The 59,900-nt window shown below is 37.7% G+C and overlaps 3 protein-coding genes across 3 annotated transcripts in view; all 3 read right to left on the reverse strand.

Annotated features, from left to right (window-relative positions):
• Positions 1–1,851: 1,851 nt before the first annotated feature.
• Positions 1,852–29,801, reverse strand: LOC134791659 (uncharacterized). Its single transcript, XM_063762743.1, has 5 exons — positions 28,278–29,801; positions 27,732–28,202; positions 27,396–27,617; positions 2,891–3,176; positions 1,852–2,056 (listed from the first exon to the last, which is right to left on the reverse strand). The coding sequence occupies exons 1-5, from the start codon at positions 29,505–29,507 to the stop codon at positions 1,905–1,907; spliced, it is 2,361 nt and encodes a 786-aa protein (XP_063618813.1). The 5' UTR covers positions 29,508–29,801; the 3' UTR covers positions 1,852–1,904.
• Positions 29,802–51,318: 21,517 nt separating this feature from the next.
• LOC134791624 (uncharacterized) lies at positions 51,319–55,064 on the reverse strand. The gene is made up of 3 exons (XM_063762672.1): positions 55,048–55,064; positions 54,199–54,350; positions 51,319–53,076 (listed from the first exon to the last, which is right to left on the reverse strand). The coding sequence occupies exons 1-3, from the start codon at positions 55,062–55,064 to the stop codon at positions 51,668–51,670; spliced, it is 1,578 nt and encodes a 525-aa protein (XP_063618742.1). The 3' UTR covers positions 51,319–51,667.
• A 600-nt stretch (positions 55,065–55,664) lies between these two features.
• The window catches only part of LOC134791625 (uncharacterized), an 8,770-nt gene continuing 4,534 nt past the window's right edge, over positions 55,665–59,900 (reverse strand). Inside the window, exons 3-4 of the mRNA XM_063762673.1 lie at positions 56,914–57,183; positions 55,665–55,964 (exon numbers count right to left, since the gene is read on the reverse strand). Of these exons, the coding sequence (XP_063618743.1) occupies positions 55,665–55,964; positions 56,914–57,183 (570 nt within the window). The remainder of the gene's footprint in view (positions 55,965–56,913; positions 57,184–59,900) is intronic.

Here is a 59,900-nt window from a genome sequence, read left to right on the forward strand (position 1 = left end):
CATTTTCATCCAATTTAAGTTTCCATTGGTATTTTCTATAAACGCCACTCACTTGGTTAGGTCTCCTCAATTCAAACATGGCAAATGATCCCGAATACTCGGGGACTCCCTCTGGTCGCATAACAACTTTTGTCATATTTTTAATTGTCATAACACTTTATGTATAAAATTGTAAGTCATAAAAATCTTTAGTCAGAATTATCCTGAGCATAACTGGGTTTTTGTCATAAATTACTTATGTCATAATTTTTGTAATCATTAATTTAATTCGCATAAAATTTTAAGTCATCTGCTTGATATCCATAATTGTTTTTCGTTCGAAGTATTGCAGTGCATAGTATTAATATAGTCATAAAAAATTAAGTCATATATTTAGTGGTCATAAAAGAAACTAATCATAATAGGTAGGTTAGGTTCGTTAGGTTGCTTTAGATGCCCGAAGGGCAAACTACGCAGAAATAGGAGCCCCGCGTGAGCGGGGCTCCGTCGAATTAAGTGTTTGGACGGAGATTAGGGAAAAGGTTTTTTTCGAGGAGTTGTTGAGCTAGGCTAAAATCAGTTTCTTAAAATTATTTATGTAAGCCATTATGGTTGAAAATTATTATGCTACAAAACGTTATACGTAAAAACTTTATAAATATCGATAAATATGCTTTTAGCTGGTATGACATTTGATTCATTATAATCAAAACCTATATGCACAAAAAATGTATGACAACTGCTGAGTATGTCATCAAATATTATGGCTAAAAATGTATGACACAATATAATATGACTTTTCATTTGTATGCGCAATGATGATTATGACACAAGTTGTTATGCGCATCAAAGATATGACCTAAACTTGTATGCAACCCAATATGGACCCCGAATACTCGTCATAGGTTTTTCGACAATTTTGACAAGTTTCAATCATAACGTTTTTCAAATGTCCCGGTCTCGGTCTCGCAAGTCCCGGTATCTAGTGGATACAGAGTTACCATTTACCAAGTCATCACCTTGCAGGCTTATATGGCCCATATAACTTAACCCTTTGAACGCCACGCTTCGTATGCGGCGCGTCATCGTGAACGTTGTCGAAATGCATGAAGCTTGATATTGGGCTGGAGCCACGCGCTTCAGTTGACGTCTTTAGCGTTCAAAGGGTGAAACTTATGGCTACCAATCAGTGTTGTGAATAACGCTTATTTTTAGGCTTAAAGATTCGAGTCCTCAAGACTCGACTATATTTGAGAATTGTATTTATTAATTTTACGCGTATGGATGTAAGAAATCGTCTTTGCCGCATTTGAGGCCTTAAGCCTCGAGAGTCTTAAGGAAGGGGCTACCCGAGGTTTTCATCGATTTTTGACAAGTTTTGAATCGTATCTCCTTTTTTTGCACTACAGATAGAATTATAAGACAAACGGTTATCGGTTCTTCAATCTTTTATCTCCGGTTTTGTGTACCGGATTTTGAAAGAAATGAATACTTATTTTTTTTATGAATTTTTTAAACATTTTCTAAAAAAACACTTTTTTCGTATCTAGTTTGCTGTGAAGGATCTTACATGTACGAAATCTACATATTTGGGTTCGTCTTTGACGTCTCGAAAAACGTGTCTAGGGTTTTAATTTTAAACTAATTAACACAAAAGTTATGGCCAGAAAACCAGTTTTATAGCCTAAAATTGTTCAACTTTGATGCCAAATATCTCGAAGACAATGAACTTTGAAGTAAATATGGGATACTGTATTGTTTAAAGCCGTTGCTGTTAATATAATAAGCTACAAAAAACATTAGAAAACTAAGGGATTCAGATCGAAGGTCATTGGCGTGGGGTAGCCCCTTAAATGAGCGTTATTCACAACACTACCAATTATGTTACCATTTTGTTTCCTTGCAGGGAGATGATAGCTGGTTGTTTATATAGCCTCGTTCTCCTGATTGGCCTGTCGCCTCTGCTCCAACGCACGGAATGGATGGATGAAGGAAATGAGCACGCCGGCCACCACGATCCAGCCCCCGGCCAGGTAGAATGAGAGCTCCCAGGACAGGGTTAGGTCGTAGATGAGACCTGGAAAAGGAAAGGATTTTTTATTTTATATGCAAGGGTGCTAAGCTAATCGTTTTGCTGATTGTACCTTCAGACTACCTTAGATGAGCAATTAGCGGAAAGTTTCAAACAAAAATTGGAAATTTTGTAAAAAAAAATATGGTAAAGTCAGAAAATTAAAGAAAATTTCATTTTGGAAATGGAAAGTTTCGATCCCCATACAAAAATGTTAGAAGTTTTCGACATTTCTCGCTGTGGAACTTTCGATGGCACACCAGTTGGTAGAAACCTTCGCACTGTATTTCATTCAGGCTACGCTAGAACGGTTCGGGTCCGGGCCGAGGCGTCCGACACTTCAGTTTTCTATAGAAGCAAGACGTGATCAACTGATCACCGATCACCTGTCATAGAAAACGAAGCGTCGGCCCGGATCCGGACCGTTCTAGCATGAGTCATCCTTTACATGGGTGTATCAAATGCAATCATCATTATAAATCAGCCTTATAAATAAAAAAATAGGTCCTTGCAATTTAAGGTGTCACTCGCGTGTTGTCATAATTATTGTCTTCTTCAAGTTGGCGTATGCTTTAGACATGACCAAATGGAGGTCACGAGTGTTGATCTCTTGTCCTCCATTTGGCCCCATCCACTGCACACTACAGCCACTTTTCACAATGTGTCCGCCCGTCTTCGTCTTCCTCGACTCGATATATCTATCCTGTAGATAATTGTGTTTGGGATTAGTTGCCAAGCGGACCCCAGGCTTCTATGAGCCATGGCAAAAAGTCGGAACAAACCCGAGGAAGATGACGATAATGATGAAACAGGGTAGTAAAGTAAACAAGAGACTCTAACCTGACAAAGGCGGTCCAATCAAATGTCCAATCCCCTGAGCGAGCAGCACCAATCCATACGCCGACGTAAAATCATCCAGCGACACCAGCGTCACCAACAGGCTGGGTGTGAACGTGAACGAAGCGGCGAACAGCAAGCCGAAGGCCGCCGCCACACAGCCGAGAAGCCAGTAGTTGGAGGCGGCGGGTGGGATGGCGGCGACAGATGCCCCGCAGAGGACGAGGCAGACCGCGTAGAGATTGCCGATTGAGACGCTTGGGAAGTCGCCTATGTAGCCTAGGCCCACCTGGAAAACAGGGTAAATTAGGTATAAGTCTTTATTCAATACGAGAACTAATTATTCAATGCAGGTTTCGTCCAAAATGCACAAAAGTAACATTTGCAACCACAGTCATCGTCAAAAGTAGTGTAGAGTCTTTTGGAGAACTCGACTGGTTTTACGAGACTTTGCACTAATTACGAATAAAGATTCCGAGTCATTTAAGGCCCAAGTCGAGCCCTGTATTGAGTCTTTTAAGCGCAACTCAAAATGGTAGGGGAGCCCAAGAGGGGATTTTTGTAGTTACTCGGGCGTGTCAGATTAGGATATGAATAATATCTTGCTACCCGTGGACTCTACCTTAACCACTCCATATATTATATTATCTATTACGGTTTACGATACTTTCTGCCTATTCTCTGGGTACACAGAGACAAATTTTATGGCAATACTAAAAATCTTATCGTTATCATACAAGGATATTAAAAATACCGGTCAAGACCATGTAAGATTATAATAAGTGAGTTCCGTTCCGTAGCAGTGATTATAAACGAAACTTCCGTATAAGTACTGTACTGTAACGCTTTTGAGGTGGTGCTAAATGAGGATTTTCAATTGGGGATATTTTATTTACCTACTTTGTCGGCGTGACTGATACGAGTATAGATACGACTAATTTCAATAGTCAATTGTTGCAACGAGAGGGGTAAGTGAAATATTAGAAAAGGGGTTAATTCATGACAGCCGCAGGCTGGAGTCCGGGCATAGTAGGGTACATTGCACATGTCAAATTACAACTTAAGGCTAACGAACAGAAACATAGACGGGCTTGTTGAATCTATACGGCAGTGGGTTGACTGCGGAACCCCAAAAATCAGCGTGCTTCACATTATGACGTAATGAGGTTAATACACTTGTTGGCGTGTACAAATGACCTTAAAGGACAAGGTCGATTTTGGTGTTGCGTGCTAAATAATAGCAGTTTATGACGGTAAACGGATTATGTACGCAAACAATAATCAAATCAAACTTTGCACAGGTTTATGAAAGAAATATAGTGACAATTTTTTTATATCCCTGATAACAAAATATGCCATCGATATTACACGCTACAACAAAATACGCTATCGCGGCGAAATGCGAATAGGTGAAAAGCTACAAGGATTTTTTGATTTTGAGGTATACGTCTAACAAACGGAACGTGATAGGCATGGTGACAAGCGATAAAAATGCGACCGTGCTACCGGTGCAGTTTGGCACTGACATTAATGCTAGCGTGAACTTAACTTACTTTCTAAGATGCATCTCGCTGGTACTGACATATTAGTGCGAGCGAGATGTATAGAAAGTAAATTACGTAGACGTTGGCGTATATTATGTAAGTTTTGACACTGTCAGTGACTCATGGTACGGGTACTAGTCTGCCTACGTAGTAATCTTGTAGGCTTAGAACGAATGCACCGCGTTAGTACCTATGTCGCGCCAGTGGGGAGACACTCCTCACTTCAGTCGAACTCGGCTCCGTTCGGCTCAGCATTGCTCCGAGCAATTATTAGTGTTGGCACCAATTGACATGCTTTTGCGTGCACGACCACAGATAAGATAATCACTTGAATTTTGACAACCCTAAATAGCCGAAAGTGATAGTGACATATATTAGAAAGGGATAGCATGATTCGACCCTGAACCGCTGTCAAACTTCGGGTTTGTAGGAAGTGACTTTTCTGTACGGTCGTACAGTCAACTGTAAAAATATGGGTGCACAAATCATCTCAAAAATATGTCACATAGCTCTTATGTCAGTTAATTAATAACTATGGGACATATTTTTGAATAAGTTAGCTACACCCATATTTTTACAGTTGACTGTACTATTACTTAAGCCCGATTTAGACGATGCGAGAACTCGCATGCGAGTTTCATACCATTGCGGGTTTTGATTGGTCGGTTGAATTGGACGTAATCCACAGTCCGCAATGTAACTAAAATCGCATGCGAGTTCGCGCGCCGTCTAAATCAGCCCTTCTGTGGTCGCGCGCGAGATATCAGGCTCTCTCTTTATTATAAATACAGTCAGAAAAACACTGGTAATGAGCATAAGGCTGCCTTTTCACTAAGGCGGAGATGAGAAGAGACTTACTTCAACCTATAACATTGATTCTGTTCTCCGCTTCGCTGGATTACAATTAATGCATTATTGAATGATTTCCGCCATAATACATTTATCATAGAATAGTAACTCGTAGGCAGAGCCAAAAATAGATGTCTCCAGTTTTCAATGTCCTCGGTTTTCATATCGGTGCCAAATATTCTGAACGGATATTTTCGAACGATGGCGACTCAGACAGAAAGATAATTGATTTCATGCGTTCAACCTTCAACATTCGTCCGTCGTAAGGTGAGCATAAATACGGCATTATTTGGGCTGATATTGTTATTTTTGATAAAATTTCAAACGTTCACCTTCAACATTATTTGGGTCAAAATATATTTCGCGTGAAACTAATCCCATCAAAAACATAAATGTGAAATGAGAGCCAAGTTCCATATTAAGAATATTCGTCGTTGTTGACTTCGCCGGAAAAATAATTGAGATCTATATGGGTGCCAAGTTCTAGTTTGCTTGGGGTTCAAGTAATTCAAGTTCAGGATTTGACTTGCCTAGTTTTTACGTACACGCTATATTATTTCTCATATGTTACTTTTCTAAAATTTAGTTTTTTGTTATAAAAACTAGCCAAGACAAATCCTGAACTTTTATTACGGTAACCACACAATTAACAAGTCGGATGCCAAATTTCAACTATCTAGGTCATCTGGAAGTGTGTTAGATTTTTGATGATAGGTCAGTACGTACGTGAGTCAGTCAGATAAACCCCGATTTTTAGATGTTTGTATCTTATAAGAATATGAATAATAAGAAACCATTTATTGCAACACAAAAAGCATACAGGTTACATAATATAATGAGATTAAAAAAAGAAATTGTGCGGCAAAAGGAACGGGCTCAGCATACGCTGCGCTGCGTCAGTCATTTCATTACAAATTGCCTGCGCAGCGCTGATTTTCAGTCCGTCCCCTTCACTGAACCACATTGACATTTATGCGGGTTAATGAATCTTAACAACCGGTTGAGCTATATTCATGAAATTTGGGGTTCTAGTTAGCCTTAAGGGTCTTAATAAATGAACCAAATTTCATATGTTGATGTTTAATAGACTCTGAGTTACACAGGGGTTAAAAGTGGCTCCAAATGGTTCGTATAATATAACACACGGCCGCTGCGTCGCCATTCTTTTTTCTTTTGAACTTGGCTTGACACGCTGCCGCGTGTTTAGATGTAAACAACTCTGATCCCGTATTGTTATTTTGTTTGTGTCTAGACTGTCTAGTTACTGTTACCTGCTGTTACTCTTGAGCATAAATAGTAATAAATACGGCATTATATGGCCCGATTGTTATTTTTTTGTATTTATTTTTCCTCAAATTTTTATAAAATTTTGTAAGTTTAAAGACAGCAGGAATGAATACGAAATCCGAATTTGGGACAAAATAAGAGTGTATTTATGCGTTGAATTACGAAAATTATAGTAAAGGTTTAGGTATTCAAATTGCCTACTACACAGATGATGAATACTTTATTAATTATTATCAGTGGTGGATTTGGCCTAATGCCCAGTAGGCCCGAGCCTAGGGCGGCAAAAAATTAGGGGCGGCAAATTGTGACAAAAAATTCGCTGAGGATAACAAGAAATAACTTAAAATGTAGTCAATATGATGGGTGCTGCGAAAGGGGCGGCTATAGGGCCTGGGGCCTAGGGCGGCAAAGACTGCAAATCCGCCAATGATTATTATTGTGTTAAAAAACTTTTATTATTATAAGGCTTTTTATAACTTCATATCCAATATTCCAATTCCAAAATAAAGTCGATAAAATAGAAAATAATAATACCATCCATCAATTCCCTGTCAGTAGCAAATAGGTTAGTACAACAAATGAGAATGGAAGTTCTAATACATTAGGAAGACATTAAAAGCCAAATAAATTACTATAATGCTTAACAAAGGCCGTTTAAATGTATACGAATACAAGCCTAGTTCGCTAGTGCTTAAGGTTTATTATAAGTTGCCAGTAGAGTCAAGGTTATAGGGGGTGGTGGCGCAAGGCCAAGAAAATGGTTTTGTGGTATGTTTGGCATGGTATTGAACCAAAACATTTACGCGGTCGTGGCATTAAACTTCTACAAGGTGTAACAAAAATAATGGGGGACCCCATGCCCCAATGACCTTCGATCTGAATCCCTTAGTTTTCTAATGTTTCTTGTAGCTTATTATATTAAAAAAAACAGCTTTAAGCAATATAGTATCCCATATTTAGTTCAAAGTACACTATCTTCGAGATATTTTGGCATCAAAATTGAACATTTGGGGCCAAAAAACTGGTTTTGTGTTAATTAGTTTAAAATTAAAACCCCAGACACGTTTTTAGAGACGTCAAAGACCAACCCAAATATGTAGTATTCGTATATGTTGGATCTTTCACAGCAATCTAGATACGAAAAAAAGCGTTTTTTTAGACAATGTTTACAAAATTCATAAAACAATAAGTCATTATGTATTGATCTCTTTCAAAATCTGGTAGACAAAAATGGAGATAAAAATTTGAAGAACCGATAGCCGTTTGCCTTATGATTCTATCAGAAGTGCACAAGTAGGAGATACAATTCAAAACTTGTCAAAAATCGATGAAAACATCGGGTAGCCACTTAAAGACATATTCGGTATCGTGTTTTGATTAGGAAAAAGTATATTAAAATAAATAAAAATTTGGCGCGAAAATTTTTGGCCTTTGTATGGAGGGTTAGCCAACTCACAACCCTAAAGAGGTTGACTTATTTTTTGGCCCCTTTTAGTATGGTATGTTATTATTATTTTTTCTATTTGGTAAAAATGTGCAAGTTTTCTCAAGATTCAAGTGCCCTCACGATTCATATAAGTAGGTAAATAAGATAAGATAGTCTATAATGGTCCATCTACTTACAATAGTAAACATATAGGTCGGTCGATAGCTTGCCATCATCTCTCTCTGATAAATAATGAAGTTGCATATAAACATAATTGCAACGTTGCATTTCGGGAGACGAATCAATAGTGCCGGCTCGGTCACTGACCTGGCTGGCCTATACAGGGAAAATACACATTGGTTTTGTTTTTTTATAACCTAAGCTATAAAAATTGTGTAATTTACAAGCTTTGTATTAACTTGCAATGTACCCATGTAAGTGTATATAGGTATTTAATAAATGTATTTATTTTATTTTATTTATTTATATGAGCCTAGACTCCTAGAGTGTCCCACTGCTGGGCAAAGGCCTCCCTCCTCCCTTTCCACGTATCCCGGTATTCCCGGTCTTGACTCGTCTCCCACTAGTTCTTGTCACAGGCGTCGAGGTCATCTCACCAACGCCGTCGAGGTTTGCCTTGCCGGGACCTCGGGTTCGATTGTCGGTAATACATACAGGGTGGCTAAAAAATAACTACATTCCCGTTGCCAGGGAGGTGTGGATTATACTGAGCAACTTTTACTATGGGACCAACCCCGAAATCACGAAAATAAATTTGGCTGTTTCATACATTTTGGCTGATCCATTTTCTATGGGAGGATTAATGTTTTTTTTTTGCGAATTCGGGGTTGGTCCCATAGTAAAAGTTGCTCAATATAATCCCAAAACCTCCCTGGCAACGGAAATGCAGTTATTTTTAGCCACCCTGTACACAAAATAGTAATTTAATATAATTGTAAGAAAAACATGAAATAAAGGCTAGGCCTTTATTACTATTTCACTTTCGAATGGCGTTTTCTATCAACGATTGTAACTTGTTTAGACCCTTTGCACTTATTGGCGTGACCATTGCAAAGCTCAAAAACCAGTGCTAAACACTTATAACCTAGACCACTGCAACTGGCGTGCAACAAGTGCACCGCGCAGGACTTCTAGGCCGTCCTGGCACCTGGATATTGATTTATGATTCTACTTAGGAACACTATTTATAGCGAGCTTGATGCCTGAACCGTCTAGAGGTGTGGGCGTGGAAGCCATGATAAGAATAATTCATAGATATGTATATGGAAGAATGAAAATGGAAAATAAAATTATAAGTATAAGAAATGGTATAGTGCGATTTGAGAAGATTATAATGTAGGTAGCTCTATAAATGAGTCTACAAAAAATATTTAATAAAATAATTTGATTTCTTCTTTCACTTCCCTGGTCATTTAATGTTATGGCGACAAATGTATGTAAACTACCCGTAATTACTAAACGAATATATTTGTGGTATTATCTATGAAAAGGGACCTTATTGTCGATGGCGCTTACGACACTAACATCGATGAGCACAAAACGTAGTAGTTTAAAATTGGGGATTCTGGCCCATTTTAGTTATTTTGATTTCCAATTTAGCAATTAAGTTTCTTTGATTACTGGAACATTCAATGTTGCTGTCTATCCAATGCGGAGGTCAATTTATGTTATGTGACGCTGATGAACTTATCAGTCATCGGGTTTAAAGGTCCCTTTGTAGTTTTTTATAAATAACTCGTAAACGGTGACCTGTAGCAAAAATGTTCTGATACATAAGTAATCTGCGTAAAATTGTCTACATTAAATATGCTATACACTTTTTCGCTAGGATCAGTATTTAAAAAAATATTTAAGGTAAAAAGTTAAATATGATCAAATGTTAATATTTTTTGTAAATAACTCGTAAACGGTGGCCTGTACCAAAAAAAGGTTCTGATACATAAGTAATCTACTTAAAATCTACTCACACCAGAGGATGCTGAAGACCGGACGCTTAGCTAAAACGCTAGGTTGAAGGAGAAGAAGATTGATCCTAGCGAAAAAGTGTATAGAATATTTAAGGCGCTCTTATACTCGAGTTTTACGTTTTCAAGGGGGTGAAGCAGACGAGTGGTAGAACGGGCAGGCGGGCGCCCCGCGCGGCGCACCGCACCATTCCCGCGCAGCACGTCTACGTCCTTATTCTGACGACATCGGTATTCTGAATCGTCAGTTCCGGGATTTTTAGTTCGGCAATTAATATTGAAAAAGATTTATTAGTAAATTCGAATTTTGATGAGTACTTAATGAAATTAAAAACCGGACAAGCGCGAGTCAGACTCGCCCACTGAGCCCACCGAGGGTTCCGTACTTTTTAGTATTTGTTGTTATAGCGGCAACAGAATACATCATCTGTGAAAATTTCAACTGTCTAGCTATCACGGTTCGTGAGATACAGCCTGCTGACAGACGGACGGACGAACGGACGGACAGCGGAGTCTTACTAATAGGGTTCCGTTTTACCCTTTGGGTAGGGAACCCTAAAAATGGTAGGTAAGACGGTGAGGTCGGTGAGTGTACCTAAATAATTATTAATTATATGTATACAATATGAGTGTATACTTGACTGATCATGTTTTTGTAAAAATCGATTTCGACTGGCAAAACATATTATTTTTTGGCAACCGGGTTTTTTAACCTAATTAGACCCCGCTGAATCCGAAATTGCCGGTTGATTGATCGAATTCTTGACTGGAAGTGAGATAGTTGATATTAAAGGTCCCTTTTTTTTAGTTTTTCGTAAATAACTCTTAAACGGTGGCGCATAGCAAAAATTTTCTTAAACATAAGTAATCTGCATAAAATTGCCTACAAGAAAGATTCCGTACAATTTTTCGCTAGGATCAATATTCAAAGAGATATTAAGGCGGGAAAGTTAATTATAATCACTTTTTGAAGGTCTCTTTTTTTAGTTTTTCGTAAATAACTCGTAAACGGTGGCCAATATAAAAAAAATTGTTAAACGTTAATAATCGACACAACATTTTCAATAAAAAAAGATTTAGTACATTTTTAGCAGGGATCAATATTTAAAAAGATAATAAAGAGGGAAAGTTAATTATAATAAATTCTAAGGTTCCTTGTTTTTATTTTTTCGTTAATTATTTGAAAAGTATGACTCATAGCAAAAACAAATTTTACACAAATAATAAACATAAAATTTCCTACAAGAAACATGTAGAACACTTTTCGCTAGGATCAATATTTAAAAAGACAAAGCATCCGGTAAGTCAATTATAATCAATTTTAAAGTCCTTTTTTAGTTTTTTGTAAATAACTCGTAAACGGTGTCCCATAGCACAATAGGTTTTTATGAATAAATAATCTCCATAAAATTTTCTGCAAAAAACATCTGAACACTTTTCTCTAGGATCAATATTTAAAACGATATTAAAGGAAGAAAGTTAATCACAATCAGTTCACAGGTCGCTTTTTTTTCGTAAATAACTCGTAAACGGTTGCAACGGGGGCAGTTGCAAAAAATATTATACATAAATATTGAACATAAAATTGTTCACAAAAAAGGTTTTGTACACTTTTTCGCTACGATCAATATTTAATGAGGTATTAAAGGGGGTAAGTTAATTATAATCAATTTCCAGGTCCCTATTTTAAGTTTTTCGTAAATGACTCGTAAACGGTGGCCCATAGCAAAATAGGTTCTTAATGTTAACTAACCCCCCTTGGCTAAAAAGTGGCCTCCATGTTTAAAATTCATTTGTTTACGTAAGATGTCCGTCTTTGGGTCACGAATTTACATGTGTGTACCAAATTTCAACTTAATTGGTCCAGTACTTTTGAAGAAAATGGGCTGTGACAGACGGACAGACAGATAGACAGTCGCACGAGTGATCCTATAAGGGTTCCGTTTTTTCCTTTTGAGGTACGGGACCCTAAAAACTAAAAAAAGTGACATGTGAATTGATTGTAATGAACTTTCTTCCTTTAATATCGTTTTAAATATTGATCCTAGAGAAAAGTGTTCAGATGTTTTTTGCAGGAAATTTTATGTAGATTATTTATTCATAAAACCTATTTTGCTATGGGACACCGTTTACGAGTTATTTACAAAAAACTAAAAAGGGACTTTAAAATTGATTGTAATTAACTTACCGGCTGCTTTGTCTTTTTAAATATTGATCCTAGCGAAAAGTGTTCTACATGTTTCTTGTAGGAAATTTTATGTTTATTATTTATGTGTGATCAACAGGGTAAAGACCGGTAGTGATCACCGAATCGTAAGAGGCACACTGAATATCAATATTAAACTTGAAAGGTCCAGCCTGATGAAGTCTACGCTCCGACCTACTCGAGCCCATGTTCAAAACCCCGAAAGCTTTCAACTCGAGCTCTCTAACCGCTTTGCTTGCCTAGAGAACTTGGCTTCAGTGGACGAAATCAACGACGGGCTAGTGGAAACTGTCCACACAGTAGGGTTTAAGTTTTTTAGACCCCGCCGTAAAGATAGACCTCAGAAATTGACCGAGCAAACCTTAAACCTCATGGCTGAACGACGCTCGCTACAGTTGCAGTCTCCCGATGACGCGGAGTCATATAGGCAGCTCAATAGACGTATATCTAAGTCCTTGCGACATGATCTGCGTCTCTTTAATACTAACCGTATTAAAGAGACTATTGAGCGAAACCAAGGCTCCAAAGTGTTCGCAAAGGACAAAGCAACGCAAGCAAAGCAAGGGTCTATTGGGCAAAGCCAGCTGACAAAGCTGAAACGGGAAGATGTCAGCATAGCGTCGAGCAAAGCGGAGGTTTTAGGTGAGATCGAGAGGTTCTATGGACAGTTATACACTTCGATCGCAAAGCCCGTTGACAGCTTGGTAGGAGATCCAAGAGCCAAGCTGTCCCGACATTATACCGAAGATATCCCGGACATCAGTCTGTACGAGATTAGGATGGCCCTGAACACAGACTACATATATACAGACGCCGCCATCCCATACATTAAAAATGCGACCGCCTAAAAGCGCATCGTTACCAGATGGCGTCACTGAAAATGCGCTATTGCCTATCATGGACACGAGATGGCGCTGTGTCACATCCAAATCATAGAACTCCTAACGACATCTATACATCTTCATTGAAAGTTAGTAGACATATGCCGTTGCCAACGATTAGGAATAATCAACAGATGTCGCTTTATAGTGAATTTAATAAATCATGAATCTAGTTTAAAACTGGATCAGGCATGAGGGGTGGAAGGAAATGACCGAACAGGATAGTCTTATGAATCTTTCAGTAGGAGTAAAGAGAGTTAGGGCACTTAAGGAGTACAGGGAGGGAAGGGAGAGGCAGGGTACAGAGAAATAGCGTAGCCAAACGGTATAACCATAAAATAATTTCGGAAAACGATACTGTGGTGATGATAATATTTATATATTATATGCTACATAAGTCTTGCCGAAACTATTTAAACCGGCTGAAAATAAATACCTGTCATAATAATTTTGCGCATGCTACCATTGGTGCATGGCAAAAGGATTAGACATTACTACTAGCGAAAGTCCGTGTATTTGCCACCATGTAGGGAATGCAATAACCGGCCAAACTTCATAACCGGTTTCGGTTACGGTTATGCCCGAAAAATAACCGAATATCGGTTATAATCGGTTACGGTTATTTTAGACGAAAAATTATAAATTTACAATGAAGTAATTAAAAAAATACAAAAATCTTTGTTTTAGTACCTACAGTATTAGGGAATGTGAGTAAAAGTCTTCGTTTTTTAATAAAACACACCAAATACAGTAAAAGTAAAATATGACCTTGAACGTGATACAATATTCAATAAAAATATTTCATTAATAAGGGAAGTAAATTTGGTATATTTTTGTTATTAAAGTCCACGAATGACAAAAATTATAGTCACAGGCGTCACAGCCAAAAATGGCAGGATTTTGTAGTCATTTGATGATAAAAACATACAATTTAAGTCATAAATAAATAACCGAAAATAACCGTAACCGGTTATTCGAGTTTCCAATATTCGGTTATGAAATTTTGTCAAAATATTCGGTTATAACCGAATATTTCGGTTTCGGTTATAACCGATTTGCATTCCCTACCACCATGCCACTGGTACTTGAGCGTTTCTTTATATTTTTTTAATACAATTGCTCAAAAAGTTTAGTTTTTGTAGCTGCAAATCGTGCGTAAAGTTTGATTTTTTTACACTAGTGCTAAAAAGTAATCTGATTGATACTTTTTAAATAAATGAGTATTATGCGAGACCCGCTTATAAATGACCCACCTGAACAACGCGCGATTGGGCAAAAAGGAGTATTATTCGAGACCCAATAGTATTACTTGAACAACGCGCGATTGAATGAAGCCGTCGTTCGTACACTGTACTTAATATAAATGACCGTATAAATGTAATTAATTAGATATATATCAATATTGTTTTTTTTACATAATTATATGTTCTGAATTAATAATCAATTTTTCTTCAATTGGCATATGCTTACAACAGTGACAACAGAATCCACATTGAAAAAAATGGCAATTAAAAGTAAAACTTTTTTATTCCCTTCCGCCTTTTTGCCACGAAAGCATAAGTTATTAAATAAAAATGTGTGATTCAGACGATTTTGGAGTTAATGGGATAAAATACCTCAATACATGCTCAATTCACTCTTTATCGTGACTTCTAAAAATTTACGATACAAGTTGCATTGCAATAACTATAAAAAAGTAACTGATTTGACTAGTTCGAAAATACCCTATTGTAACAATAGGATGCGACGTTGTCGAGTCAAACTTTCGCTTCGCAGCAGTTTGGCAACGTCGCGTCTTGCTTTTATTTTTAAGCAACGGATTTGTACCATTGTATTTAGTACCTATACAAAGATATGTTTTCATAACGTTCCTTTTCAACTTCTACCATGGCAAAACCCGTACCTATCAAACCGGAAATTATTACAAAAGCATTTAATTTTTGTTTTTATAAACTTTTTCTGTTGTAATTAGAATAGGTAATAAATATATCTAATTTTGCTTATATCGACCAGGCAGGTGTTTGTATCACTAATTATGTGACCTTTAAGTATAGACAGACAACAGCGTGCACAGAAACGTCAAAAACGGCATAAAGTACTGATTATTGCTATTTTAAAATTAGTCCCCTACTTCAGGGTAATGTTATACGCCTGTTCCTTAAAAAAGCAGAAATGGACACTGAGGCATTTCATTATTTTGGAATTTAAGTACTATATAATATTATTTGTAGTCTTTTGGAATATCATATTTTATTTGAACTAATAATATTGTATAATAATAAATCATAAAAGCTCTATTTAGGGACAAGAAAGAACTTTCAACGGCAACACTAAAAATAAACTGTCACACACACAAAGTCGTCACGAACCGGCATCGCGTTTGATGCCTTTGCTTTGTTTCTGTTTATACAAACTTTTTAATTTTATATTATAGCTTCATTTGAAATATAGTACAAGTACGTAAATATAATACCTAGACGTGTCTTGCTTGGTGCAGTTACGTAGGTATGCTAAAAGGAACGTTGGAAGACCGATGCGGCGCTTTAAAGACTGTGCTAAGCGAGACATGTCTGCATTTGAAATCGACCACCATACCTGGGAAGCCTTAGCTAAAGACCGTGATGGATGGCGCAAGCGTGTAGTGGAGGGGGGAAGATTATGCGACCAAGCCTGGTTTAAGATAGCAGAAGGTGTCGCAGAAAGAAAGGACTGGAACCTCAGGTGGCATGAGCTTTCTCTGCCCAAAATGTGGGAGGTCGTGCCGCTCACGCATCGGCCTCCACAGTCACCAAACCCGTTGTCTAAACAGCAATGAATAAATCGTCTACAATAGACGGAAAGACCCGTGATGATGACGTGAATTGCCGATGTAGTAACGGCACACTACTAATCCTAAAATCTACATATTAATCTGACAGTGTCTACTGTTTGCCACTTCAGGTAAGTTTGTTTTGAATACAAAGGTTAATTAAATAATTTATCACCACACCAACTGGTAAAGGCCCTCTTGATTGTTCAAATACTAATGAGAAAATTGCATTTTTCCCACATGTGGGGCAAAGTAATCCGATCTAACTTTTCAGTTTCCTTATGTTAGCTGGTAGAATTTACTTTTAAATGATGATTTTGAATTATAAATTCTTTATAATGTTCATGTGGATTTGATTTTTTTGGTATTTTATAGTTGGTATTTTCCCTGCGTTGGCGTGGTGATAAATTTTGTGTTTCATTAGGTGGCAATGTTTGTTTAACCCTCGTGCCTTGAATTCTCACAACGCTCAAGATTCTACTTCTCGAACCACTCGCTACTGTCATAGTTCAAATCTTCTGCTTGCTCGGGAAACAACATTAGCATGAGCGTCATGAGCGGTTAAATAACTGCTTTGCCCCCTTGTAAAACGAATAACTATTGTCAAGTTTTATTTTAACCCCCCATGCTAATATTGATTAGCGAAAGATTCCAAAGTATTTAGTGTTATTTTAAATAACACATGCACTGCATGGGCTATCAAAATCGCTGCAGAATTTTCTTGGTCTAAATATACAATGGTTAGTGTTTGCCACTTAATGCAAGTGAAAGTAAGCAAATGTATGTAATCAATTTGCAAACAGACTCCAATGTGAAGGCCAGCCACGCTTGCCCCGCAGCGACACCTTATTGTGACTGTGTATTAACTTTAGTGTGATATTACATTTTATATATAACAAATATGTTTCTGATTTCAGGACCCAGCCTCTAGCCACTAGAAGTAGCAATGTATGCAACAAGAGAGTGAAGATGAAATAGTCAATGCATCTCTGTACCACAAGTAAAATATTTTGAGTGGAAGATGGTTGAGATTGATTCCTGTATCGACGAACAGACACATGCTATGAAGATTCTCTTAAAAATAATAAAATACAATTAATAAATTCAATGTTTAAAATGATAGTGACTTTATTTTGTCTACCCACCAATAACCAATTTGTTCAATGCTGGCGTGCAATGGCTATATACTTAAATATTTGATGTGGTTTGAGGCTCTATATTTTGACAAAGATGGCCAGCCACTAAAAAGTTTTAATCCTAGATTAGCCATTAGAGTGTGGCTACCAGTCTGATTTGTCAATTGTTATATAAGTACAGTCAGCGTCATATAGTAGGTAGCATCCAAAGTATTCAAATAGTTCGGTACACCATATTACTTGTATGGCGTACTGAACTATTTGAATATTTTGGATGCTATTTACTATACGACGCTGTCTGTACTTAATTTAAATACATAATGAAATAAATTGTATATTATTTCTACGGCCTCCTAGCTAGTCATTAGTGACAGTGACCCTGCTCTGCCTATGAAGTAGGAGGTCCCGGGTACAAATCCTCATAGGACATTTATTTGTTTTTTAATTGTGTGTATATATTAATGGTCTATTCCCATTTGTCCACACCTCTTGTATGGCTTTGATATGATCATAAAATATGTATAAGATAAGTATCTATTTACATTTACACATTGTATTATTGCTCTCATACATATACGGATATGTTTTTAGTGTCGGATGTCTCTTTTCTTTGAGCAAGTTTTTGTCACCTGCCCTGCTATTTAAACTGCTCAAGAATTTACAATGTTTTGTTACTAAGTATGTCGGTTAGTGTAAGGTGTACTGTCCTAAAATATATGTATATATGAGGACAATTTTGCAATGCGTAAGGTTAAGTAAATAAATGTACAAACAACAACACTGCTAATTGTACATCGGTGGACTTTATTAGCTTAATACAAAAGGCATAAGGTCCACCAATGTACAATTAACAGTGTGGGTGATGGTACCATGTAGGTTTAATTTATTTTAATTATTATCACGTTTCTAAGAACAAAAATTATATTATTATTTAATAATGTTGATAGAGTTCGACCACAGAAACTTTGCAGCGCAATAGTCAGTAAACGTCATATGGTATGTGTTTGTCAAAATCGTTTAGGTAAATATTCGTTGTGTTTTGTGATGAACGGGAAAAACATGGTGAAACCTTACAAAATCGGCGTGCGGGAATTACTTTTCCGCGTGACGAATAATTTTACACTAGTAAAAAATCAGCACTAGGCAATTCGAGCTCAAAAACGACAATGTTTACAATATTTAGAGTTGATGACGGGTAAGTGGAATGAAACATTTTAATACTTGCACCATATCTAAAGTCAGACCGTAAAAAGTGTGCAGCGATTTTGATAGCCCACGCAGTGCAAGTGTCATTTTAAACGTCAAAGTTCTATGAAATTATGACTTATAAATAACACTTACGCTGCGTGGGCTATATTACATAAATAGATAATATATTATAATATTGGTTTAGACTAAGGTTTCACACCAAATTGAACACACCTAGTAGGTATAGGCATTATCTTATGAACTTTCTCTAACATTTCGAAAAACCCATTGGTTCGAGGTGGGTTTTGAGATCGAAGTCCTCTAACCCACAACCTCCATGCTTATGCTTACGGCATGGGTGGCCTACTAGTTAAAGCTTAAATTTATTTTGAATGTATGTTTATTGTTTTAATGGTTTATTTCGTTTTTCCGAAATCCGAAGTTCGCGAATTGCGGGCAATTTCTCTGTCAATATAATTACGCCTTAATGGGAGTAAAAGAGAAAGATGCTCGCAATTTGCGAACGTTGGTGTTTGCGGTTGGCCCTCTGTACCTATTTACTGCTAGGCCGTCGCGGATATTACAAAAGCTCAATAATTTTGATGAAGCCAAATGTCATATTCTCACAAATATCTCAATTTTTTTTTTTTATAGATAAAATAAAACATTTATTTACATACAATATATATACAGTGGTACTACTAAACGAAATTAATAACTAGCTTAAATCTAAAATAGGCCCTTGAGGCATTGTACCAAGGATGCTGGCGGCATTTCCTCGCTGTATCGCAATGCTGATTATATTATTTATCAACATTTAGTATATGTATACATATTAATATTGACATATATTGTTGGAATTAAACTTATTTAACCATAAATGCACCGCTTAAATTTTTCATAGACGGTAAATATGGTAGAAATTTCACAAGTATCAAGACTATTTAATCCATTTTCTGTGGTGTTGTCGCATACTGATTTTTAAAAACTATTTTTTATCTAGCGCTGCAAAGTTTCTGTGGTTGAACTTTATGATCAAGATCATTAAGTATGAGGATTTACCATAGAGGTACAATCATATAGAGATGACACGGGGGAGGGGCCAAACGACCGATCGAGATGCACTTATGGAAATTTCAGTAGGAGTAGCAGAGAAAGCGGTATTATTGCTTGTCCTTGTCACAGTCGCACTTTTTGTTTGTTCCCCACCAAAAATTTAGTATGGTTTATGGTGGGCAACAAATAACCCGACCAAATTACGTAGATTGTTTTTGGTATGTTGTCAGGAATGTTAAAACGTGTTTTTAATATTGTCGCTTTGCGTATGTTTTGTCCCTCACGGAGGCACGCGTATAGCTCATCTATGTAATACTAGGTCTATGGGATTTACTACAGTGACATCTATTGATAGTTTTTCTCAAACAATCGAGCTATTTAGTGTGTTACAACGGCAAGAAACTAACTGTCTAATAATGCGATAGATGGCGCTTAAAATAGTTCATGCCATTATTTATTTATTTTTTTCTGCGTCGATTTACTATGTGTAAATGGATGTTTTAAAAGGTTTTTGTTGTAATATAGTAAATAAATTAGAACTATACATGTTAATTTAAAAATTGGCAAGATTTCAAATGACACAAATATCTATTTAGGCCCAATGGTGCTCTGAGTGACATCTCTTGAATTTCTGTGGAACTAAGCGAGGCTTGTATGGGTCGGCGACTCTATATATATTTACTTTATGCCCTGAAGCAGCTTAAGAACAACAAGGCGCCGGGCAAAGACGAAATCACTTCAGAGCTTCTGAGAGCGGGTGGAACACCGGTACTTAAAGTCCTCCAGAAGCTCTTTAATTCCGCCTTGTCCGAGGGCATAACGCCTGAAACATGGAATAGAGGCGAGGTGGTGCTGTTCTTCAAAAAAGGTGATAACAACCTATTGAAGAACTACAGACCCATCACGCTTCTGAGCCATGTCTATAAGCTATTTTCAAGGGTCATCACGAACCGTCTCGAACACAGACTTGATGACTTCCAGCCTCCCGAACAAGCCGGTTTCCGAAAAGGCTATAGTACCATAGACCACATCCATACGCTGCGGCAAGTTATACAGAAGACCTAAGAGTATAACTTGCCATTATGCTTAGCGTTTGTGGACTATGAGAAAGCCTTCGATTCGGTGGAAACATGGGCGGTGCTTGAGTCTCTTCAGCGATGCCATATTGACTATCGGTACATCGAAGTGTTGAAGTGTTTGTATAATAACGCCACCATGTCGGTCCGAGTACAGGAGCAGAGCACGAGGGCGATTCCATTGCAAAGAGGCGTAAGGCAGGGAGACGTTATCTCTCCGAAACTGTTTACTGCCGTAATGGAAGACGCCTTCAAGCTCCTGGAATGGGAAGGACTTGGCATTAGACATGTGTAAGTAATGCTCGTAATATCACAAATGAGATATCTCTCGAACGCGTACTATGGCATCACGTATCACTTCGCGAAATCAACCAGTACTTCAAACATCACGCATCACGCGAGCCGCGCGAGCGCCAACGACCGGCCCGGCCGAAGCGCGCGAAATGGATTCAATTCCACACAGATTGACGCGCCGATATGAATAGTCAGTTCAAGTCTACTCACAGAGCGCGTAATGTGTAATGCCACTTGTGATAGTGTCATGTTTGTTCGCCATGCCTTCATTGCTTTGTTATCTCGCTCGCACTCGCACTCAGTACTCGCTCGCTCTCGCTCTGCGATGCTTTCGGCTATCTTCGGAATAATTCGGATCGGTCCGCTCGGCCGATCGCCGCGGTGCGTTTAAGTTGTCGCAAATTTCACTAATATTCTTACGAATAAGATTTGCTGCATCTGCAATAGATTTAAAACTCTAATGCGTCCACGTAGAGCTTAAAATGTTTTCTTATAGTACGAGAAGGACGTGGCTAAATCGAGTAATTTATTTGAGATTTTGAATTTGACGAAAACAAAACCGTTCTTTATTATTGTTGTGAAATGTTTGGTTGACTTTCGCGGTTCGCGGTAAACGAAGTACGAGTTATTACTTGTTTATCCCGTAATTTAATTGTGATTGAGACTGAGTGTAGATATTCGATTTGTGTAGGTATATAGTGTACATATAATGTAAATTGTAGAAAAAGAAACATGTAAATATTGTAAATAATGTATTATATAAATCAAGTTGATTTCTAAATACACCAAACTTCGCATTTAGTTTACGTATATAATAGACGTATATTTTATTCTACTTTTAAGACGAAACAGGAGCTGAGTTTTAAACATTTTAGGTAAATATACCTGTCTCGCTAACGGAAGCGGCACCTAAAAGTAGTGCGATAAGGACAAGGCGAAAAATCCTGCGAAAAATCTCAAAAATCGAGGTTTCGTACTCCTCTGTTTCCTCCTCCAAAACTTAACCAATCGTAACCAAATTTGGAAATCTAAATGATTATGAAATTATCTGTGTTGGACCGTTTTGCTTTTTTGGCTAATTGATATCAGTTTTGAATGCCACGCCTCTCATTGCGGCATAGTCAATTAGGCCATTTTGGCCATTTTCAAAGGGCTCTAGCGCCTTAAAAAACAAAAATATCAAAAAAAGCAAAACGGTCCGACACAGATATTGACAATATTAATCTGTGTTGAAAAAATCATTGCTCTAGCTTCAAAAACCACGGAGGAAAACGAGGAGTACGTTTGTATGGAGAAATGACCACTCCTGTTGGCTCTTAATTCATATTTCTTAAATAATTATCGAAGTTTGGCAGTCCTAAGCCTGGAATTCCATTTTGTTTTGGTAAAGTATGAAGGGAAATCAATTTGAATGCAGGTATATCTAGATATCTACCTCCGAATCAAAGACATATGTAACTTCGTATAAGACGAATAAAGTATAAGGAAAAAACGTGCCTCGGAATTCAAGTAAAAGTCATTCTCGAATAGATGCCGCACACACCTTTAGCCTATCCTCAGCTAGATGGCGTGACGACACCGTTTCATATTTAACAATTTTAACTCATAGATATCAGTGAATGAACATGGATCAAAATGATATAAAAATAATAAAATCATTTATCCATATATATACATTTTTTGATAACTTTATACGTTTTAATTTTGAGTTTTAGCCGTGTGTCGATAGATGGCAGTAAATTAACAGTGACTACAAAATTTACAATGACAGGACCCCTCTATACTATCTATTCTTTTTGCTCCGAATCTTACATACATAATTAGTAATTACATTATTTATGATTTTTAAGAATTAACAAACAATCTTTCACATAGCGGTGACAAAACGCAACACGTAATTAATAGATCGATCGCCGATACGGATACGAGACGCCCTAGAATCACTAGAGTGCTGTAGATGCGCTGCGTAATGTAGGAGATAGCTGTAATGTGGCCATCTCGCGCGCGCCCGCGCGCTGTTTCACGTTCGGGTCATGTTTCGAGTGATGAGTGATGTGATATCTCAGTGTAATATTACGTGTTCGAAAAAGTGATGTGATATAGCATTTCTTTTTGAAGCACTGTTTCGCGCATGTCTACTTGGCATCAACATCAACGGCGAATACATCACTCACCTTCGGTTTGCCGACGATATCGTAGTCATGGCAAAGTCGATGGAGGAACTCAGCATGATGCTCGATGACCTCAACCGAGTTTCACAACGGGTGGGCTTGAAAATGAACATGGACAAGACGAAACTTATGTCAAATGCCAATGTTTTGCCCATCCCGGTCTCTGTTGGGAACTCGGTACTCGAAGTTGTTGACTCGTACATCTACCTAGGACAAGTAGTCCAATTAGGTACGTCCAACTTCGAGAAAGAGGTCAACCGCCGAATCCAACTCGGTTGGGCAGCGTTCGGGAAACTACGTAATGTCTTTTCGTCTGACATACCTCAGTGCCTCAAGACGAAAGTCTTTACTCAATGTGTGTTACCAGTGATGACTTACGGCTCCGAAACGTGGTCTTTCACTATCGGCCTCATCTCAAAACTCAAAGTCGCTCAACGAGCTATGGAGAGGGCTATGCTCGGAGTTTCTCTACGTGATCGAATCAGAAATGAGGAGATCCGTAGACGAACTAAAGTCACCGACATAGCCCACCGGATTAGCAAGCTGAAGTGGCAATGGGCAGGCCACATTGCACGCAGAGAAGATGGCCGATGGGGTCGAAATGTGCTCGAGTAGAGACCACGGACTAGCAAGCGCAGCGTAGGACGTCCACCCACAAGATGGACAGACGATCTTCTTAAGGTCGCCGGAAGACGCTGGATGCGGGTCGCTTCCAACCGGCACGTATGGAGGTCCAAGGGGGAGGCCTATGTTCAGCAGTGGACGTCTTATGGCTGAGATGATGATGATGATGATGATTTATGTGTAAGATTTGTTTTTGCTATGAGTCATGCTTTTCAAATTATTAACGAAAAAATAAAAACAAGGAACCTTAGAATTTATTATAATTAACTTTCCCTCTTTATTATCTTTTTAAATATTGATCCCTGCTAAAAATGTACTGAATCTTTTTTATTGAAAATTTTGTGTAGATTATTAGTTCATTTTTTTTATATTGGCCACCGTTTACGAGTTATTTACGAAAAACTATAAATAAATAAATATAAATAAATATAAGGGGACATCTTACACAGATCAACCTAGCCCCAAACTAAGCAAAGCTTGTACTATGGGTGCTAGGCGACGATATACATACTTATATAGATAAATACATACATATATACATAGAAAACACCCATGACTCAGGAACAAATATTAGTGTTCATCACACAAATAAATGCCCTTACTGGGATTCGAACCCAGGACCATCGGCTTCGCAGGCAGGTTCACTATCCACTAGGCCAGACCGGTCGTCAAACAAAACTAAAAAAAGGGACCTTTAATATCACATATCTCACTTCCAGTAGCGTGCACAGAGATTTGGGACTGGGTAGGCAAAATTATATCAGAAAACCGGGCAAGTGCGAGTCGGACTCGCGCACGAAGGGTTCCGTACCATAATGCAAAAAAAGGCAAAAAAAAAACGGTCACCCATCCAAGTACTGACCCCGCCCTACGTTGCTTAACTTCGGTCAAAAATCACGTTTGTTGTATGGGAGCCCCACTTAAATCTTTATTTTATTCTGTTTTTAGTGTTTGTTGTTATAGCGGCAACAGAAATACATCTGTGAAAATTTCAACTGTCTAGCTATCACGGTTCGTGAGATACAGCCTGATGACAGACGGACGGATGGAAGGATAGCAGAGTCTTAGTAATAGAGTCCCGTTTTACCCTTTGGGTACGGAACCTTAAAAAATGAGAGCTACTAACTCACCAAAAAAATTGCGTGATGGTTTTCATTTTGTTGTCAAGTCTTTTCAATTACTTCTTTTTTTGGCTAAACGAAAGCTTCGAAAACGCATCATTTTTAATAGTTTGCACACACACACACCCACACCCACACCCACAACTTTCACAGATAAAATTATCCATTTTTTCACTAATCGCACTTTATAATTTCCGGCAACTGTTAACTGTTATCTCATAAACTCACCAAAACAAACAAACAATGGCGACCGAATAAAAAATGTAAATAAACTTAACCAAATACTGTAAACGAATAAAAAAATAGTCTCGTTTTTGCAAATGCTACTTTTTAAAATAGTCACGTAAACATCGGAACTATTCGGAAACTTTCGGGCGTCATTCGTTTATGTTTGGTACGAAAGACACTGCCTATTGCGTCTAAATGTGTACGTTACTTGTATAATTGTGTGCTCGTACTTATAGGAAGGTCCACTACACTGTAACCGCGTAACGACGACTCACGGGGAGGCACACATAGAAAGATTTAGACGGAAATGTTTTCTGTCTTTGCCGTGCAAGGCACGTAGCGGCGCTAGTGCCGCGTGGTGTAAACTTCGTCGCGTAGAATTATTATAGATGATGACTTGATGACAAAGCTTAACCGGTAGATGGAGCGCTTATTAATTTTTAGAATGTTTTAAGTTATATCGATTACTGATAGTACGATCAGGTATAAATTAAATTAAGTAGTTTAAGAGGATAGACATCGGAATTATAGTAGGGTAGGCAGTGCCTTTTTGCCTTTATGAAGTGCACGCCACTGCTCACTTCCAGTCAAGAATTCGATCAAGCAACCGGCAAATTCGGATTCAGCGGGGTCTAATTAGGTTAAAAAACCCGGTTGCCAAAAAGTAATATGTTTTGCCAGTAGAAATCGATTTTTACAAATATGTGACCAGTCTAAATTATTCAATTTGTTTAATTTTATAGCCTTTTAAAATATGTTTACACAATTTATCAATCGTGACTGAATTCCGGATTGGTTAGATGGGTGTGTGCCTTTGCTGCCCAACTTGTTATAAAATGACAATATGACGGACGAATGTCTGAAATGTCACCGTATTTAAGAATTATTTTGCTTTTCTTCGTAAGTATGTTGAAAAACATTGTGTGTATAACATATTTGCATATTTATACTGTGATTACCCATTTTATGAAACGTCCGCTAAACTAGCACAGGTCCGACGCTGACAGTGGTCACGGGCGTACTGGCGTGAGGAATAGGCGCAAGGTATTGCCGCGTAGGGTGTAATTTAGTAGGCAAAATGTTGAATTCATCAAATGATGAATGAAAAAATTAACGTATCGATAAAAGGACAAGCAATAATGAAGATTTACTTAAAAGCTATCGACTGAAGTAAGTTTCATATACATTTTCGTCCTAGTACTTCTAACATAAGGAAATAAAGACAGTGTTAGGCATGTTTTCAACTTAAGATTCTATCGAGAAAATAATGAGCCGTCGTGTTTCTGACAAGCAATAAAGTAGTTCAAGGACTGAAGTTATATATACTAGAAAATAATGCATGAAATCCTTGTAAAAGTCTGTAAATATGGTGGTGGTAATCAAAGAAACTTAATTGCTAAATTGGAAATCAAAATAACTAAAATGGGCCAGAATCACCAATTTTAAACTACTACGTTTAGTGCTCATCGATGTTAGTGTCGTAAGCGCCATCGACAATAAGGTCCCTTTTCATAGATAATACCACATTTTTCCTTTCAGAGCGATTGTTTTAGAAAAATATTCACTTTATCAACTCCTATTAAAAGACCTCAAACCCCACACGGTTTGAAGCGAAAAACAAACATCCCCACTTCACGTGAGAGGAGAGGCACCTCAAAAAAAATCTAGTTATTAAATAAATAAATATTATAGGACAATTTCACACAGATCAATCTAGTCCCACGGTAAACTCAATAAGGCTTGTGTTGTGGGTACTAGACGACGATATATATAATATATAAATACTTTTATGCATAATAGAAAACATCCATAACTCAGGAACAAATATTTGTGATAAACACACAAATAAATGCCCTTACCAGGATTCGAACCCGGACCCGGGACCCCGGGTTATTAGTTCAGGTTGAGCTAAGCCGTGGACGTACAGACGGACATATTAAAACTACAAGGGTTCCCAGTTGACTATGGAACCCGAAAAATGTTATAGGAAATCAAGTCCCGCGAAATAGCCCATTGGAAGACCTTATGAGCTTGTAATAAAGCTTACGAGTGGTAATTTAACTGTGTCAATAATGCACGCACTGCGTTATTTATGTCCCAGTAAAATAGAAATGAAATGCTCCGAGAGCCCGTTAAATGTGGACAGTAACACGGCATTTAACGATTTGGAGAAGGTTACGAATAAACAGGTTATTTCACTCAAGTGGAAGAGGGACCTACCTAATAAAGGAAAAGGAAGTATTGTTACAAATGAAAATACCTCTTTTTCAGAGATGAGAGAGGGTAAATCAAGATTCAATGGTATCATTAGAATTGTTTGCGACGGTCATCGCCCTGATGCTCGTTCGTGAACGCTCGTAGCCTACATACCTATATTGCTGCAATTTGCAGAGCGTAATGGCCATCATAATGTAGCTCATAGTTTTTTACACTCTAACTAGAATCACCGTATTGTGACCTTCGCGTCAGTGTAAAAACCAAATTAATTCCCTGCCGAGATTACCTACAATATGGGGTCGAAAGAGTTTTCTAAAGGGTCGTCAACGCGCGTGAAAACTGTGGGGTTGCAGGCGTCAACGACCTGAGGTGACCGATTTCCGTGGTATACCTACTTAAAAAAGACTCACCATTCCGATGGTATTGGTGATCCCGATCAAGCTGAGCATGACAGCGCCATCATCTTCGCTATAGCCCTTGTGGATCATGTGTTCAGCCAGGTAGAAGTACGGGACGATGAACCAGATGAACAGAAAGATGGTGCCGGCGCAGAGCAGGTTGAAGGTCGCCTTCTTGAAGAGGGACACGTTGAACATGTCTGAGACGCAGACCAGGCAGTCATCGTAGCATTTCTAGAAGATAAAAATATATTAGAAGACTTGCAAAGAAGCAAGGCCAAAAAAAATGTGAGAAAATTTTGGCTATGAAAATAATGTGTCTTCAAATGTTAAGAAAGAAGAAATTACCTCTTCTTCGTCATTGATGGTGACCATAGAATTCTTGAATATATCAGGGCAAGAAGATGCTTTCAGTCTGTATCTATTTATGTTCAACATTGCGTTCCTATGGCCAATAGAATTCAAAGGCATCTTCAAATCTTTCAGATAATGATGGTTGACTGACAGCTGTTTCTTCAGCCAATCCCTTCTGTCACCTTTACTGTCCTGCTTTACAAGCACATTGCGATCCTCTTTTGTTTCCGATTTAGATTTTTTCAATACTCTACCAGCGTTAGGATTTTTTAGCTGATAGTCGATGGATCTTCTGACTTCTTTTCGGAAATAGAAGTCTACGGAGTAGGAACGACGCATGGGCTGTTTCGGGAACGTGACGCATGGAGGATCGTTGTCTTCGCCCAGGATCGGTGAAGCTATTTCAGTTGCCTTCGTTAACATAATTGGCGATTGAGTCAATTGTTTCAGCACCCGCTGTGTTGCCTAAAACACACAAAGCTCCATTAGTAAATACACTTTAAACGAAAATTGTTTTTACCTTGCTGAACAGTTACTTACACGATCAGTGGATTCCAAATACGACGGAATTGTGTACAAAGACTCAGTTCTAGGTAGCTCCTGGACAGGCCATCCCAATGCTAACTTGTTGTTTCTATAAATTTGTTTTTGATGTTTATGTAGTACATTATGGAACTCTCGTTCCATCAAAGGTACTTTGAATTTTGTGACCCTTCCATTAATTTCCCTATTCGATAGCGGCATGACATCAGAAACGCAGAGTGAAGCGGATTTCTTGTATGGCCTTTTAATGGATGCTGTGGGCATAAGCGCTAACTCTTGATTAGCCTTATCAATATCCTTCAAAGGCTTCGCTTCCTTTTCTTTCTTTTGTTCCAAAATCCACCATTCTGGGTCTCGCATCACACAACCACACACGCAAAGATTTAGCAAAGTACCAGAGAGTAATAAAATGGTTCCTCTCCAACCGAATTCTTCGATGAAGTATTGAGTCATCGGTGCGTAGACAAACGTCCCTACACCAGTTCCGCAGGCACCCAGGCCAACCGCTAAATTTCTCTTCTTCTCAAACCAGTAGGCGATAGAAACAACAGCAGTGACGTAGACTAAACCCAGACCCAAACCAGCTATCACTCCAAATGTTATCATCATCGTTTCAATCGTGGTTGAAATAGACGCCAGAACGAAGCCGAGAGTCGAAATGATTCCCCCTAAAATGGTCATGCTACGGCAACCGTATCTGTCAACCAGAGCACTCATCACAGGCCCAGAGAGCAGCGGAACAGCGATGAAAAGGCTACCGATCCAGGCAGTGGTCGACTTACTAGCTCCAAACTCTTCAAGGAACTCAATGTACAGCAAACCAAAGGAAAAGCTTATGCCGTCTGCAATCATCGATATTATAAAAGATGACGCAACTACTACCCATCCCCAGCCACCATCAGGAATTTTGGCTTTCTTTGCTGATCCACTTTCAACATCTTTCATCTTTAACTTATCCTGCGGATTCTCAGTAATATTACACGGCTTCTTTCCATTTTTCAAATCATTAAGCGCATTTTTCTGATCTTTACTAAATCCTCTGCCTCTCAGCTCATCTTTGCTGCTGATATCGGGGCTAGAAAAGGAATCTCCGCTACATGAGCTGCTCGCATCGCCTCTGTCAATTCCTGAGGTTGAATCCGAGAGGAGTGATTCGCGGACTCCATCACTGTGTCCTCTAGCGCGTGGGGTTCTGGATTTGACTATAATCGGATCGTCAGTCTTCATTGTAGAAAATAATACCCTTTAATACTGCAGTTGTAGTAGATAAAGGTTTAAGTTCTTAAGCGTGGGTCGCGGGCGGAGTAGCGGCTACTGCTGCGCGCTACGCTGTTCAGCTTGAGGGCGTTTGGTTTGTTGAGCATGGGGGTGGGGGGCGGGCGGGCGTCACCCATGCGCGGGCGTCGTGGCCGGGTGGCGCAACGCTTGCGCCACGACGAGGAGTTAGCGAAGAGACGCGAGGTACCGCGGAGAGGTTAGTCTGGAAATGATACTGTTTTCAGGACATAACTGACACAAGTTAAATTAGGTACTTACCTAAATGTGCAAGTTGCGGAAAGTTTCCAAAAAGCTGGAAGAGTTCCCGGAAATTTCAGCATATTTTCCTGTGCGGAAAGCGAACAGTCGTGGAATGTATTGGGCCCCATACATTCCAGGACTCTTCTCTTTCCGCACAGACTCTGGGCCCGATTCGGATTTTGAAATAAACATCTATTAGATATTTATTTATTTATTACTATTCGGAGATCCAACAGCTGTTAACATGTTAATAGGTTTTATAAATGTGATACAAGAAGCCAATTACAGGTTCTCACCAGTAAATACAGATTAACAAAAACAATTATCTGTTAGACATCACCAAGATACGATAACGATATGTATAAGCTGATCTAACCTGTCAAATTTGACATTTGCGCGATTCTGGAGATAATCTTGAACGATTTCCACAGGATATGACTTAGAGATCCAATTCACATCTAATAGATATCTTACTCTATCTAACGTAAAAGTGACATTGGTTGCCCGAATTGCGCTGCAAAAGAGAACTAGTTGATATCCTAAACTATAACGTATCTAAAATGGATCTAGTACGTGTCGTCTCTTGTGAATATCTTGAAGTTCGAATACGGCAGTCTAATAAATATACTGTTTAAGAGATTAACACCAAGCATTTTATTGATATTATTAGCTTTCTATTAAACGATATTCATTTGATTTATTTGGCAAGTAGATACTTGACTTGAAGAGACTAAAATAAACAAGACAAAAAGCAAATTTTCCACAATAAAATCGACACATTTTTGGGATCCGTCCCGTATATTATTAAAAATAGGCCTATTAAAAAAGAACCTGTGCTTGTTTAAAAATATTGTCTGTCCGTAATTACAACAAAGCTATTTGTCTCCTCTTAAACATATAATTTTCGCTCAAACAACCTTAATGATAGGTTCGTCTTTTATAAGAGATTTGTATAAAAATTTTAATATTACCTACCTACGGTCAAACAATGGAATCATGATAATAATTTAACATGGAAAAAATCACGATAATTTTGATAAGGTTACGAACTGGCAACTGCAGTGCTGCATTGAGATTAATATATAAATGAAGTAATGAAATCAACCTAGCAGCCATAAAAGTATATTTATCTTCAACAAATCCATTTGAAGGAACTATTATTAGCAGCCGCGGTTTTTATATACGGAACCTCAAAAACACGTGCTGCTTCTGTCACTAACAAATTCAACCAATTAGCTTCGGCATTTCCTAACCTTAATGGGCCTTTAACATTCCTTCAGTTTACGGTCGAGGTCCCGGTTTTTACTAAAGTTTTACAGTTATAAACTTTTTCTAAAAAATAACCTGACATGTTCCAAAGCAAAATCTTACTTATTAAACTCACTTGAGCCTTCGAAGAAAATAGCACACGGAAAGCGACCGCTCGACTCGGGGGTTCGTTCTACACAGGCTGTACCAGAAAAATCGATAGGGGGTGGCGGCACCACCAGATTAACTTCACCCCCTCCGCCTCCCCCAAACCGGAGATTCAAGGGGGATCTGGCGCCGTTGTGAAGGAGGGTGGATGTCAGGATATAGTGGCCGGGTGGAATGACGTAGGGAAACGTCACTGGGTTATTTTGAAGATTTTTTTTAACGTGTGGGAAGCGGATTGTCGAGAATGGATGTTTTTGCAATGTTTTATGTGGTTCGCCATCAGATATATCGGAGCGGTCAAGATGTTCAGAAATATCTAAACAAAGGCTCTTTCATCAAGTCTTTAAAGTCCGTGTTCAGATATACATAATTTGAGCACCATGACCGCTTCGATATAAATGATGACGACTGTATGCAGCAATGTTTAGATATTCTTCGATCGTGATCGAGTTACCTATATAATATATTATAACTGTCGTACACAAATTAAGTTTTTGTGGAATTTTCCTGGAGTTATGTTTATTATACCCCGAGTCATAAAATACCAATTAACGTTCGCCAGGCTGCCGTAAATATTTACTGGTTATGGAGTCGTAAAATATTGTATACTTACACCTCAAGCAAAAGTTACCTAAGTAGATTTTTATGCCGGCTGTACACACTCGTCGAGAGCTTCACGCCGAGAACCTCGACACCGCTCCGACGAAATAGGAGAAAGGAGAGACGAGACGAGAAGGGAGCAGTATGTACTTAGATACACTCTCGTTCTCGGCCTGTCTCGGGGTCGAGTACAGTCGGCATGAGACTTTACACTAAAAGCCTTTGCCTTCAGCTCGCACCACAAATAGGTATGATCTAAGTCTAAAGTACTGAAGCTGTGCCTTCCTGCCTAAAAGATTCTATAGACTTACCTTTCAATTTATCACAACTAGCAGAGACTTTGTAGTTTTTGCTCTTAATAAAACAGTAGGTACAGTCAGACCTGCTAGCATACGTTGTGTTCTCGCGCGACTTCAACTATGGAGTCGCGCGCGAAAACGTAACTCATGCTAGACGGTCTGAAGACAGTACAGTAAAAAAAAGATAAGGTATGTCTCCATCTCCATATACGTATACGACAATTAACTGTAGCAGATACCTTAAACGCAGACTATAAAGATATATATTTAATGGGAGGTAGAATTATTTGGCGCGTTGTTTCATACGCTACTATTGATGCGCACGTACCTACATCATATAGGTACTATTAGGTTAGTACAGTAAACTGCACTGATAACTAACTCCCTTTCAAACAAGTTTATATGCGGGGGGGGGGGGTCATTTATCAGGTTACTGTACATACCTCTCAGTGCTCTCATTATAACAAAATTAACAAATGTGACGTCCCACGGTCAAAGGTACCTTATGGCGGGTATGGAGTTATGCATACCCCAGTAATCTACAATAAATAAGCTATCGATAACACAAAAGATCAACCTTCTAGGTTGCGTAGTTACAGAGATATGATTTTTTGAAAATAATGTTGTGAAATGAGCAACTTTACGATAGAGAAGTTTTAAGTTTAGCCGCCTAAAAAACTATGTTCCTGAAGTAAGTTACATAGTTGACTACAAATAATAATGCCTTATATATCTGAGATTAAAAAAATATTGCGACTTGTTCTGTAATGCAAATAGAAACTTTTGATATCGACTGATTTATGTGTATACTAACCAATCTCTTGAAAATAAAGTTTTATTTCATTTTCACGATTGATTGCAATGAGCTCTCAAGATTTAAATTTTATCTATTAGAAAACGACACTGACAGACAGTTTAAGCAAAAAACAATACCGATTTAGAGGTGAAAATGTATTTTCTGACTTTTTCATATAAAATCACAAAATTGAATATTTTTACTTTTAATGTGACACACAATCAATTTTTCTGAGCACATATGAAAGAAATTCTGTCATTCAAATGAAATAAATCCTAAAACCCCAACTAAATACTATATTTAACCCCTTATGCCACTTTAAACTTACATAACAATAACAGTATTTGCTCCATACATTTACGAAAAGGTACCTTATGGAAATAAATCTAATAATACATCACTACAAAATATCAATCATATTATAGTTTATCTTTTATGAATAGAAAATATTAATTTACATTAAACTGCCCCCAATTTAATTAGTTCTTCGTCATAATAATCTTAAAAAAGACCAATAATTTGTATGTAATGAAAAGGTACCTTGTGGTCAAGTTACATGATGAGGCATGATGATGATGGAACAGTTAGGATAAACTAATAATATTTTGGGGTTAAGATGGTATAAATCGTCTATTTCTTATCAATAATATATTTCGGTTGCTATTGAAGATAAGCGGCATTGAGGTTCAATGACCTCAGATATTCCATAAGGTAATGCGTCGGGTATTGGCATTTTTCAGCAAACCAATGGCTGATTTACTGCATGCGACCAAACCAAATGAAGATTATTCTAGTTAAGAAAGACTTGACGAGAGTAACTTTGGTATAATAGCAGTCTACTTGGATTTGTGATGTCGGTCTATGTACGGTTATAATATTTGCGAGGCGCCCCAACCAGAACTGAAATTATCAAATTAGTTTTGCAGAATGCTAATACAGTTCTCTACCAAACTTCTTTTCCCGTATTGACTAGTTTTTTTGGGAATTTTCAATCTTTTTTCCATAAGGTACCTTTTCTACTAAACTCTGAGACGACATTACTAGGCTTATAACTAACTTATAACAAAAATAAAAACAGGTAAACAATTGTTAGGCATTAAGGTTTCATATCACACAATAAAAAAAAATTGAGCATTTTTTCACCTCTTTACAAAACATTTAATATCTCCGAAACTAGAAACCCTCATAAGGTACCTTTTCCCGTGGAACGTCACAAATAGCTACGTCTGTACGAGAATCTCTCAATTGGGTGCCATATTGTTATGTAGACCACATGTGTCGGAACCGGAGCAGTGTTGATGTTAAATCAAGAGGGGTTACATAGAACTTAAGGAGCACATAAAAAAACGTTGGAGATGCTTTAAGTTTACAGCGAGTCAGTGCCTCGTAAAACACGCAGAGCAATAACTCTTTCCCGTAAAACGAATGGACTTCTATTTGTTTCTATGGGTCGAGAAGGAAAAGTAATATGACAATTATTCTTAATATGTAGCAATGTCGTAATCATAACTGAACTCTAACTGAACTGTCAAATATTGTAAGAAGACAGGCCATAAAGCGACATGTACTGTAGAATTGGTATAATTGCACAATTTGTCAGTTTAGCGATGATGACATCGCAAAAGTTATAGCCATGTGGTAGCCATTAGCCATGTCACCTTATGCCATTTCCTCAAGTCGAATAACCACTTTTCATTGACCTGGGATCAATGAAATTGATGAACTTTACACCAATTAATCAATTCATTGATTTGGGTCCCTACAACTACGAAACCTACTATAGGTGGCATGATCCAACACGCATAACAATCTTATCTGACATTTAAATTTGTGCTTTATAACGACAGCAGCAGAGTACGTAGACAATTGTATGAGTTTTCGAATGTCCTATATACCTTACCATAAATACTCCTATATTTAACGTCTAGGACTTATGCTACGATACAACGACCATCGAATTCGGCTAATAATGTTGTTGTTGAAATGTAAAACATTTCTAAACTTATGAAAGTTGAAATCACTCAAGTTCAACACCCCACCGATTTACAACAAATATCCCAATATTTATTTGCATTTGAACGAAAATATCTCGAGCGTCCAACGTCTCTTGGGACCAATTTCCAAAGTTAACAAGTCACAAGTTTCCGACAAAGCCTGTTCTGTTGAAGAAACTTGTATGAAACCGTCTAAGTGCTTACCGAGTTGGGGCTATTACGGAGTTCCCAGAAATAAATGTACTTACTGGGAATACCCATATTAACTTATATCATCATACTTGGCCTTATTGCAGACGATTTATTGAAACACAGGAGAGACACTTTTCTGATAGCTTTTCAGCTAGAAAGACCCCCATATAAACATTCCAGTCGCAGAATCACAAAGTGGTAACTAAATGTCAGATGTGTCGTAACAGAGTCCACACAATGTGTCTAGAATTGTTTCGAAACAAAGTGTCGTCGCCGTGTCTACACTTTTCCGTAACAAGGTGTCGACACATTTGTGTGCACTTTGCGTGCGGTTTGCGACTAAATCTGACAGCAAATTTGTGACAGCAAATGTCAATATAAAATACCTCTTGAAAACCAAAGTTTGTCAAACTACTATTAGTGTCTCGTGTGCTCGTAATTCTAGTAAGTCATCATGGGCAATGCAAATGATAATAATCGACCGAAACCATATAAACACCCAACACCCGTCAACCTTTTACAGAAAAGTTTTTAAAGAAATTCAATAAGCTACTTAGGTCAGGCAACGAATGCTCCAAAAGTTGTAGAGGGAAATGCTCGGAACACAATTTTTGACTCCGTAACTCGGTTTGACAAGTTAGGAGGTGAACATATCAAAAGTCCCCGGCCGTAGCCCTTGAGCGGGGGGGAGAGAGGGGGCTTTGAAGGTCCCATTTTCCCGTTTTTCGATTATATCTCGGAAACTATGCATCTCAGCGACATGGCCACTTATACAAAATGAAAGTTAATTTAATTTGTTACAAGTTTATTCAGTCAATTTTTTCGATATGTTGAATAGTTTTTGAGATATCCGCTCTTGAAAATTTATTTAGGGCTCTAAATTTTATCTTGATATATCTATATCAGTGAAGGTGCTAGGCCGTGTTTGGTATCGTTTTCGTATAAATCTGGGGTGCTGAATCCATTTAAGATATCACATTGACACCATTCCACAAAATAAAAATAAATCTTTTTAGGGTTCCGTACCTCAAAAGGAAAAAACGGAACCCTTATAGGATCACTCGTGCGTCTGTATGTATGTCCGTCTGAATACACAAAATAGTTCTTTACCTATAGATGACAGGAAAACCTATTAGAAATGTGCAGTCAAGCGCGAGTCGGACTTAATGTACGGAACCCTTAATACGCGAGTCCGACTCGCACTTGGCCGGTTTTTTTGAAACTCTTCTTGACGCTTAACCGCTGAACCGATTTCGTTGAAATTTGGTATAGAAATAGTTTGCGTCCCGGAACAGGACATAGGATAGATCTTATAACCAAAATCATCTTTTGAAGGTGTGAAAAGTGGCGTGGAAATTTGTACGGGAAATCAATAATCGCTGAACTGATTTATATGAAATTTGGGATGGTCTACATCTTTGATTTAGTTAAAAATGATGAAAAAACATGACTTCAAACCTAAACTTAAACAGTATTAACTTCAAGAAGTCAATTCTGAATTCCCCCCTACACCTCATTTCACACCTTTAAAGGATGATTTTTGAGATAACTTATTATATCCTGTCTCGGGACTCAAAATATATGTGTACCAAATTTAAATTAAAACTGTTCAGCAGTTTAAGCGTGAAGAGGAGTTTAAAAGAAAGTATTTTAATAAGTTTATATGTTTTTACTTCGGAATGGTGTCAATGTGATACCTTAACTAAATTTGGTACTGCGAATTTATACGAAAACGATACCAAAACATGGCCTCGTAGCTTTACTGTTGTAGAAGTCAAAATAAAATTGAGAGCCCTAAATTCTTATTACTTGGCCAAACTTGTGTAGAAGGAAAAGGTAAAATAAAAGTCTTCGGCAGGAATATAAGACACAAATATATATATTTTTTTGCGTTACTATTTCATTCATCAAATATAAACATACCTTGATTATACTATTCTAGTGAGATCCTCATAGATAAACAAAAACATTTACTTAAAAAATTACAAGGTCGAAATGTCACGGAACTTGTGAGAGTAATATGTGAAAAATATAAACTTTTATGACAAAAAAAATCTGGACACAATTTAAGAATCACCCAATTGCGTCGAGGAATCATCTGTATTTTTGCTTGTTTCATTACCTCCTCGCTTCTTTTTTGTCCTTTGTATTCTGTAGCAATTTGTTAGATCTGAAAATAAAGATAACTTGCGTCGTCACGGATGTCGATTTATAGGTTTTAGGGAGTGCAGAATTCGAAAACGATGATCATTTTATAATCCAAGATGGCGGCTACGTATTTTGTCATAAAAGTGGAATCCAAAATAGTCATCATTTTCGAAATCTGCGCCCCCTAAAACCTATAAAACGACATCCATGACGACTTTTATGACATAGTGCATGGCCGCCATCTTGGAATCCAAAATAGTCATCATTTTCGAAATCTGGGCCCCCTGAAACCTATAAAACGATATCCATGACGACTTTTATGACATAGTGCATTGCCGCCATTTTTAAATTAAAAATGTTATCATTTTCGAAATCTGCGCCCCCCAAAACCTATAAAACGACACCCATGACGACTTTTATGACATAGTGCATGGCCGCCATTTTGGATTCCAAAATGGTCATCATTTTCGAAAGCGGGGCCCCCTAAAACCTATAAAACGACATACATGACGACTTTTATGACATAGTGCATGGCCGCCATCTTGGAATCCAAAATGGTCATCATTTTCGAAATCTGCGCCCCCTAAAACCTATAAAACGACACCCATGACGACTTTTATGGCATAGTGCATGGCCGCCATTTTGGATTCCAAAATGGTCATCATTTTCGAAAGCGGGGCCCCCTAAAACCTATAAAACGACATCCATGACGACTTTTATGACATAGTGCATGGCCGCCATCTTGGAATCCAAAATGGTTATCATTTTCGAAATCTGCGCCCCCCAAAACCTATAAAACGACACCCATGACGACTTTTATGACATAGTGCATGGCCGCCATTTTGTATTTCAAAATGGTCATCATTTTCTAAATCGGGGCCCCCTAAAACCTATAAAACGACATCCATGACGACTTTTATGACATAGTGCATGGCCGCCATCTTGGAATCCAAAATGGTTATCATTTTCGAAATCTGCGCCCCCTAAAACCTATAAAACGACACCCATGACGACTTTTATGGCATAGTGCATGGCCGCCATTTTGGATTCCAAAATGGTCATCATTTTCAAAATTGGGGCCCCCTAAAACGTATAAAACGACATCCATGACGACTTTTATGACACAGTGCATGGCCGCCATTTCGGATTCCGAAATGGTCATTATTTTCGAAATCGGCACTCCCTAAAACCTATATATCGACACCCATCTCGACTTTTATGACAAAGTGTTTTGCTACCATCTGCATGCAAGACATTTCTATTATTTTTACGTACAAAAATGGCCCCCTGTCAACTTTCAATCGAGATTTAATCGATAATTTATTCGATTAATATTCAGATTAATTCAATTTCAATCTATGTTAGGTCGACTAAACTAATCGCGATTAAAATTTGAGAATTAACTTTTTTTATTCCATTAATTAGTCGAATAAACAGTTAATCGATTAATGCCCATCTCTGACCACGGCATTTTTACACTTTGAGAATATCTGAAAACAAATCAACACAAGGAGCCATTTTGCAAATCCAGTTAATCCAGTAACATACCAGTAACTTTGTTATTACTTTTGACAGCGCGTGTCATGTGTCAACACAGAGTCGACACAAAGTCGAAACATTGCAACTACTTTGTGACTGCAATATTTCTCAGCCTTAAACCATATTTATACATCATAATTAACAAGTTTCGTAGTATGTAAAGCGTTATTTCTGTTATTTAAGTATAGTATACGCATCGAAGTACTAAAAATGCTTCAAATAATATAGTTATGAACACAGGCACTGAGAAGTAAACAATTTCATTTCCGGCTAAACTAAAACAATGTGGTGGCGCGTTGATTATATTACACTTAGTTTATCAAATCACTCGAGCAGTTTAATTCCCCATAATAATTTAAGTCATATTGTAATATAAATGCAAACAATATATAATTACGTCTTGTAATCCGTTTTAGAGATGGCGTATTAATGTCACTTATTTTTATTTAAGTATTTTTCCATCTGACAGTTTCCATTTGACAGGAACAAAATGAACGAATGAACGAATGATTTTGGCATAAAGTAGTCGCAAACCCGAAACAATGTGTGCACACGGCGACCACACTTTATGTCACTTTGTGTCATGTGTCGACCCTACCCCATTTCTGGTAACTGTGTCGACACGGCGACGACTCTGCGACTGGAATTGTGACCGAAACAGACGGTGTCGACACAAGATGTGTCAACACCGCGTCGTAACGGCGACTGGAAATGGTTGTATGGGCCGTTACGAGATCGACATGATCTACCGCAGGCCTGACAAGAAAAGTTATAGAAGACACACTTTTTTAGACGTCTCTGGATACCTAAAGTCAAACCAAGAAAAGTCTGCAGCGGATTTGATAGCCCACGCAGTGCAAGTGTTATATTAAACGTCAAACTTCTATGAAATATGACGTATATAACATTTGCACTGCGTGGGCTATCAAATCCGCTGCAGACTTTTCTTGGTCCGACTCGAATCTACTCAATTTAGTGATACTTGCAATGAAGTGTACTTACCTATTGATAACTTCGAAAAATGAGTAATTTTAAAAATGGGAAATATCTATAAAACCATAAAACCTTCTCATATTTTAGCAACACTTACCTACGATACTCCTTACCAATCTTATTTACTATTGCTACAGTGAAAACCGGCCAAGACCATATCGGGCCATGCTCAAGTGTAGGGTTCCGTAGTTACCCTTCTGTCACAATTAATATGGTAAGTAGGTAAATAAATATCTGTAAGTTGTTGAATGCGTAAGGGATGAAAAACATGTACAACATTTACCTGCCTATATGCTGCCCTGACTTTTTAATACCATGTCGGTGACCTTGTGCCTTATTTTTCGGCGTCCACGTCCCAAGGGCGCTATTAATTTAATGTAAATGTCAGCTATTTGGTGAACCACGGCAAGCGTGTCATTTGCAATCTGTTCATATTGCCACAATATTGTATATTGTAGTTGGACGCAAAACCGGAGGAATGATACACACAATGGTAGACACCTTCGTCAGTAACTGCCCGAAAAAAAGCACAACGACGGGAGTTGTGGAAATCAAGAGGAAAGGCCTTTGCCCAGCAGTGAGACACTATAACGAGCTAAAAAATACACTAGTCTGACTATAAGTAATCAACTTTTATAACTTTTCAGTTAGTTAAGCATTACTATTATTGATGTGGCTTTGGAAACTTTCCAAAATCGCGAGATTACCTTAATCACCACATGATAAACTTTCCGAAGCTTGTCATATTTGTCTGAAGCAATCGAAATTTTTTCACATATTTTTGTAACGGCAACGAAATTTTTCATTTCCAAAATGAAAGTTCCCTTTGCTTCCTGAAATTTCAGAGAAATTTTTGGAAAGTTTTCGCCACTAGCAGATCTCCACGGATATGATGATCGTTCTTGTCTACGTGACAGCAAGATAAACGGTGTCCTTCACTTTCAATCCCGCGTTAAAAAGTGACGGTTATATTTTATCACGTGGCACGTGGATAAACCCCTCCATAATACGCAGGCTTTAGTTCTTAATAACACTCACTCACTTGTTCAACATGCGGCCCTCTATCGATTCAACTAGTGCTATCAGATAACTTTTAGGGATCACACAGACTGGTTCACAAGCAGTGAATGTGGATTTACTGAAACACTTGCAGGAAGACCGGTTGCATCGTTTAAGAGTTCCTTTTGAATTCCTAGCAGTTATAAGGCATCACTAACTAATACTTGAGAGTCGCTTCAGTGGTTCTAATTTAGTCTTTGTATTAGGTTAGACGTCGTTGCTGTCTTCAACATCATTCACTATACATTCTTGTTTTATAACAATTAATGTTTCAGCATTTTCACTCACTTTTTTTCTATCATCAGTACTTACCTAGTAATAACTTCTTTTGGTGAATTATTAGCAACAACAATTGAATTTATTTCACTTCCAACTTGTTTTTGCACTTCAGATGGCTGCATTTGAGTTCTTACAGTATGTTGTTGAGATTATTTGTCAACTATAACATTGGCTGATTCATTATCTTCTTCTTTTACAACCAGGGTTTCAATGTCTTCAGTCGCAATGTTCAATGAATAACCTGCAAATCTAACTGCAGAAATACCTTTTCTTGCAGGTTCTTGATAAATTACAAAAACAGGATTAGTTTCACTTGTCACTTTGATTCGTGTCTCATTAGATGAAGTAGTAGTATTTTGTTGTTTTTCAGTGTGTTGTATTGCATTTTCGGTAGCAAACAGCTCTTCTTTATCAGCTCTATCTCCAGGACTATCAATCATTTCTTTTTTTATAGTGACAGATTCATACACTTCCCTTGTAGTTTCTTTAGAAGCGTCTGTTTCATTGCAATTCAGATACATGTCATTGCTCCCATTACTATCGTCACAAAATGATGACATGGAATTTAAGTCGTCAGAAACCGTACATTTCTTCCTAGATGCTTGAATTTCTTCCTTATTATTCTTTCTTTTACGTACAGACACTGTTTTGTTTGTAAATTCCGTATCAGGGATTGATAGGGAGTCGTATGTAACATGTCCCTTATCGTCATCACCGTCACTAGTCGACATATAAGATGGATTCTCATTAAGAATTACTGGGCTTTCTCTTAAATCATTAACATTACTTACATTACTAAACTTGTCTTGAGCTTTTTTGACAAGTTTGACAAATTCATACATCTCTTGCAATTTGGTGTCACAACTTTGGCAAAGAATTTGTGGTGTTGTATCTTTTCTGGAATCTACTTCTACATTGATATCATTCATGGTAAGTATAATTTTGTCGGCTGTTACGTAAGGTTTATCGTAGGTGAGCTGGTGGCAGTTGTTCCTGACCTCCCAACAAAAGCAGCACCGGCCTAAGGCAATCTCGATGCCTTGCACGATGACGGGGGGCGCGGAATATGCACGAATGTTGACCAACGGCTCAGCATCTAGAAAAACGACATTTTATTTGATTAATTTGTAAAATAATATATTTTTTACGATGTAATAGATATTTGTATGACTATTCGAAAGTGCTTGTTGCCTACTTGAATAATATTACCTAGCCACGACTTTAACGGCTTCCTTTCCTAGGCGGTAGCGACCTTGCCTACAAAGCAGGAGGTCCGAATGGGTTCGAATCTATCATAATTGAGAAATTTATGTTTTTAGAAATATAAATAGTTTATTCGTGGCAAAGAAATAAATAATTTTATTTATTATTGTCATCTTGAACCCATAACCCAAGCCTTATGGAGCTTACTGTGGGACTACGTGGATTTGTGTAAGATTTTCCCATGTTTATCTATACCTGGACTGTTTTCTGTAGTCAAATCGCCGGATGTCTGCTGCTGAGGCCTCGAGCTACTTTGTCCCGTCTCCGGTCCACGGCCTTCCCACTTTCTCTTCCCCTTGTCCTTCAACGAGTTCGTTTCCTTTAAAAGGATGTTAATACACAACACCTGTTTTAATGTCTCCATAATTTTTTTCTTACCACCGTCACGGCGCAGGAGTCGGGAAGGCGGCACTAGAAAATCCACACTAATATTATAAATGCGAAAGTAATTCTTGTCTGTCTGTTAATTACCCATTCACGCTTAAACCTCTGAATCGATTTACATGAAATTTGGTATGGAGATAGTGAGTCCTGGGGAAGGACAAAGTATTTATCCCACCAAAAACATTTTCATGTAAAATCTACATGCTCTAACTTCACTACTCTATATATCAGTCATTTAGGGCTTGTAGAGTTACTAGAGTTAGAAGCGTGGCGGGCGTGTACATGAGATCTGATAAGTATTCGACAGTGCGAGCCATATGGTCTCATCTTGGCAACATTTTACATGAAAATGTTTTTGGTAGGATTTCCCTTGTTTTTGTAAGTAGCCTATGACAATATTTTTTTTATTTTCTCCTTTTTCTTTATTTTTTGGGGTGTATTTCTTGCACAGCAGAGGTGCCTTTTTCCATAGCCCAATCTATATTGTATCAGCCTTTTTATTAATTATCAAAATTTGCGGAAGTCTCATACAAACTTCCATCCCCTAGTTTGAGGAGCTGGTGGTAAAAGTTCCAAGTTTTAGATTTTTGTTGTTGTTTGTGTACTAATAATGCTGGTTTATATACACAATTTCAGCTTTTTAGGACTCCAGGAAGTACTCTAAGAATTTTGATGATCATCAGTGAGTCAGTGAAGAAATCGGGGGTATTTTGTAAAGTATAAGAGCTATGCAATTGAAACTTTTTATGTTCAATAAGTCCACTATTCCCGGTTCCACATCATATCCCGAGAATTTTATCTGGTATAATCCACACCCACGTGGAATGAGGATTCAAAAAAACGACGAAGCTCTTTTTAGAAAAGGTTGATGGGTACTTGGTCTAGGTCTTGGGAGGGCATTACCGTGCCCCCAGATTATGTATTAATTTTGTGTATAAATTTTACAATGCCTAGGTATTGTAAAATTTTGATTATTCAAAACGCGAATTAGTGTTGACATTTGTAAATTGAATGTAGGAATAGGGATGCACTGCCGCATCCCTACATAGCAGCATTTCCGTTATCTTTATGACAAATACTATCAGGAAAAAAAATTGCCTATCTTTCAAAAACTTTACCTACCCAATTATAAACAGTATTCGTGAAACATACATACATTCTCATCATATGTTTTGGTGTATATAAAATTTGCAGTATTTTTCAAGCGCAGTTTGCCAGACTTGCTTCTATAGCAATCTTCTTCAATCTGAAAATAAAATTAAAGATTTTTTTTCATATAATTTCCCAAATGAAGTTTGCGTAAAGGTAAAGTATGTTAAATGTGAATTTACCCTCTAGCACTAGCTAAACTGGTAGCTGCAGTCCAATTGGGTGATCAATATAGATGGATATAAAAAAAATGTATATTACAAACCATGCATTGTTATGTTAGTTCAACTACACTAAAATAAAGTTAAAAAAAAAGTACCTACACACAAACAGTACCTACTGTATGTATTTGCATGAATGCTATAGTAATTTAAATTGTATTTTTTCTTATTTACTCATAATGCTTGGTAACTATAAGATGTAATGTTTTGAAAATATACCCTCCTCCAATAGGTGGGGATTTAAATCTTCTTGAGGCAGAGCTGTAGAGTTAGAGCCGGTGTAGCTTTATTTGACATTCATAAGCGAATTGTAATATGCCTACTTGAATATGAACTATCTTTATCTTAAGAGAAATACTGTCACTAACACAAAATGATCCGAGTTGGTTGTGAATAAATGAATACATAAGCCTGAAAGAACTTGTTTAAAGTGATTTTAAGTTATTAAACAGCATTCCTTAACAAGAGGGTTCTGATTTTAGAGAGTATAAATATATACAGTAGCAATGTGTAAAAAATATGTAATATTTTACAAATGAAGAATGTTAGCGAAAGAACACGCCAACTTGGTAGCCAAAAAACGACCTACATTAAAGACTACACAATATGTAGATTATTATAAACAATACTCACATTGATATGGTCTTCACAGACATATAAGTTTCGTTTTGGGCAATAGATCTCCAATGCTTTACACCACATCGCTTGTAAAGACTTTGGTATGCTTAAAAAAGCTGAATTCCTAAAGTCTCGTCTGTGCTTCTTACACGACGGTACAAAGCACAGGCAGCCATCCCTGTAATATTGTATGTCCATTCGAGCGTTTCCAGGTTCTGGTTCCATGGTGTCTGTGATCTTAATCTACTCGTTTATCAGTCCAAGGGTCAGCGCAGGCGTCGTCGCTCGTGAAGGCAAGAAAAAGACTCAATTTTGTCCAAAAATGTCGTGGGGAATCAGAAGTCCGTGGGTCGTGCTGAGGTCGTCGAAAATCTCAATGATAACACACGGATAACACTAAATCGCAAGATAACAAAAAAGTTTCAGACGTTATTTTTCGGCAATGACACCTAAGTGACACTGACAGTTGACATCGTTTTTTTTTCTATCTCATTACGTAAATCACGTGCAAAGGCATTAGTGCCTGATCTGCCATTAAACTTCACAAACGTTATTACGGTCACTTTAAAAATTATACTCATAATAATAAATAATACACAGCCACAAAACCACCGAAGTCTTCAGTAGTGCCATCCACATGGAGTTTGGTGTCGATAAATGTGCGGTTATGCATGTACAGCGGGAGAGGGTTGTAAATTCAACAAATTTACAACTTTCTGAGACAATGTCTTTCAGATCTATCTCTGAATCAGAAACCTATAAATACCTTGGTATGTCACAGTCGTTGGGTATTGAGGACGAGGGTATTAGACGGTCGGTGAAGGAGCGCTTTTTCAGTCGGCTCACAAAAGTCCTTAACAGTCTTTTGTCAGGAGGCAACAAAGTGCGCGCCTTCAACGCCTGGGTAATGCCCCTACTTACATACTCCTTTGGCATACTAAGGTGGACTCAGACCGAGCTGGACGCCCTGGATCGGAGGGTCCGATCACTGCTCACCGCACATCGCATGCTACACCCACGCTCGTCAGTTATGAGATTGTACATCCCACGGAAGTGTGGAGGCCGAGGCTTCCTAAACGCCAAGGATCTCCACAACCACAAGGTGTACAATCTCAGGAACTATTTCCTTAACAACGAGTGTGGGATGCATCGTGATGTGGTGGCAATAGATAGGAACCTCACGCTGCTTTCCTTGGCAAACGAGAACTGGCGCAAACCTGTGGTACTAAGTACTGCGGATCGCAAGGCGGCATGGGAGAGTAAGGTGCTACACGGGCGGTTCTACAAGGCCCTCACGGGACCCGATGTGGACCTGCTCGCGTCGGTGAACTGGTTACGATTCGGGGACCTCTTCGGAGAAACCGAGGGTTTTGCCTGTGCAATTGCGGACGAAGTGATGATGACGAACAACTATCGGAAATATATCCTGAAGGACGGTACGGTCGACATCTGTCGGGCATGCCGCCGTCCCGGAGAGTCACTCAGGCATATCATTTCCGGTTGCTCTCATCTTGCTAACGGCGAGTACTTGCACAGACATAATCTCGTAGCCAGGATTATTCACCAGCAACTTGCTCTTCTATATGACCTTGTGGACCGCGAAGTACCGTACTACAAATACTTACCTGCGCCTGTTCTCGAGAATGGTCGTGCCACGCTCTATTGGGATCGATCTATCATCACTGACAGGACTATTGTAGCCAATAAGCCTGATATTGTGATAATAGATCGATCGCAACGTCGGGCCGTGCTCGTTGACATCACCATCCCCCATGATGAGAATCTCGTGAAGGCCGAGAAGGACAAGTCCAGTAAGTACCTACCTAGACTTGGCTCACGAGATAACCGCCATGTGGGATGTTGATTCGACGATCATTGTCCCGATAGTCGTTTCAGTAAACGGGCTAATAGCGAAGAGTCTCGACCAACACCTTGAGAGACTCTCGCTAGGTGGTTGGATCAAGGGTCAGATGCAGAAGGCGGTGATCTTGGACACGGCGCGGATAGTCCGCCGGTTCCTCTCTCTGCAGCCCTGACCACCGGTAGCTTGGGCCTTGCCCCGCTGCTGGCGGCACCCTAGGTTAGGTTTTTTATAATGTGTTTATATTAATTTTTATTGTTTTGTAAGTGTTTTTATATTTTACTTTTATATTCATATTATAAAATAACCTAACTTAAGATGAGAAATAAATAAAGAGAATAATACACAATAAAAATAAAAGAAATAAAACTATTGAAACGGATATAGTGGTAACACACTGTCGCACTGCACCGTGACTTTGGTGCGTCGCACCCATGAGAGCGAGAAGAGCAAGGCCTGTTCACTTCCTAAGAAAGTTATGTCCCCAAATAATTGCGCATGTGTGCGCCTTAATCTTCTATGTGTGCGTTGGCCTCCGGGAAAAAGTTGCGAGTAATAAAAATAAAAACATTTTTCTACAGCAACATTGCTCCCAACTCTGATTTAAATTATCACGAATTTTATACAATATTAATCATAAAACGGGACTTAAAACTTAATTACATGCGATTAAGTTTTATAATGAATATTTGCTTCCAACTGTCTTTATCAATGTTCATAAAATATATGGAGGGTAGGTACGTCTACCCACCATAATAAAAAATATATTTGTCAATGACTCTGTCCAACTGCTGTGGTTAAAGTTCATAACGAAAATTTTATTTATTAACTCTTTAAATAATACATACAACGTGTACCGCTACGTACCACTTAAGACTGTAAGTCTGTACCTACATGGATTACAGCAATGCACATAGAAAATGTGCTAAATGCGGAGCAACGGCTGTTGAAGCAGCCAGAGTGAAATTTACAACTTTAGTGGGTTCAGAAGGAACCGAGTCATAACGCATCTGGAAAGCGTATTAATTAACCGTGAAGAAATGTATGAATACAAGTTGGAAATCTGTGTAAAATGCCGTATGTAAAGTGTAGTGTATCTGTGTGTAAAGTGTAATAGGTAGGCATGCCTAATGTTATTTGTATAAAAGGTACTGAAAACTTTGTGAATGCGCTTTATTAATGTCTATTTTTTTATTAAGTTGCCAGTTGCCAGTTTTCAGTGTATATTTTTATATGTAAAACATTTTTTAATAAATAATATATATAATGTTATAAACATAAACATGCCTTTTATTTAAATCAATTGATAATACCACAAACAAGGGGTAATATTTGCATCTTGCATATATTTCGTGATATGAAGATAAGAAATATGTTTATCAACAGAATTACTACCTACCAATACCCGCCAGGCTAAACCGGTTGTCAACTTTAGTTCCATTGGTACACAAAGACGGCGCCACTAGTATAAACGGTTGGGGACATTTTTTTGTATGGAGTTACCGTTCTTCTCCTAGTGAGTATTATATTCTTTGGAGAAGAGATATGATACCAAGGTCGCGGTGCGGTGTGATAGTGTGTTACGGCCTTTATATTGCCGGTCCCATGTTGGGATACCCTCCTACAATTTAGGAAGGAATTAAGGCCTTTGACAAACTATAAATCTTCTCGGGTCAGAGGTGTATAGGGTTAGAGCCAGCATAGCTTTATCGCGTATCTTTATCTTTACTTGAATAGTTGTAATGTAGAACTAGCCTTATGAACCAATTTGCATGTATAACTTAAAATTTATAGTTTATGATGGTTCATTATTTATTAGGGGGTTGGTGGGTAGTTTTTGCGGTGTCGTTTTTCCTCAGTCATCCGTTGACCACGAACGCTGTAAAGAGTTCGAAACGTCGGGATATACGATATAAACTTCATGTACCGGGCCCAAAGAACATAAACTGGGCCCCATCCATTCCACGACTCTTCTCTTTCTTATTATGTTCTGATAATCGTAATGATAGTCACCTATATTTTTAAATATAGGGTGAATCGGTTTCAGCAGGCGGCATAGGGGCTATGGTAAAAAAAAGAGTGTAAGGAAAAGAGTATTCTGTACATCATTATAAATAATATATTCAAAACACATAACATTGTTTACACTTACACATTGATTCACAAAACCTGACACGAACATTGACTTATTATTACTTCGTAAAGACGGACCCCATGGTCTAATAAAACATGGTCTTCTATTCCCAGAGTGACACGGGCCTACGTCACAATAACATTGCCACTTTATTTCAACATAACATGTTACATGGGTACATTATACCTATGGTTAATAAGTTAAAATATTTCTTTATAATTTTATAATTTTCATTTATATGTATTTTATCTTAAATTTTACAATAACACGTCATTTTTAATTATTCGTTAGCAATATCTTCCGATTCACGACAGAAATTTCAGTCGTTCGGGTAATTCTGTTTACATTACTGGCAACACAGGATAGCGCTGTCACATTTGACAATTCGGATCTAGATAACTTCATGCCCTGACCGTCATCCTTGTCGAACGCGTGTTAATTGTTATTTCCTTCTCGCTCAGTGTCAGCAGTCGCAGTGTTTTCCAAACTTTTCACGCCGTAAGCTTGGTAATTAACGTGTAACTGTGAATTAGTTTTTCAAACGTTTGTCTTGTATAGATAAATAAAGTTTAATTTAATACATTAGATTTGTTTTATTTTACTATGTTTCTACATGAATAACTTAAAATTAATGCCGTTAAAATAATTTTCACCGTTGGTTAAAATTCTCCCACATTTTAAAGTTTGAGAACCTGTAAACAGCATGATGACGTAGGCCCGTGTCAGTTAGGTCATACGCGAATCTCGGAATAGAGTACCAGGCGGAGTATATTATTATACCATGACGGACCCTACGTTAATTGCTGCACAAATTGCGTTTGTGCGCATTTTCGTTGGTGCACATCCTCGCTCGCCATTATACTTGTATCAAAGGGCCTATCCTTACTTTTGAAATCTTTGGACACGAATGGAATGCTATTAGATCAAATAAATTATTTTCAGAAAATATTTTAATTTGTTTTTATTTCAAGTAGAAACACTACTATATAAATTATAAACTTGTACTACTTACTTACTTACTTTTTCTTAGTATATGACATCTTAGTATTTCTTAGTATTTCTATGTATATAAGTATTTATATACATGTGTATATTATATTATATATATCGTCGTCTAGTACCCACAACACAAACCTTATTGGGCTTACTGTGCAGCTGTGGGACAAGGTCGATCTGTGTATAAAACTGTCCTATAATATAATATATATGACATTTATTTCAGTTTACGAATGGAATGAACGAAACTTTCATTGTATTTGTGACACGTGTATTGGTATACAGTTAGACAGATATTTTTCATATTTTCATTCACTCATTCATTTTATTCGAGCCAGTTCTTGTGGATCAGTACAATTTATAAAAATAGTTGCCTCTGCCTCTCTTCATAAAAGTTTCAGGCCTTTCAGCCTGAAAGTTTCAGGTAAATCGTGATTAATTGAATATTTATTAATAATTCTTATACCTTAAATGCTAATAGTACTTATAGTCCTTATAGATAATTGGTAGGTACATTCATGTACCAATTTTACCTAATACCAAAAAGAATAGATGGTATAGAGGGGTCCTGTCATAGTAAATTTTGTAGGCACAGTAAATTTACTGCCATCTAACGACACACGACTAAAACTCAAAATGAAAACGTATTAAATTATCAAAAAAATGCATATATATGGATAAATGATTTTATTATTTTTATATCATTTTGATGGGTGTGTAATGTTTAATATAATTATGAAAAAACTATCATACATTTGTTATAACGCCATTTGATATATTATTGTATGTTATTATGTAATTTTTATTATACGTTTCCTTTATTATATAGTGATTTCATCTAAACTTTCATTGATATAATGCCTAATCTAATATAATTTTCAAATAGTATATAGACATGTTTTATAATGACATTTGTTATATTATATTTGTGTATAACGTAATACTTCATACAATTTTATCAAGTATAAATACATATATCGTATAACATTTTTTGCCATATTTCATTTACTGATAACGTAAAGTTTTACATACTTTTTATAGCTAGTACGCAGGCCTACTGCTTTTGCTAGCTATTTTATTCTAGGGAGGTCGCAGTTCTAACCTAACCTAACCTATTTTTTCACGGATTTCGTTCTGCGGGGACCGCAGTTCAAACCTAACCTAAACCACTTTTTTGATAGAATATTTTATTCTACGGAGGGTCAAAGTTCTAACCTAACCTAACCCTCCTTTTGTTAGGTAGTTATTCGTTTGTGCGGAGTCGCAGTTCCAACCTAACCTAACCCATTTAGGTCATGCAACTATTATGCTAAATAAATAATTATGTGATGTCACTTGTTATAACAAATAATATGCTTTAGAGTATGTAATAAATATGGCAATGTATATTAGACGAAGTGTAAATATACCTTATGACCATTATACCAATAATAACATTATGTATACTGTTAATTAGGTATTACAGTAGTATGCCATTTATTACGTTATTCAAAATAACGATATATCAAACTATAATATATGAAAAGTAATTATAACAAATGTAATGCACCCCATTTTGATCCATGTTCATTCACTGATATCTATGTGTTAAAATTGTTAAATATGAAACGGTGTCGTCACGCCATCTAGCCGAGAATAGGCTAAAGGTGTGTGCGGCATCTATTCGAGAATGACTTTTTCTTGAATTCCGAGGCACGTTTTTTCCTTAGACTTTATTCGTCTTATACGAAGTTACATATATATGTCTTTGCTAATACATATCTGAGTATTTGACTTGAACATAGTGTCGTTCCGTTATCGGATTTTTTCCGAATTGGCCAGTCAAAAATTATTGGCTAAAAATACTAGTGACTCTGTGAGCGAACCCCACATCTGTAGTTCTTATAGTATAGTGTATAGTGTGTGTGTGTAGTGTGTGTATAGTGTATTCACTTGTTCAACATGCGGCCCACAATCGATTCAACTAGTGCTACCAGGTCAATTTTAGGAATCACACACACTGGTTCACTACTTGGCTGATTCACTGAAACACTTGAACTAGGGCCGATTATATCGTTTAAGAGTTCCTTTTGAGTTCCTGGCAGTTTTGAGGTATCACTAACTAATGCTTGAGTGTCTTGTACTTCAGTAGGTTCTAATTTAGTCTTTGTATTAGGTTGGACGTCATTATTGTCCTCATCATCACTCAAAACTATACATTCTTGTTTTATAACAGTTTCAGCATTTTCACTCACTGTTTTTCTATCTTCAGCAGTAACAGCTTTTGGTGAATCGTTATTAGTAACTAAAATTGAATTTATTTCACTTGCAACTTGTTTTTGTACTTCAGATGACCGCATTTGAGTTCTTATAGTATGATGTTGAATTTCTTTTTCATAATCATGGGTAAATTCATTATCATGTTTTACGCCCAGGGTTTCAACATCATCAGTCGCAATATTCAACGAATAACCTGCAAACGTAATTGCAGAAATACTTTCTCTTGCAGTTTCTTCATCAAGACCAGAATTCGTTTCACTTGCCAGTAGTTTTCGTAACACACTATATGAAGTAGTAGTATTTTGTTGTTTTTCAGTTGGTTGTATTGCATTTTCTGTATCAAACAGCTCTTCTTTATCAGCTATGGCTCCAGCACAGCTAGCACTTTCAATAATTTCTTTTTTTATAGTGACAGATTCATTGACTTCATTCACTTCCCTTGTAGTTTCTTTAGAAGCGTCTACTGAAGCACCCACTTCTTCATCACAATTCAGATTCATGTAATTACTCCCATTACTATCGTCACAAAATGATGACATGGAATTTAAGACGATAGAAACTCTAAATTTCTTCCTGGATGCCGCAACTTCTTCCTCATTATTCTTTCTTTTACTAGCAGATACTGCTTTATTTATGAATTCCGTATCAGAGATTGATAGGGACTCGTATATGACATGTGCCTTATCGTCTTCATCATCATCACCGTCACTAGTCGACATATAAGATGGATTCTCATTTGGAATTACTGGGTTTTCTCTAAAATCATCAATATTACTTACATTACTAAACTTGTCTTGAGTTTTTTTGACAAGTTTGACAAATTCATACATCTCTTGCAATTTTTTGTCACAACTTCGGCAAACTGTTTGTGGTGTGGTATCTTTGTTGAAATCTACTTCTACATTCATGTCATTCATGATAAGTATAATTTTGTCGGTTGTTACGTAAGGTTTGTCGTGGGTGAGCTGGTGGCAATCGTTCCGGATCTCCCCACAAAAGCAGCACCAGTTGAAGACAATGCCTTGCAGGATGACGCGGGTCGCGGAATCTTCACGAAGACTGCCCAACGGGTCAGCATCTAGAAAAACGGCAATTTATTTGATTGGTTTGTAAAATAATATCTTTTTTTACCTGTAAAGCAGCGGTCGCCAACAGGCGGCCCGCGAACCTCTCACTTGCGGTCCGCGAGCCTCCCTCGCTATTTTGTATGTAATATTGACAAACGACAATGTCTGATAAAGTCATAAATATTAACAAAGTGCGGCCCGAGTCAACGACAATATTCTGCCTGTATTACTGCAATGTTCTGCCATCAGATTGCAGCACTAGCACCTATCGTAAACCATAGTGTAACTTATAATCTGTTCGGAAAGAGAATAGTCGTGGAATGTATTGGGCCCCATACATTCCTCGACACTTATCCGCACAATCTCTGCATACATACTGTGCCTTTAAATTTTTGTTTCCAAGATTTCACAGATAATAAATTGAAATTTAACGATTTATTTCAGGTATCCCCTATGTCCGTAAGTAAGATTATAACGCGAAAATCGAAATTTATAGCTGGTCAAGCAGATCTTGTCAGTAGAAAAAGGCGGCAAATTTGAAAAATGTAGGCGCGAAGGGATATCGTCCCATAGAAAATTTGAATTTCGCGCCCTTTTCTACTGACAAGATTTGCTTGACCATCTATAGTTATTTGTCTCTTCATCGCTCGAATATGCAAGAGTGATAGAGACCTTAGTTAACCAAAATTAGATTTACTTGTTTCGCGGTAGACCCACAGATTGTGATGGATTGTGGTAGTGGCGCCACCTACGCAGAGTTTCGCGTAATATTCCCTATTGAGAAAATAATGTATTTATGTTTCTATTTATTATCGTCATCTAGAACACACAACCTAAGTCTTATTTATGGAGCTGGGACTAAGTCGATTTGTGTAAGATTCATACTAATATTATAAAGGCGAAAGAGTCCCGGGGAAGGACATAGGATAGTTTTTATGTCGGAAATCATCCCTGAAGAGAGTGCAAAGGGGGGTGGAATTGAAAGAGTTAATGAATTACCTAGTAATTGAAGTAAGCAATGCGCGAATTGAATGATTGCTATTAGCATTATCCAGGCGCTATACCTACTTTAGCTGCTGTCACTAATTCCACGCAGACGAAGTCGCGAGAAGCTAGTTTTCCTATATTCATACCTGAGCTGTTTTCTGTTGTCAAATCGTAAGAAGTCTGCTGCTGAGGCGTCGAGCTAGTCTCTCCAGTCTCCGGTCCTCGGCCTTTCCCCTTTTCTTTCCATGAGCTCCTTCCCTTTAAAAGTAAGTTAACATACAACTCCTGCTTTAACCTCCTGAGACTAAATGTACATTACAATGTACATAATCGAGCAATCTAATTTAAACCTTTCATGAACCAAATAAAGTAGCATTTCTTTAGTTTCATTGCTTTTTAAAACAAACGAAATTCGTTCCAAATTGGAATAAGGTTCAAATTAGAAATATGAAAACTTTATATGCTGGGTCTTACGAGGTTAATGTTTCCTTCATTATTAAAGTGTAATTTTAGAAATTCCACACTAATATTATAAAAGCAAAAGTAACTGTAGTCTGTTTATTACCTATTCACGTTTATACCGCTGAATCGATTTACATGAAATCTGTATGAGACTTATAGAGATATTTTGAGTCCCGGCGAAGGAAAAAGTATTTAGGAAAAAGATTTATCCCATCAAAAACATTTTCATGTAAAATATATATGCCCTAACCACAGAATAAATAATAGTACTACCGTATAGAAAGGCCACTTCTTACAAAACTGAAGTTTGACAGCGATTCAGGGACGAATCATGCTGTCCCTTTCTAATGTATGGCACTGTCCCTTTCGGCTATCAAGCTATTCAAGTCATTATCTTATCTGTGGTCGTGCACGCAAAAGGAGGTCAAGTGGTGCCAACCCTAATATTTGCTCGGAGCAATGCTGAGCCGAACGGAGCCGAGTTTGCCCAAAGTCAGGAGTGTCTCCCCACTGTCCTAACAACACCAACTTACACCACCACCATCACCATCTTAATCATTACTTTTCGGTTATGCTAGTTGTTATAGTAACGAAACGGCCAAGCCACATATTTAGCAATAATAAGTTTTTAGCACAAATTTCATTTTTGGTACAAGCTTTTATCGCCGACTGTACTTTTCTTATGACAGACAACTAATACTCATCGAGACAATTCTTAAAACCCCTAACACAATTAGGTTGCGTTGTTTCATCACAGAGTTCCTATGGCCACCTCCTGTCTCCATCATCAGATCAGCTCGATGGTACCATAATATTGCATTGTCATCCATACATGCATGCAAAATTTCAGCTCAATCGGAAACCGGGAAGTGGATCAAATTTAACTTGCAGGATTTGATTACAGACAGACAGACAACGGTCAGGTGAAACTAAATAAAAGCTTGTAAAATAGCAATTTATTACTACGGCAGTTGTAGGTAGGTACATGGAAATACTATCTCTACGCAGAAAAAGTCGCGGACAGAAACTAGTTTCCAGTAATCATGGAGTGTCAGTTGTTTTTGAGAATATTCCCGCAAATACAATTAATTTTCCCGATAATATTGGGAATTTACTCATTGTCAAAGTAAAACATGAAACAATTCGGTCTTTAAGGTAATCTCAATTTTAACGCCCAGAAAAAAAAATATCCTAAAAAAATACCAACTTTTTTGCGAGACTTCTGATGCGATTTTAGACTCTTCTGCATATTATTCAATTTTTTCTTAAGACTTTTAACGGTTATTTTCGATGTTAACTCTTTGTTATATTTCTCTAACAGCTGCTGGTAGCCGCGCCTCTTCAATTTTACATCCTTGTAATTTAAGTGTTGACTATCCCACAAGTATGGGAACTCTTGTGCCAATTCCAGTATTGGGTCTTTTTTCGCTATGGGTGATGGGCGACCAAACTGGAACAATAAAATATATATTGGTTACTGAACAACTTGAGATTTTTACTAAATATAAATAAATAACAACAGTATTATCAGTATCACAGAATAAATAGTACTACCGTACAGAAAGGACACTTCCTACAAACCCGAAGTTTGACAGCGGTTCAGGGTCGAATCATGCTATCCCTTTCTAATATATGGCACTATCCCTTTCGGCTATTTAGAGTTGTCAAAATTCAAGTGATTATCTTATCTGTGATCGTGCGCGCAAAAGGAAGTCAAGTGGTGCCAACCCTAATGATTGCTCAGAGCAATGCTGAGCCGAAGGGAGCCGAGTTTGACCGAAGTGAGGAGTGTCTCCCCACTGGTATTATTAAATACTTACTTAAATAATACTATTGGGTTATGGAGCTCTCCGGGCGAGCTCGGATTTATGCCTACGAATCTCTTCCCGTTCACGGTACAAAAGCAAACCAAGCCAGTTGGTTGCCACACGCGCTCACGCACGTATGTCGCGTCGCCGCGCGCTCGAATATGGTTATGCGAAAGAAATGTCTTCGTCACGAACAAATGACACAGCTTGTAGTGTGGATGGATGCAGAAACAATAAAACTAGTAAAAAATATAGTTTTTGCTCTTCCGATAGATAGGAAAAGTAAGTAGACATTCTCAATGTACCTACTTACTTACACCTATTGTTAGTATTTTTAATTACGATCGATCGTTGCAAGCCAAGTTCTCTTCTCTCTCTTCGTGGTCGTGACCTCATGTCTGAGGGACGTGACTCCTACGGGTTATTCTTCCTACCACTGGTCTCCAGGGGCTCCAGGCCTCTCGATCTTCGGCCATAGGTGGTATTATTAATTGGTAATATTAATTAATATACCAGTGTTAATTAAAAAACATTAGAACGGATGTGCGAGAAATAAAGTTTATATAATAATTAAAAAACAAAAATACCAACCTGACCGGCATACGCCACATCGTGCTTCATACGCCTGGTCAAATTGTAAAAGCTCCTCTTGAGATCCTCCATGGTCAGTGGCACTGACGACTCCCTGTTGTATTTCTCTAAAAACTGCTTATAGCTAAGCTTTCTTACACTTTGAATTCTGAAGTTCAAGTCTCGACAGTCCCACAGGCATGGGAACTCTCGGGCCATTTCCAGAAATCGGTCTGTTACCGGCTCCGAGGTTACTGGCAATTGGCAACTTGTTGCATTATTGGTTCCAATCTGAAATAATGAAATAACTTACTTTGGTTTCTGAACGATTGAGATTTTTATTTAAAAACGTCCCATACAACCATTTCCAGTCGCCGTTACGACGCGGTGTTGACACATCTTGTGTCGACACCGTCTGTTTCGGTCACAATTCCAGTCGCAGAGTCGTCGCCGTGTCGACACAGTTACCAGAAATGGGGAAGGGTCGACACATGACACAAAGTGACATAAAGTGTGGTCGCCGTGTGCACACATTGTTTCGGGTTTGCGACTACTTTATGCCAAAATCATTCGTTCATTCGTTCATTTTGTTCCTGTCAAATGGAAACTGTCAGATGGAAAATACTTAAATAAAAATAAGTGACATTAATACGCCATCTCTAAAACGGATTACAAGACGTAATTATATATTGTTTGCATTTATATTACAATATGACTTAAATTATTATGGGGAATTAAACTGCTCGAGTGATTTGATAAACTAAGTGTAATATAATCAACGCGCCACCACATTGTTTTAGTTTAGCCGGAAATGAAATTGTTTACTTCTCAGTGCCTGTGTTCATAACTATATTATTTGAAGCATTTTTAGTACTTCGATGCGTATACTATACTTAAATAACAGAAATAACGCTTTACATACTACGAAACTTGTTAATTATGATGTATAAATATGGTTTAAGGCTGAGAAATATTGCAGTCACAAAGTAGTTGCAATGTTTCGACTTTGTGTCGACTCTGTGTTGACACATGACACGCGCTGTCAAAAGTAATAACAAAGTTACTGGTATGTTACTGGATTTGCAAAATGGCTCCTTGTTTTGATTTGTTTTCAGATATTCTCAAAGTGTAAAAATGCCGTGGTCAGAGATGGGCATTAATCGATTAACTGTTTATTCGACTAATTAATGGAATAAAAAAAGTTAATTCTCAAATTTTAATCGCGATTAGTTTAGTCGACCTAACATAGATTGAAATTGAATTAATCTGAATATTAATCGAATAAATTATCGATTAAATCTCGATTGAAAGTTGACAGGGGGCCATTTTTGTACGTAAAAATAATAGAAATGTCTTGCATGCCGATGGTAGCAAAACACTTTGTCATAAAAGTCGAGATGGGTGTCGATATATAGGTTTTAGGGAGTGCCGATTTCGGAAATAATGACCATTTTGGAATCCGAAATGGCGGCCATGCACTGTGTCATAAAAGTCGTCATGGATGTCGTTTTATACGTTTTAGGGGGCCCCAATTTTGAAAATGATGACCATTTTGGAATCCAAAATGGCGGCCATGCACTATGCCATAAAAGTCGTCATGGGTGTCGTTTTATAGGTTTTAGGGGGCGCAGATTTCGAAAATGATAACCATTTTGGATTCCAAGATGGCGGCCATGCACTATGTCATAAAAGTCGTCATGGATGTCGTTTTATAGGTTTTAGGGGGCCCCGCTTTCGAAAATGATGACCATTTTGGAATCCAAAATGGCGGCCATGCACTATGCCATAAAAGTCGTCATGGGTGTCGTTTTATAGGTTTTAGGGGGCGCAGATTTCGAAAATGATAACCATTTTGGATTCCAAGATGGCGGCCATGCACTATGTCATAAAAGTCGTCATGGATGTCGTTTTATAGGTTTTAGGGGGCCCCGCTTTCGAAAATGATGAACATTTTGGAATCCAAAATGGCGGCCATGCACTATATCATAAAAGTCGTCATGGGTGTCGTTTTATAGGTTTTGGGGGGCGCAGATTTCGAAAATAATAACATTTTCAATTTAAAAATGGCGGCAATGCACTATGTCATAAAAGTCGTCATGGATATCGTTTTATAGGTTTTAGGGGGCGCAGATTTCGAAAATGATGACTATTTTGGATTCCAAGATGGCGGCCATGCACTATGTCATAAAAGTCGTCATGGATGTCGTTTTATAGGTTTTAGGGGGCGCAGATTTCGAAAATGATGACTATTTTGGATTCCACTTTTATGACAAAATACGTAGCCGCCATCTTGGATTATAAAATGATCATCGTTTTCGAATTCTGCACTCCCTAAAACCTATAAATCGACATCCGTGACGACGCAAGTTATCTTTATTTTCAGATCTAACAAATTGCTACAGAATACAAAGGACAAAAAAGAAGCGAGGAGGTAATGAAACAAGCAAAAATACAGATGATTCCTCGACGCAATTGGGTGATTCTTAAATTGTGTCCAGATTTTTTTTGTCATAAAAGTTTATATTTTTCACATATTACTCTCACAAGTTCCGTGACATTTCGACCTTGTAATTTTTTAAGTAAATGTTTTTGTTTATCTATGAGGATCTCACTAGAATAGTATAATCAAGGTATGTTTATATTTGATGAATGAAATAGTAACGCAAAAAAAAAATATATTTGTGTCTTATATTCCTGCCGAAGACTTTTATTTTACCTTTTCCTTCTACACAAGTTTGGCCAAGTAATAAGAATTTAGGGCTCTCAATTTTATTTTGACTTCTACAACAGTAAAGCTACGAGGCCATGTTTGGTATCGTTTTCGTATAAATTCGCAGTACCAAATTTAGTTAAGGTATCACATTGACACCATTCCGAAGTAAAAACATATAAACTTATTAAAATACTTTCTTTTAAACTCCTCTTCACGCTTAAACTGCTGAACAGTTTTAATTTAAATTTGGTACACATATATTTTGAGTCCCGAGACAGCATATAATAAGTTATCT

The sequence above is a fragment of the Cydia splendana genome, chromosome 6, assembly GCF_910591565.1.
Source record: "Cydia splendana chromosome 6, ilCydSple1.2, whole genome shotgun sequence".
Lineage (NCBI taxonomy): Eukaryota > Metazoa > Arthropoda > Insecta > Lepidoptera > Tortricidae > Cydia > Cydia splendana.

Coding starts and splice junctions, on each gene's coding strand:
- LOC134791659 (XM_063762743.1), bottom strand. CDS start 29,507: ATGAAGACTGACGATCCGATTATAGTCAAATCCAGAACCCCACGCGCT. Junction 27,618..27,731: donor CCATCAATGACGAAGAAGAG/GTAATTTCTTCT, acceptor TTTATCTTCTAG/AAATGCTACGATGACTGCCT. Junction 2,057..2,890: donor GATTGGACCGCCTTTGTCAG/GTTAGAGTCTCT, acceptor TTCCTTTTCCAG/GTCTCATCTACGACCTAACC.
- LOC134791624 (XM_063762672.1), bottom strand. Junction 53,077..54,198: donor GACAACAGAAAACAGCTCAG/GTATGAATATAG, acceptor CCGTTTTTCTAG/ATGCTGACCCGTTGGGCAGT.